This window comes from Triticum urartu, chromosome 3A, assembly GCF_056163025.1.
Source record: "Triticum urartu cultivar PI428250 chromosome 3A, HENAU_Tu73, whole genome shotgun sequence".
Lineage (NCBI taxonomy): Eukaryota > Viridiplantae > Streptophyta > Magnoliopsida > Poales > Poaceae > Triticum > Triticum urartu.
The window spans coordinates 678,592,943-678,664,291 of record NC_141875.1 but is presented as its reverse complement, the minus strand read 5'-3'; the positions used below and the strand labels follow the sequence as shown (position 1 = coordinate 678,664,291).

The window sequence follows — 71,349 nt, the reverse complement described above, 5'->3', positions numbered from 1 at the left end:
TAAAAGAACGACAGCGGCAGGTTGATGAGGGAAAGGAAACCAGATCTTTTTTCTATGGTATGGCCTGTGTGTTTGGTTCTAGCCACATTTAAGGCAAGAATTTTTTTTATGAGAAATGAACCCCACATGTTATAGACACAAAAAATGTGACAAGATTTTTTTAAGCAAGCCAAAGTGTGGCTAACAATTTAAGCAACTCAAGTTAGGCAAGTGTAGCAAAATGTAATGTGGCAACATAAGACAAACATAGTCACAATCCAAACAACCCCTAAACCGCATGCGTTTTGCGGCGGGAGCCTGGACGATGTGCGCTAGGCTGGCCCTAGTAAGCGTTGGGGCGAAGGCGCGCTGTGCTGGAGCTAGGGCGACGTGCGCTGGGCTGGCCCAGTAAGCACTGGCGCGACGCGCGTTTTTTTTTAATTTCAATATTTAGTGCTTCTGTATATTTTGTGTAGTTTTGACGTTTTATAATAAACAAAAAAATTACCGCCATATTTAAAAAACTCGAGGGACCCATGGAGAGCCATTCACTCGGCTAACTCTACGTCCTCGCAGATCCTAGTCGACGGATCCGAAGTTGCTGAATTTGGATCTAATACATAGTATATCAGAGAAGGCCAAAGGTCATCAGAGAGGGATATTTTTGGGGTCAGGGTGAGCCGATCCGATGTGGCGGCCACGTCCGAACTGCCCTATATCCACCCCATGTATAGGTTGAGTTTGGAGGGTGCTAGTCAGCCCCGACATTTAGGTTGAATATAAGAGGGGATGATAAATTTGTGACTGGGCAATGACCGAGCTTTTCACCCAGAAGTTTAGGAAGTGTTCAAGGAGAGAGGACTAACGCTGGGACGAAGAGTAAATGGTGAACATGTGAGAAACCGCGTGCACGGAAATGCACGTACCCTCAAATGACGTGGTCAAGGAAGGAAGCTACCACGAAATTTCGTGATGCTATAGCTAGCAGAGGTACCCAACACCACATGGTGGATGCTCAGCTCAGTTATTACTTGCGTTCCATTTGCATTTCACTCTGCATCTCAAAAAACACCAGGCAGGCAGCGGTACCCCACCACCATCTCATAGTATCAGTTTTACCATCTCGTCACACACAAGCCAGGCGCCCCCTCTCCCAGTCCCATCACCTTTCCCATCTCGTCTCATCTCACACAAGCCAGGCACCCCCTCCCCGGCTCCTGCTCACAGCCATCACCCTCCCCACCCCACACACGAGCTAAGCGCACACAGCAAGCGCCACAGATCCTGCCCGGCGAGCTAGCGAGGACTCCATCGGCCTCTCCGCAGCAAGCAGAGCAGAGCTCAGGCAGGCAGGCAGGGGATGAAGCGCGTAGCGGGGAGCCCGGGGACATGGAGCGGCATGGCGCTGCGGCTGTCGCAGTGCGCCTTCGCCGCCGCGTCCACCTTCACCATGGTCTCCGCCTTCGGCTTCTCCAACTACAGCGCCTACGCGTACTCCCTCCCCTCCCCACCCCACCCCCCCTACTGCTAATTTCATTCCGCCGCAAATGGTACTCTACTTCTTTCTTCCCCGCTACTAATCCTTCCTTGAATGCCGTCCCCCTCTCTGTGTTTTCTTGCAAATCCATGGTCATCCCTCAAGTAGCAAGCTATGTGAGTGTCTCTGTTATGTTTGATCTGGGTTTGGAGGACAAGGCCGCTTTTTTGTTGGAATCGTTGAAATGGCATTCCTCCCCTACGGCTCAATTCAATTGGAGCTCCATAGCTTTCCAGTGTCTTGGGATTGCCGGTCGAGCATTAGCTAAGTTTCAGTTTGTGTCTTAGGCTGGGTGAGTTTTACTCTTTCTTTCAAGAGAAAATTCTGGTTCCAAGAATAAGATAAGAGACACGCAGAGGACTGGTCCATTGCTTACAAGGATTCACATTTTGCACAGGCTTGCAAGCTGAGCTCGCCCCAACAGTTTCTAGGCTTAAAAATTCAATACTCTCATTTCATAAACTTCGAAACATATCTCCATGACTACCTTCAATGCTCTCAAAATTAGTACTTAACTGGTATTTGTCCTGTCACCCAGCCAACTTGTACTAGTAAATATACGGCCTCACCGGAACAGAGGAAATGAAATGAGACTTCATTACGTCACTTCCTTATATTGGAGTTCTAAGATGGTTGTTGCAGTGGGTTTCGTTCCATTACAGAGTTCATGCTTGTTTGCAGGAGGACTACAAACTTGATATCGTACATATTTACAGAGTTCATGCTTGTTTGCAGGAGTTTACTCGAACTTGGGTGTTCTTTTTCATAAGAAAAACTGGAGTGTTCTGTTATCCTCTGTTAATGTTTTCTGTGAACAACACCATATTTGTTCAAAAATGGAACTGGAATATCGGACATGTTTTCTTTGTGTATGTGCTTTTGCGTGGGTATGTGTAACGAAACCATATGATTTTCATTTACCTGCAGTTTTCCTCCAGTGATAATATTTTATTAGAATTGTTAAAAGTTAAGTTTTATGTGTCAACATGTGACATGTCTTGACTGCTGTACCTGTGCTGGTGTGTGGCGACGATTTATATTTTTCACATCAAGTTCATGCCATCGAGACTATGAACTGAATAGGTCCTTATTTCTTGACTACTCTGCAGAATTTCTTGGGCCGGAACTCAATTGTGTTTTGTTGACATCATCTAACGAGTGTATTATGGTCTCACTTTATTTCAGGTACATGGGTTTTGCGTTGGAGCTGCAGGTTGTGTGGAGTTTGTGCCTTGCTTGTAAGGATATCTTTGCTCTCAGGAATAAAAAGGATCTTCACACCCCACATGATCTATTGTTCTTTGTTGTCATTGACTGGGTAAGTCGTTCACTTTGTCTCCCCTATCTTCGATGCAGCTTCCTCTGAATTAACTAAAGGCAAGCACTGGAGCAATTGAACCCAGATTTTTTATCATTAGTTCTTATGATAAAAAATTCAGGATAAATGCAACTCATAATTCTCTATTGGCTAAGTTCTTGTTCTGCCTCCCTCTAAGAGAATAAGGTCGGCTAAATGTTGGCACAGGCGCTCCATCGAACTTAGCCGACTTTGAGCAAGAAATTTTAACAACCAATATGTTTTGCGTGACTTTTTGGTTAACCCACGGTAGAGCTTATCAAAGCTTATTTTTTCTGTTAGAACAGTGCAAATACCCTGTGAAATCATTATTTTTAATCGACCAGTTATTGGCATCTTCAGCTAGCAAAGGCCTATCTGAGTGACCACATCAATTGTGAATGCATTGCAGGCCTTGGCGACTCTCATGTTCTCAGGAGCCTGTGCCTCCGCGAGCCTCACAATTTTCTTCATGTGGGATGTGAACCTCTGCGGGGCATACTCACGTCTGGCCTGCCGGCAGTTCGCGCTTTCGGTCACCCTGGCGTTCATGACGTGGGTGTTGCAAGCTGCATCATCTTTCTCTGGGTTGTGGCTACTGGTTTCATTCTTCTAGTGATCTCACGTGCTCATCATCGGTGTGGCATTATGCTAATTGTCAGTCAGGAGGGTAAATCGGTCGCAATACGATCAGGACACTTGCTAGATTTCAGTTATGGGCGTGCTTCCTTCACCACTTGTTAGATAGATGGATTGTCTGTTTGATAGTAGCTCATCTTTATACTAGGAGTTGGTTATGAAGGCCTTGAGGTGGAGCAGTTACTGTTTAGATTATGTGGGATCATTAATATGAAGAGTTATATATGGAGATAAGTGGCCATCGAAGGTACTTGAAATCTGGTTATTTTATAATGGAATTTTATCTCTTAGTGTGGCTTTGCATCCATAGCTAATTTGCACGCGCTTCGCGCAGTAAACAAGTCATCCTTTTATTGCCTAGCAATGTAGGTATGTTGTCTTTCTCATCATAGTTAGGAAGTTTTCTGAATACTAAGGATATCTTCTGCGTCTTGAGGCATGAAAAATTGGAGCTCTTTTACAGTACCCTGGTACTCCCATGGCATTAACCGGAGTACCAAACAGATCTAGCCGTCCATGATGAAGGGTAAGTTAGACCTTTTACGATAGAGGCCCGATCATTCAGTTTCATAGAAAAAAGTTGTCGATCGATCCTGCATCCCAGCCGTGAGGCTAGTAGGTGCCGCCGCCGCCAGCCAGATTGAAAATTTCTCTTCAGTCCAGCAGAATTGTTGTCGTCGCCCGTGGCAATCGCACCGTCGGCTGCACGCTCGGCTCTTGCCCTCGATGTCTCCGTTGATTCTCCGCTGGTGCATCGTCTGGTGAAAAGCCTGGGACAGTGTATCCATCCGCTGCATTCCTCCAGCTCGAGGATGCACTACTGGGCTTCACAAATCCATCCATTATGTTCAGGGATTAGAACGTGCGAGTTTCCGACCTGATTGTGGAGGACACAAGCACGGCGGCGGTCGCAGGCGAAGCAGATCGCAGTGGCGGCGGCGTTCGTGGACGGAAACGAGTGCAGCGCGGCATTTGTACGAACCAGATGTTACAGGGGGGAATATCAAAATACCCTCAAGATAAATAACCATAAAATGATTTTGATGCGATTACTGCTTTGCCCCTTAGATTAGGGTACTCCGTGACTCATCGACTCAGTACTCCGTGGAACAAAAGATGGAGTACCGGAGCATACTGGCCATTGGATTGCCAGAAATAGACGGCTTATATTAATTCATGGGCACTGTAAAAGAGCTCAAAATTGTTTGACCTTGTCCTCCTTTCAAGTATGGGTGTCATGGTCTATTAAGTAGGCCACCCATCGAATACGAGATTTTGTCGGGGTTTTGTTAATTTTCAGATTTCTACTCGGGGTCCAGTTGTCCCTCCATAAACAAACATTGCGGACAGGCTGTCACAAATACGCCATAAACACCCTTTCTTGAGAAACTCCAAACCATGCATGATGCCGAGATGCATTTCAAATAAATGTTATGCCTAGCAGATCAACCCCAGTGTAATGTTTAGCCTTTTTAACCCTCGCACGTGTTGTGTCTAGCAGATCAACCCCGGTGTAATATGTAGCCTTCATAACCCTCGCATATAGACTGTCGGGGAATGCTATGGGTCGCCAAGCTTGCCTAGCGAGGAGAGCTTGATTAAGCTGGTCTTTGTTGGACCTTTCATGCTATTAGTGTTTGATTCATTGCTACCCTAATCGTTTCTCAAGAAAGGCTGTTTGATTCGTTGGACCTTTCATGCCAACAAAGGTGTTGGCGTGGTTGCCACTGCCCCCTGTGTTCATCGACTAGAATTAAGGCTAATATATAATAGCCTCCTCCTGTGAAACCCTAGATGTTACATCAGATCCAACGAGGAGCAAGCAGGGCATCTCAGATTCCAATGTCATAGGGACTTCCTCACCTCCGATGGTTGCTCCAGCGGTGGCGGGAGGGAGGAGAAACCGAGAAAGCTGTTTCATTGTGAGTTCAGTGGTCTAGGAGGCTTTGTTAGTCCATGGCTTCATCTCGGGTGGTGGTGTTGGTGGGTGGCAAATAAGTTTTCTAACGATCTCTCATCAAAGAAGCGGCTCTCTTGGTTAATGGAGCTTGATTTGGGAGGCAGTGTCTACACCGCCTCGGATCCTACGAATCTAGGTGGTCGTTTCACATGTCTTCATGTTGGTGTCTCGGCAATAGTATTCTTCTTCAGCTACTCTCTCTCGAACAAAATGATAGTCAACTTCTATATGTTTAGTTCTTGCGTGAAACACTGGATTTGCTGACAAATATGTGGCATCAATGTTGTCACACCAAAGACGAGCAACTGGCGAATGAGCAACTCCAAGTTCACGCAGAAGAGTTTGGACCCAAATAATCTCAGCAGTTGCATTGGCTAATGATTTATACTCTGCCTCAGTACTTGACCTTGAAACAGTAGCTTGCTTACGTGCACTCCAAGAAATCAGGTTGGGACCAAAGAACACACAGAAACCTCCTGTTGATCTCCTGTCATCAGGACATCCTGCCCAATCAGCATCTGAGAAGGCACTAACAATGTTGCAAGCTGACTTAGTGAATTTTAGGCATGTACTCATAGTACCTTTGAGATATCTCAAAATCCTTTTAACTGCTGTCATGTGTTGAGAGGTAGGAGAATGCAAATACTGACAAACTTTGTTCACTGGGAAACAAATATCCGGTCTTGTCAATGTCAAATATTGCAAAGCACCTACCATACTTCTATACCTTGTTGATTCTTCGCCCCCAAAGGTTCTCCTTGTTCCTTTGACAGCTTTTCAGAAGTTGAGAGAGGCATGTTTGAAATCTTGCAGTTTGTCAGACATGCATGTTTCAATATATCCATGACATATTTTTCTTGGGTCAGAAGGATGCCATCTTTTACCTTCTTAACTTCAATTCCCAAGAAATAATGTAGATCTCCTAGATCCTTCAAGGCAAAATCTCTTCTCAAATCTGCCAACAAAGCTACAGCTGCATCTTGTGATGAGCTAGCAACAATTATATCATCAACATAGACTAACATAAACATAATAGTCTTTCCTCTTCTAAAAAAGAACAGAGAGGTATCCCCTCTTGATGGTTTAAAACTAAGTGTTTGAAATTTGTCACACAACCTGGAGTACCATGCCCGAGGTGCCTGTTTTAGACCATACAACGCTTTGTCAAGTTTGCAGAGATGATTTTCCTTGCCTCTAATTTCATAGCCAGGTGGTTGTCTCATATAGACTTCTTCCTCTAGAACGCCATGGAGGAACACATTCTGAACATCCAATTTCCTGAGGCTCCAGTTACTGGATACTGCAACAGAAAGAACAAGTCTGACATTAGCTGCTTTAACAATAGGACTAAAGGTATCTTCATAATCTATACCGTATCTCTGTTTGAAACCTTTTGCTACTAGCCTTGCCTTGTATCTGCCAATTTGACCATCTGCCTTTCTTTTAATCATATAGACCCACCTACAATCAATGATATTTTTTTATTGGTGGGACTAAGTGCCAAGTCTTATTTTTAATAAGAGCATCATACTCATCATTCATGGCCCTGTTCCAATTTGTATCATTCAAAGCTTCTTGCAAGTTATGAGGTTCACCAGTAGTCGTCGGACCACCAAAACGAGGTTTGAACTTGTCATACCTAATTGTGCCATCTGTACGAATTTGAGGTTTTAAAATGCCATGTTGTGACCGTGTTCGCCGGGTTGGCACATCAGGAGCTGCAGGTGCATGCGGCACAGAAAATCCGCCGGAGGAGGGAGGATCCGCACGCGATCCCATGTCAGCGCGCGATCCCGTAGCGGATCTGTCGCCAGCAACAAAGGATATCTCATCCTGTCGGGGCAGATCGACGTGGGAGCCTGTGCGCACGTCTCCCTCGCTTGGTTGGCCCACCTGGCGGCCCGCGAGAGGGGAGCCGATTGGCCCACCTGACGACGCGCTGTCGGGAGATTCAGCGGGCGGCCCAGCGCGCGCCACGCGTCGTTCCCGCGGTGGCGTCTGCGCAATCGAGGCAGATTCGCCCCCTGGTCCACCTGTGTCGCCTGCGCCTGCTGACGCTGCAGGCTCGGGATCGCTGCCCGCAGCACCTGAATCCTCCTCGTGTTCTGCAACAGTTTCGTCTTGTTCTGGCTGCATAAAATCATGCACAAAAATTGGATTTTCTCCACTGTTAGCAACAGGATTAGGGCGAAAATTAGCCTGTTGATCAACTACAGGTTCGTCCCCATGATCAAAAGGTGTAGACTCAGGAAGTAAAAGGACTTCTGACAGGAGAGGGGTGCCTGCATTAGGATTTAGATTTGCAAAGGGAAAAACTGTCTCATCGGAAATAACATCACGGGATATGTATACTCGTCGAGCAGCAACATCTAGACATTTAAAACCTTTGTGAAGATTGTTGTAGCCAAGAAACACGCACTGTTTGGAACGAAATTCTAACCTTTTGGAATTATAAGGGCAAAGATTCGGCCAACATGCACATCCAAAGACCTGAAGAGAATGATAATTGGGTTGTTCTTGAAACAAACGTGTCAGAGGAGTTTCAAAATTAATCACTTTGCTAGGGGTGCGATTTATCAGATATGTAGCAGAGAGGAAAGCCTCATCCCAAAACTTCAAGGGCATGGAGGCATGGGCTAAGAGAGAGAGCCCTACATCAACAATATGTCGATGTTTTCTTTCTGCTGATCCGTTTTGCTGATGAGCATGGGGACATGAGACATGGTGAGTGATTCCTAATTGACAAAAAAAGGAATTTAGACGTTCATACTCGCCACCCCAGTCTGTTTGCATAGTGATTATTTTCTTATTGAACAACCTTTCAACAAGGGTTTGAAATTCATGAAAGACTTTAAAAACTTCGGATCGGTGCTTAAGGAGATATATCCACGTGAATTTGTTGTAATCATAGATGAAAGACACATAATAGTTTTTCTTATTGATAGAATCACGGGCAGGCCCCCATACATCGGAGAAAAAATGCTCTAAAGGAGCTTTAGACACACTGTTTGAACTAGGATAAGGAAGTTGGTGACTTTTGCCCATTTGGCATGCATCACACACTCCTTCTTTATTCAACTCGCTACTAGAAAAGGGAATATTATTCTGGCTAAGAACATGACGCACTATGGTAGATGACGGATGCCCTAGCCGACCGTGCCACCTTTCAACATGCAGTTTATTGGCACCAAACGCTTGCTTGCTTGAGCTAAAGGGAGCCGATGATACGGGGTAGAGACCTTGTCTACACCTGCCGCGTAGAAGAGTTTTCCTCGTTCCCTGTTCCTTGACGAGAAAAAAAGTTGGGTGAACTTCAAGGAAAGTATGATTATCAGTGGATAAGCGATGGGCGGAGATAAGGTTTTTGGCGGCATCGGGTACATGCAATATGTTCTTAAGATGAAGATTACGAGTACGGGTACGAACGGTAGTGTGACCAATATGACTAATTTCCATACTATCTCCATTTGCAGTGTGGACTTGATCGTTGTCGTGGTACTTGTTGTGGACGGTCAACTTGTCGAGTTCGCTGGTGATGTGATCGGTGGCGCCAGTGTCCAGATACCAGTTGGTATCTACTCCATAGGACGAGGTTGTGGAAGATCCGGCGCTCTTCTCGTTCTTGGTGTAGGAGATGTCGAAGCGCCGGTAGCATTCGAGGGCGGTGTGCTTCGGTCTCTTGCAGATCTGGCAGACGACCTCAGGAAGATCATCGGCTCCTCCGTTGCTGTTGCCGTTGCCGCGGCCTCCATTGCCACGACCACCACCTCCATTGCCACGGCCTCTGTTGCCGTGGCCACCTCCTCCATTGCCGTGGCCACCGTTACCGCGGCCACCTCCACCGCGGCCACGAGAGATAGTGTTGGTGGAGGACTGGGAGGAGTGGTTTCCACCTTCGAACATAGCAAGACGCTTTTCAAAACCGATCAACTGAGAGTAAAGTCCAGCTACCTTGATTGGTTCAGTCCTTGCGGTGCAGATGGACGAGACAAACGAGATGTAGTCGTAGTCTAGTCCGGCAAGGATGTAGGAGACCATGTCATCATCGTCGAGCGGCTTGCCTGCTGAAGCCATCTCGTCACCCAGCGCTTTCATGCGCCCAATGTAGTCGGCGATGGTCGCGGTGCCCTTTTTGGTGGTGGAGAAGGCGATCCGCATGTTGACGATGTTGGCCTGTGTCTGGGAGAGGAACATCTCCCTGATGGTGGTCCATGCTGCGGCGGCCTTGGTGCAGTGGGCGACTTGGATCATCACAGGTGGCGAGATCGAGTTGAAGATGAAGCTGAGTACCTGTGAGTCTTGCACCATGGTGACAAGATACTCCGGGTTTGGCGCATCTGTCGGCTTGCCGTCTTTATCGGCGAGCTTGGGCTCCGGGAACGGGTGATCAGGGCTGAGGAGATCGACCAGCTGTGCTCCACGGATGGTGGCTAGGGCTTGTGCGCGCCAGACCAGGTAGTTGCCCCGGTGCAGCTTGTCAGCGATGGGAATGAGGGCAAAGGCGGCGGTGGCGGCGGAGCTGGAGCTAGCCATGACTAGGTTTGGATGTTGGAGAGGAAGTTGGCTCTGAATACCATGAAAGATTGGATGAAGCGTATGCCTCTGGCAGGGACGCGTTGCATGTTATATAGGCAAAGAGCTTTACAAGATTTGGTAGTTAGGTTATGTTGGATTGATCCTCAAGAAAGAAACACAAGATGAGGATGAATCCTAACCAACCACAACTACCGGTTACAACACCACGCAACACGCTAGCCTACCGGGCGTACCAGGCGTATATACGGTTTATAGTTATACCATATATACATGTTACAATGTATTCTAACAGTGGGCACCCGATGATGTTGATGACAATCTTTTTGCGGCAGTGACGTGGCCGTGGCCTTCTTTTCTCCCCTTGAGTGTCTCCCTGATGCGACATATCATTCTCTAGCGAGTCATGCTCTCTCTCTCTCTCTCTGTGTGTGTGTCGCATTGATGTTTCCTCCACCGTCATTGTGAAGATGGTAGAAGTTTTTGTTCATGAGATGGTTTGGCTCTCGAATTTTTTATGTACACATGGCTTCTAAGATGGCGAGTTCTTCTCCACGTGTTGGTTTAGCTAGATCCATATGTGGTCGCTGCTCACTCATGCAGGCTTCAGGGAGCTTTTGGTTATTGGGAGAAACCGCTGGGAGACGGTAGCACAGCCTATCTTCAGCCGATTTGGATGACAAGCTAATAATAGGCTAGGTGTGTAGGTATCGTAATCTGTTCTTTATCGTTGGATGTGGCACTTTTCCTCTTTATTTTTTGACTTATGCTCAGATTATGAGCTTCTCTGGACCTTAAGACTTTGTTACGATTTTATTTAATAATATAGCCGCATGCATCGATTGATACAGAGGCAGGGGTTATCCTCCTTTTCCAAAAAAAATTAGGAAAGACTAGCTTGGATTTTTTTGACAATATCCTCCTCCTTTATTAACTCGCTACAATAATAGCATCAGAAACAATCAATGGGATAACAGCCCTAGGGGGTGCACCCAGCCATACATCTGGAGGAGAAAATTTTGCTAGCCTAGCTAATTCATGGGCTACTCTCTCTATAGCAATTAATGTTCACACAAAATATACTTGAAATCTAGGGACATGTAATAACAGTCGCCGAAGATGGCGCTGGCCACCAAGGATGAATAACCATCCTTCAGCATTGAATGACCTCCAAGCTATCCGAGTTCACTTCGATCTTGCTACACCCAGCAATGCGGGCAAGATTCAAGCCAAACCTTACTGCGATAGCTTCCGCGATAAAGGCATCATAGCAGATATCTAGCTTCTCATTTGGAGCAGCTACAAACTTGCCATTGTGGTCTCTGATGACGGATCCGACCGAGCCTTCGAGCGAATCTGGATCATATCCCGCGTCCACATTTAACTTGACATAATCAGCCCTTGGTCTTGTCCAGCCATCGACATGAACCCATGCCTTTTGGTGCACATGTAGATATAAAATTTACCACCATTGCTCGTACTGATAGACTGATCTGAGATGCAGTTTGAGGTACAGCCCCATGTGTGTGTTTCCTTCTTTCTCACCACAAATACCAACAACATGTGGCCAACGTTTCTCTTAGCTTCGGCAGTCCTAGAACATGAACATGATTCTCTGGCAAATTAAGAAGAACCTCCAAGATAACCTTACCAGATTTGTCCATCTCTAATGCTTGTCTGATCACATCAAGCAGTCCAAGAAGTCTCCACACCTCGACCGCCACAGGGCACTCAAGTAGGTGGCGAATAGTTTCTGGCCCTCGGTCGCATACTGGCTGTCGGTGTCAAAAGCGGCGGATCTCGGGTAGGGGGTCCCAAACTGTGCGTCTAAGGCGGATGGTAACAAGAGGCAGGTGACACGATGTTTTACCCAGGTTCGGGCCCTCTTGATGAAGGTAAAACCCTATGTCATGCTTGATTTATTCTTAATGATATGAGTATTACAAGAGTTGATCTACCACGACATCGGAGAGGCTAAACCCTAGAAGCTAGCCTATGGTATGATTGTATGTTGTCCTACAGACTAAAACCCTCCGGTTTATATAGACACCGGAAAGGGTTAGGGTTACACAAGGTCAGTTACAAAGGAGGAGATATACATATCCATACTGCCTAGCTTGCCTTCCAAGCCAAGTAGAGTCCTATCCAGACACGAGACGAAGTTTTCAATCTTGTATCTTCATAGTCCAACAGTCCGGCCAAAGGATATAGTCCGGCTGTCCGGAGACCCCCTAATCCAGGACTCCCTCAGTAGCCCCTGAACCAGACTTCAATGACGATGAGTCCGGCGCGCAGTATTGTCTTCGGCATTGCAAGGCGGGTTCCTCCTCCGAATACACCACGGAAGAATTTAAATACAAGGATAGTGTCCGACCCTTCAAAATAAGTTCCACATACCACCATAGAGAGAATAATATTTCCACAAATCTAATCTACCGACATGTTTTGGCAACATGACATTATGCCATGGCCCGGTGATTATTCAAACCGTTTCCTTTAACTAGCCCCGCACATAACACGAGGCAGTTTTTTGACACGTCTTGTCAAAGCAGAGATCGTGTCCCCCTTATTATGGGATTCTCATCAATACGGGCGTGGGTAACCCAACCGCGCCATTGATTATGATGCTTGGGGGATAAGCGAGTTTTACCAGGCTAGTGGGGGCACATAGTTTCGGCCGCCCTTATAAAGGGACAAGGTTTAACCTTTTTCTACCCGCTCCTTCTTCCTCCTTGCTCATCCACTCTTGCGCACTCGAGCTCCAACGCCCAAGCCCACATCCTTCCCCTCAACCTTCTCCAATCATGTCCGGAGCGGGAGGCAAATGGATGGCTTCCTCCGTCACGGAGGGACACGTCAAGAAGCTGCGCGGAGCCGGATACTTGGCCATGAATATCGCGCATCGACTGCCCGCTGCGGGGCAGATCGTTCCTACCCCTGAAACTCACGAGAGGGTAGTTTTCCTCCACCACTTCCTCCGCGGACTGGGGTTTCCCCTCCATCCATTCGTCCGTGGTCTCATGTTCTACAATGGGCTGGACTTCCATGATCTGGCCCCAAACTTCGTCGTCAACATTTCAGCGTTCATCGTCGTGTGTGAGGCTTTCCTCCACATCCGGCCCCACTTCGGCCTGTGGTTAAAGACCTTCAATATCAAGCCGAAGGTGGTGGGTGGCCAACAAGCAGAATGCGGCGGCGCCATGGTGGGCAAGATGCCCAACGTTATATGGCTTGAAGGCTCCTTCGTGGAGACCATAAAGGGGTGGCAATCGGCGTGGTTCTACATCACCGAGCCGCGCGACACCAAATGGGTGGCTGCCCCCAAGTTTCGATCCGGAATCCCCACGCGGCTCACCTCCTAGAAAGAGAAGGGCCTGTCCTGGGGTTCATCGGTAGAGCTGGACGGACCCCAGAAATGTATCCGGAATATGGCAGGCAAGAAGCTCAAGCTTGTCAACATAGTCCAGGTCATGCTCATCCGCCAGATCCTCCCGTGCCAACAACGGGACTTCAACGTGTGGGAGTTCGACCCGGCCCAGCACCAGACTCTGAGCGAGCTCTTTGACACAACGCACGAGGACGTCTGGAAGGTGTTGTTCAAGGGCGCCGAGGTCCCTCCCTCTCTCACCGAGGACTGTGGGCTAAGCACGAAGCGCCGAGCGCATTCGGTGAGTTCCATACATCTGGTAGGATATTTATTTCCCCTAGCTTAACCACGTGCGGGGTCTGAGCTCCATGCCTTTGACAGGACTGGGTGGAGACGTCGGGGCAGATTAACTGTCCGGCCCCTCTGCCCGAAGACACTGCGGACGCTCTCCTGATGGAGATGCTGACTCCGGCTCCTTACAACGTGCCGGAGAAGACCAAGAAGGCCAAGGGAACCCGGAAGAGTTCCCGACGCCAGGTGTTATCGGACTCATCGTCCGATAACTCCGCGACGCACTCCTCCCCCGAAGACGAGGAGGAGGATGAAGATGCTCCCCCTCCAGTCGGGGGATACAAGAAAAGGAAGGCCGTCCCAACCAGGGGGGACGAAGGGTCCAAGAAGGGAAGGACTCTTGTCGGTGTCAAAACCGGCGGATCTCGGGTAGGGGGTCCCGAACTGTGCGTCTAGGCCGGATGGTAACAGGAGGCAAGGGACACGAAGTTTTACCCAGGTTCGGGCCCTCTCGATGGAGGTAAAACCCTACGTCCTGCTTGATTAATATTGATGATATGGGTAGTACAAGAGTAGATCTACCACGAGATCGAAGAGGCTAAACCCTAGAAGCTAGCCTATGGTATGATTGTTGATGTGTACGTTGTCCTACGGACTAAAACCCTCCGGTTTATATAGACACCGGAGAGGGTTAGGGTTAAACAAAGTCGGTTACAATGGTAGGAGATCTGCATATCCGTATCGCCAAGCTTGCCTTCCACGCCAAGGGAAGTCCCTTCCGGACACGGGACAGAGTCTTCAATCTTGTATCTTCATAATCCAACAGTCCGGGCAAAGGATATAGTCCGGCTGTCCGGACACCCCCTAATCCAGGACTCCCTCAGTAGCCCCCGAACCAGGCTTCAATGACGATGAGTCTGGCGCAGATTGTCTTCGGCATTGCAAGGCGGGTTCTCCTCCAAATTCCGTCTACCTGTTGAATTAAGTCCGGTTTCTTGTAGATGTTTGCGCTCCTTGGCTTCTACACCCAATAATGGCCGCTTCCCACGTGTCAAACGAATATGAAAAGTCTGAGTGTTTTTACATTCACACCTCTAGCCGCGTAAATGAGCTGCCCTATTTAAGGGGACGAGGATTTAGATCCAATCCACACCTTCTCCCCTCTGCGAGTGTTCATCAGAGCGCATCCGACAAAGGTCCATTCCACCATGGCCAGCCGTCGCAACTCCTCCCCTCGCCCTTCCAGCCCTAAGCCTGGATATTGGGAGAGATGTTCCATCCCGCATAGCGAGCTAGTGACGCTCCAGACCAAGGGATTTCTCCCCCCGGCCTATATGGTCCCGGTTCGAGCCGGTCTTGCCGTCTACAATGGTGGAGAGCAAGCAGAGAATGCCCCTAATCCCTCCAAAGGAGAGCGGCTGTGCCTCATCCCTTACCTAATAAGGGGGCTCGGATTTCCAATCCATCCATTTCTCCGGGGGCTGCTGGAGTTCTACGGCCTCCAGCTACATAATCTCACACCTGCCTCAGTATTGCATATCGCGGGCTTTGTAGCCCTCTGCGAGCTGTTCTTGGGTGTTGAAGCTCATTTCGGACTGTGGAAGGAGCTATTTTGCCTCGTGCCCCGTTCTAAGAAGGGGTCAATGTATCAAGTGGGCGGAGCCGAAGTGTGGCGCATCGCCGGGACCGGATATCTGTCCGGAACCCCAAAGAAGGCGTCCGAAGACTGGCCCTCGGAATGGTTTTATATAGAAGACGTCCCGCTGCCGGATCCTGTCTGGATCGGCCTCCCTGAATTCAACAGTGCTCCCTTAAAGAAGCGCCTAAGCTGGCGCCCACGGAGCCCTCAAAGGGGAGGTGACAGGGACATCATTTACCCGATGGGCCGAATAAGATTGTTAGCCCATTCCGGACAAACCATGATCGGGGTTATGGCCGAATGCATTATGCGGGGGGTGCAGCCGCTTCAGTATAGAAGCCACCCCATGTGGGACTTCAACGGGGAGGACGACGCCATCCGCTAAGGCCGTAAGGGGCCGGATTCAGCTGCCGCTCTACTAAAGATCTTGTCCACTTTGTATAAGGGAGAAGAGGAGGAATTTCTCCGCGTCAACCCTCAGGGTGGATTCTCCATGCACAATCCCCCAAGTTGGGTAAGCGGCCGTATTTACTTGTCCATCCGTTTTATATTCCCATTGTTAAATATTCAGTCTGACGACTTCAACGCAGGAACTGCGCCGGGCTGTTAAGGAAATAAGCAGCCCTCCTCCACAACCCGAGGACCCAGGACGGTCCCTCGACCCGGCCTCTCAAGAGGATCCGGACATATCTGTGGAGCTGATTGATGGAGTGTTCCATCAATTGAGCAAGGACAACGCCTTGGTGGCCATTACGGCCGATTACCCAGGGCTAATCCTGACCCCCCAGGTACCTAAGATCGAAGTCCCAATACCCCGAATAGGTGTCCGCCCACTCGTGTTCAGTTTCCTGATTGCAACCGAACTTTACAGGGGAGGTTTTTAAGGCGGAAGGCCGAACCTGTGGCGACAAGCCAACGAGGGGCCGTAGGGCCCCGCGGGCAGAAAAGAAGTGCAGTCCGGACCGAGGCGTCAGCGCAAAGGTATGGCGCGCCCCCTTATCCCAGGTGTTATACCTTGGAGGCATATTGACACTCGCGCTCTTTTCAGGACAAAGAGACCTCGCCGGACTATATCCGGAGAGGCTGCCAATCGGGCCTCCACCAGCCAGGCTCCAAAGCCTGGTCCGGAGGCGGAGGCGAACGCAAGGCGCGCGCCAGACGCTCCTCCGACGGAGGATGTGGACGGGTTGTCTGCCACCAACTCTGAGGTGGAGAGTGCCATGAACCACAGGCGTCGCCGGACAATTCTTCGTGACGCTTGCTTCTCCCAAGGGGCATTAGATTCCTTCAACTCGGGAGATGCGTACCTCCGTGCCGCTCAAAATGGTCTAGCCAGAGCCACGGAGCAGTATGTAAAAGACATACGGGTAAGAAAATTCTGGTAATTATATGTATATACCAGTAGCCCCCGAGACTTGAAACGGTTAGAATAACTGATTTAAGAATTCCCTACTGTCCAAGGAGCTGGAAGAGTGCAAAGCCCAACTTGAGGCCGCACTAGCCGCGGCAGGGGAGCCCAAGGAGACCCCCTCTGGTAATATACACTTCGAAAGATAAGTATTTTGCGAAGCGCGGCATTGGTGCGAATTTGACAAAGGAAATTGCAGATGGCGTCGGATTGAATCCGGAAAGGCAACACCTCCTACGCCAGCTAAAGGCTAGTGAGAAGGTGCTGACAAAGGTGAGGCGGGAGAAGAACGATCTCCAAGATGCCAACACCAAGCTGGGCGTCGAGCTAAAAGATGTTCGTGCCCAGCTGTCAGACTCCGTGAAGGAGAATCAGCGGCTTCGGCGCGGCATATTTAGTAAGTGCTTGAACGAACCTTTGAAAGAAAGTTCGGCGGGGAAGTCAACTAACAGAGCAATGTCTGTAGGTGTGCTAACAGGTCGTCCTGCAGAGGAGATGCCCGGTTCTACGGGTGACCTTCTTCCCGAGCTCTCGCAACTGCTCGATCGAGTTCGGCAGGTGATGCAAGGCGTCACCCAGGCCCTGTGGCCATCCGTCTCCATGCCCGAAGGTCTTGGAGAGCTTGCGGAGAAGCTAAAGGGAGCACGGCGGCGCTTCCGATTGTGGAAGATATCAGCCTGCCGTCAAGGCGCCAGGGAGGCCTGGGCCATGGTGAAGACGCGGTACGCAAAGGCTGACCCCAACCACATGGCTGAGGTCGGTCCTGTAGGGCCCGATGGGAAGGAGATCCCTGTAAGATTAGTATACGGCCAAGTAGAGTTGGCCGCAAAGTATTCCCAGCAGGACTGTAAATTAGACAGACTGTTAGATGGTATTGAAGAGGAATACAATCAGTCAAAATGACTATGTAATTTAATTGACATTTATAATGCCTTCTAGCCGGATTGTAGATCATTTGTCATGGCCGACCTTTTCACTTCAGCCTCGGGACCTGACGGTCCGGAGTGTGTCCGAATTCCCGTGCGGTTATATAGGAACCGGGGAATGCATGGAGACTAGGCGTAGGGGTCATTAGGGCTTGAACAGACAAGTGCCCGACTAGTTATGTTATATTACATGGTTAGTAAGAAACATCTTCCAGGGAGAATAGTTCCGTTAGGGGTTCCTTTCCCTGGGAGGCATGCCCTAAGGTGGATGTCCATGCTACGAAAAGAAACGCAGGAAAAACATCTGGGGGCGTATAGATAAAAATAAAAAAAGATCATCTTTAGTTCACCAACCAAATATTCCCTTAAGAACGCTAGCTTTCGGCTTCACCCAGTCTGAGGTACACGTCCGGCTGACCCGGCAGTAACAATCGCAGAGGTGCTCCCTTTACCACCTAGCCGAACAATCGGGAATGTAGGGGTAAGCACAGGAGCCAGGCAACCCAGCTTGGCCAAAACTTAAGTCATATCGATGCATATAATGGTGAATAAAAGGTACATGCGGAAGTGTGACACATGTGTTGGGCATGAAGCCCGTATGAATAAGCTTCTGTTTAAAGAAGCCCCCAGGTTTAATGTGCGCGGATAGCGCGTCACTTTATGAGCCTTTAGAGGCTATAAGAGAGAGAGAGAGAAGAAGAGAAATGTAAGATAGAAAATATATAAAAAATGGACAGAGGAAGGAGACGAACACAGAGTCCAGCGCTAGGCATAGAATCTTCGGAGACGGGCTGCGTTCCATGGGTTTGGCTCGAGTCGGTTATCCGATGCATCCCGCAGGCGGTACGCTCCACCAGTCAGGACTTGGTCAATTATGAAGGGACCTTCCCACTTGGGCTCGAGTTTGTCCTTTTTCTTGCCCGGTAGTCGTAGAACTAATTCACCAACGTTGTAATTTTTGGCCCGTACTTCTCTGCTTTGGTATCTTCGAGCCTGTTGTTCATAGAATGCGGAACGGGCTTTTGCCACGTCACGCTCCTCCTCCAATGCGTCCAAGCTGTCCTGCCGATCGAGCTCGGCTTCTCTTTCTTCGTACATGCGCACTCGAGGTGAGTCATGAATTATGTCGCAAGGCAAAACTGCCTCTGCGCCGTACACCATAAAGAATGGTGTGTATTCGGTGGTGTGATTCGGTGTGGTCCGCAGCCCCCAGAGTACGGAGTCGAGCTCCTCTACCCAGTGCGTGTTAGATTCCTTGAGGGACCGCACTAATCTGGGTTTGATGCCGCTCATGATAAGACCATTTGCACGTTCGACCTGGCCGTTAGTTTGTGGGTGATAGACGGAAGAATAATCGAGCTTGATGCCCATGTTTTTGCACCAGAGTTTTACCTCGTTGGCCGTGAAGTTCGTGCCGTTATCAGTGATGATGTTGTGGGGGACGCCGTAACGGTGTACAACCTCGGATATAAAGTCTATCACCGGTCCGAATTCGGCCGTCTTAACAGGCTTGGCTTCTATCCATTTGGTGAACTTATCCACCATGACCAGTAAATATTTTTGCTTGTGGGTTCCGCCTTTAAGGGGTCCAACCATGTCAAGCCCCCAGACCGCGAAGGGCCAAGTAATGGGGATAGTTTGGAGGGCGGTGGGTGGCATATGGCTTTGGTTTGCAAAGAGCTGGCAACCGATGCATCGTTGGACTAAGTCCTGAGCGTCTGCCCGGGCCGTCGGCCAATAAAAGCCTGTACGGAAGGCCTTGCTTACAAGGGACCGGGCTGCAGCATGATGACCGCCGAGTCCGGCATGAATTTTAGCCAGGAGGTTCCGTCCCTCCTCTTCGGAGATGAACCTTTGAAGGACTCCGGTAGTGCTTTTCTTATAAAGCTCTCCCTCATGGACTCTGTAGGCTTTGGATCGCCGCACTATGCAGCGTGCCTCATTTTGGTCCTCGGGGAGTTCCTGCCTAGTAAGGTAGGCGAGGAATGGTTCTGTCCACGGGGCGATGACGGCCATTATTACGTGGGCTGAAGGTGTTATTTCATTGGCAGAGCCTCCGATTGTGTCAGAATGTTCGGTGTCGGGCAGTGCGGTTGGGTCCGGGCTGTTATTGTTCGGCTCCCCTTCCCATACTACGGATGGCTTGAACAGCCTTTCCAAGAAGATGTTGGGGGAGACTACATCGCGTTTTTCGCCGATGCATGCCAGGACATCTGCCGCCTGAGTATCTTCCCGGGCTATATGGTGAAATTCAAGCCCCTCGAACCGAGCTGACATTTTTAGGACGGCGTTGCGGTAAGCTGCCATTTTTGGATCCTTGGCATCGAAGTCTCCATTGATTTGGGATATTGCGAGGTTCGAGTCCCCGCGCACCTCTAGGCGTTGGATGCCCATGGATACTGCCATCCGGAGACCATGTAAAAGGGCCTCATATTCGGCTGCATTGTTGGAGTCTGTGTACATAATCTGTAGTACGTATTGAACTGTGTCTCCTGTGGGGGACGTCAAAATGACGCCAGCCCCCAGTCCGGCCAACATCTTGGAGCCGTCGAAATGCATGATCCAATTTGAATATGTGCCGTATTCTTTAGGGAGTTCGGCCTCCGTCCATTCTGCGACAAAGTCGGCCAAGACTTGCGACTTGATGGCTCATCGTGGCTTATAAGTTATGTCGAACAGGAGGAGCTCAATGGCCCATTTTGCAATCCGGCCTGTTGCGTCACGGTTGTTTATAATATCGTTAAGTGGTACTTCCGAGGCTACTGTTATTGAACACTCTTGAAAGTAGTGTCGTAGCTTCCGGGATGCCATGAATACCGCGTACGCAATATTTTGATAATGTGGGTACCGTGATTTGCAGGGAGTGAGGACAATGGACACGTAATAGACCGGCTTTTGAAGGGGGAATTTGTATCCGTCCGCTTCTCGTTCGACAACGAGCACTGCGCTTACAACCTGATGTGTTGCTGCAATGCATAATAGCATTTGTTCGCCAATGTTTGGTGCGGCCAGGACTGGGTTTGTTGCCAGTATGGCTTTTATTTCGTTGAGTCCGGCCGTGGTTGCATCCGTCCATTTGAAGTGTTCGGTGCGTCGAAGGAGGCGGTAAAGGGGTAGGGCCTTTTCTCCCAAGCGGGAGATAAAGTGGCTTAGAGCCGCCACGCATCCGGTTAACTTTTGTATTTGTTTGAGGTCCTTTGGGATATCCAGTTGTGACAGAGCTCGGATCTTGGCCAGATTTGCTTCAATTCCTCTACCGGATACTATGAAGCCCAAGAGCTTTCCGGCTGGAACGCCGAAAACGCATTTTTCCGGGTTGAGCTTGATGTCGTATGTTCGGAGGTTATCAAATGTGAGCCTCAAGTCGTCTACTAGAGAATCAACATGTCTTGTTTTGACGACCACATCATCTACATATGCCTCCACTGTTTTGCCGATCTGGCTTGCCAGACATGTCTGAATCATGCGCTGATATGTTGCGCCGGCGTTTTTGAGCCCGAAGGGCATTGTGTTGAAGCAGAAGGGCCCGTATGGTGTGATAAATGCCGTTGTGGCTTGGTCTGGTTCTGCCATCTTGATTTGATGGTAGCCAGAATATGCGTCGAGGAAACACAACGAATCGTGTCTTGCGGTAGCGTCGATAATTTGATCGATGCGGGGGAGGGGGATGGGATCCTTTGGGCAAGCCTTGTTAAGGACTTTAAAATCAACACACAGGCGCCAAGATTTGTCCTTCTTTGGTACCATCACCAGGTTTGCTAGCCAGTCCGGATGTTTTATATCTTTGATGAATCCGGCCTCCAATAGCTTTGCTAGCTCCTCTCCGATGGCCTATCTCTTAGGTTCAGAAAAACGCCGAAGAGCCTGTTTGACAGGTTTGAATCCTGATTGGATATTTAAGCTGTTCTCGGCCAGCCTGCGTGGGATTCCTGGCATGTCTGAAGGGTGCCAGGCGAAAATGTCCCAGTTCTCTCGTAGGAACTCTCGCAATGCGGCGTCGACATCAGGGTTTAACTGTGCCCCGATGGAAGCTGTTTTATTGGGGTCCATTGGATGGACTTGGAATTTGACTATTTCGTCCGTCGGTTTAAAGGAGGTGGACTTGGATCTTTTGTCGAGTACCACATCGTCCCTATTCACCGTAGAGCGCAGCGCAGTTAGCTCCTCAGCCGCTAGGGCTTCGGATAGTGCCTCGAGGGCCAGTGCGGCTGTCTTGTTTTCGGCGCGGAGTGCTATGTCCGGATCACTAGCGAGAGTGATGATCCCCTTAGGCCCGGGCATCTTGAGCTTCATGTACCCGTAATGGGTATTGCTTGGAAGATTGTAAACGCTTCCTGCCCTAGCAGAGCGTGATAACCGCTGCTGAACGGAGCCACCTAGAATGTGACCTCTTCGAACCTGTAATTATCCGGTGTGCCGAACACCACATCTAGTGTGATTTTTCCTGTACAGGGCGCTTCCCGACTGGGGATTATTCCTCTAAAGGTTGTTCTGCTTCGCTCAATGCGGTTCCAGTCTATTTCCATTTTTTGAAGGGTCTCCTCATAAATGAGGTTCAATCCGCTGCCGCCGTCCATGAGTACCTTGGTAAGACGAAAGCCGTCCACTATTGGACTGAGGACCAATGCGGCTGGTGCTCGGGCTGTTCGGGATTTAGGTTCATCACTGGCGTTAAAGGTAATAGCCATGTCACTCCATGGGTTTATTGTTGCTACTTGGTAGACTTCGGCAAGGCTACGAAGTGTCATTTTTCACATATTATTTGATGCGAAAGTCTCGAAGACTGTTAATACCATATTGGTGTCTCTGGGGTGGCTTTCTGTGGCCTCCGGAATTAGGAGATTTTTGCCAATTTTGGCCACTTGCCGGAGTATCCAACATGCTCTGAGGCTGTGAGTTGGTGTGGCGTCCTCTGTACTATGAATTTTACAGGGTCCATTAAGCCATCCTTCTAGTACGGTTCCATGCCCTGTAGAGGGTTTTTGCTTTTTAATGCTTGACCCGGGTGACTGGTGATGATGCACCCTTTTATTCTGGACTGGGTTTGTATTCAGGGCCGGATTGTCCCAAAATTTTATTTCGGTTTTCCAGGCGCTTTCCATCGCACAGTACTTTCGTACAATGGACGCCAAGTCAGCGAAGCGTGTAATATCGCGGCGACTTATGGTGTTGAGTATTCCCTTATCCGTGCAATTATTGCAGAAGATTGAGATTGTGTCTTCCTCGCGGCGGTCCCTTAGCCTGTTCTTAACCAGGAGGAATCTGGCCCAGTAATGATGTACTGTTTCATCGGGTTCTTGCCTGATTTTGGATAGATCGCTTATGTTGGGGTGGGTGGGTGGAATTAAATCCGAAGCCTCACCCCATCTAAGGCTCAGAGGCCGAGGAATCTCCGAACTCGAAAAATTGGATTCCTAGATGTTGTCCAATGAATCCAGCCCATCGCCTGACTCTAAATTCAGGTCTTGAGTGATATCCTCCCCTCCGCGGGTATCCGGCTTGGAGGGATCGGGAATCCGGATGTAGCGAGTCCTTAAGATAGATGAAGGGTCGCCGCACTGTCCCTCTACCACGGCAACGTGATGGGTGACTTGGGGAGAGTTAATCTCTCTCAGATCGGGTTTAGGCCCAATCTGGTCGTAATCCGTGGCGACTCCCAGGGCGGCGAAGCGATCCAAGAGCTCGTTTATGGAGGAGAGCTCCATTGGATCTAACTGCTCGGCGAGTTCCGAGCTGACATGAAGATTGTTTTCGATGGCTCGAGAGGTCATCGTCGGCGCAGAAGCCAAACAGGAGGTCATAAGAAAACCACCTAGCCGGAGGGTTTGGCCGACAGCCAAAGCTCCCTTAGCAACGGTGCCATCTTTAAAGACGGGGCGAGGCATCCTTCCTGATGGCGACGACACAGAGGAACTCTCAATGAAAGCACCAATGTCGGTGTCAAAACCAGCGGATCTCGGGTAGGGGGTCCCGAACTGTGCGTCTAGGCCGGATGGTAACAGGAGACAAGGGACACGAAGTTTTACCCAGGTTCGGGCCCTCTCGATGGAGGTAAAACCCTACGTCCTGCTTGATTAATATTTATGATATGGGTAGTACAAGAGTAGATCTACCACGAGATCGAAGAGGCTAAACCCTAGAAGCTAGCCTATGGTATGATTGTTGATGTGTACGTTGTCCAACGGACTAAAACCCTCCAGTTTATATAGACACCGGAGAGGGTTAGAGTTACACAAAGTCGGTTACAATGGTAGGAGATCTGCATATCCGTATCGCCAAGCTTGCCTTCCACGCCAAGGGAAGTCCCTTCCGGACACGGGACGGAGTCTTCAATCTTGTATCTTCATAATCCAACAGTCCGGCCAAAGGATATAGTCCGGCTGTCCGGACACCCCCTAATCCAGGACTCCCTCAACTCTCCTTCCAGACTATTCCACCAACGCCGCCGAAGGCGAAGACAAGTGGCTGCTCAGGGCCAAGCCCCTGGCGAAGTCGTAAGTGTTCGGATGCCAGAGTAACTCATAGCATACCTTTGTCGCACTACCTCTCCTAACGCCAAATTATGAATATGCAAACCGCCACGAGCCCGTATCGACGTATCGTCGGACGGCTCCCTGGGCTCGTCGGATATGGATAGCGATCCACTTCTGACCGCCACCCCCTAATCAAGGACTCCCTCAACTCTCCTTCCGTCTCAAGAGGCACCGGGTCGAGGGGAGACAGTCCCGGAGGCGCCTTAAGGCGACCTTCTGGACTCCGGGAGCAAGACTCCCGAGGGCTCCGAGTTCGGCCCTCAACCGAAAACCGCGCCGGAACCCCCAGTGGTTCTGGACTCGGGCAGGCGGCCTCCTTCCAAAAGGGGCAAGACGCCTGTGCCGGTGACCTCTGTCCATCCAGAGGCACCGGACAATCTACTGGGAGCGCTTCGCAGCGCTTCCATCCACGAAGAGCACCGCACTATTATGAGTGCGGTGGTCCAGAAGGTTCAGTCCGCCAAGAGCGGACTGACTGAAGCCTGTGCCGGCCTTCTAACAGGCTTTGAGGTAAGTTTTTGAAATATAGAAAAAATATTACCGCATAGATAGTAGCCCCTGATGCTCTGTTCGGTGTTTGATACGTCTCCAACGTATCTATAATTTTTGATTGCTCCATTCTATATTATCTACTGTTTTGGACTATATTGGGCTTTATTTTCCACTTTTATATTATTTTTGGGACTAACCTATTAACCGGAGGCCCAGCCCAGAATTGTTGTTTTTACCTATTTCAGTGTTTCGAAGAAACGGAATATCAAACGGAGTCCAAACGGAATAAAATCTTTGGGAACGTGATTTTCTCACTGAACATGATCCAGGAGACTTGGAACCTGCTCCAAGGAACAAAAGAGGCGGTCACGAGGGTGGGGGCACGCCCCCTGCCTCATGGGCCCCTCGATGCTCCTTCGGCGTACTTCTTCCTCCTATATATACACACGTACTCCCAAACGATCAGAACAGGAGCCAAAAACCTAATTCCACCGCCGCAAATTTCTGTATCCACGAGATCCCATCTTGGGGCCTGTTCCGGAGCTCCGCCGGAAGAGGGCCGTCATCACGGAGGGCTTCTACATCATCATAGCCTCTCCGATGAAGTGGGAGTAGTTTACCTCAGACCTTCGGGTCCATAGTTAGTAGCTAGATAGCTTCTTCTCTCTCTTTGAATCTCAATACAAAGTTCTCCCCCTCTCTTGTGGAGATCTATTCGATGTAACCTTCTTTTTGCGGTGTGTTTGTTGAGATCGATGAATTGTGGGTTTATGATCAAGTCTATCTATGAATAATATTTGAATCTTCTCTGAATTCTTTTATGTATGATTGGTTATCTTTGCAAGTCTCTTCGAATTATCCGTTTGGTTTGGCCAACTAGATTGGTAGTTCTTGCCATGGGAGAAGTGCTTAGCTTTGGGTTCGATCTTGCGGTGTCCTTACCCAGTGACAGAAGGGGCAGCAAGGCACGTATTGTATCGTTGCCATCGAGGATAACATGATGGGGTTTATTTCATATTGCATGAATTTATCTCTCTACATCATGTCATCTTTCTTAAGGCGTTACTTTGTTTTTAACTTAATACTCTAGATGCATGTTGGATAGCGGTCGATGATTGGAGTAATAGTAATAGATGCAGAATCGTTTCGATCTACTTGTCACGGACGTGATGCCTATATACATGATCATGCCTAGATATTCTCATAACTATGCTCAATTCTGTCAATTGCTCCATAGTAATTTGTTCACCCACTGTAGAATACTTATGCTCTTGAGAGAAGCCACTAGTGAAACCTATGGCCCCCGGGTCTATTTTCATCATATCAATCTCCATCACTTTAATCTTGCCTTGCTTTTTTACTTTGCTTTTACTTTTTACTATGCATATTTATACCAAAAATACCAAAAATATTATATCTATCAGATCTCACTCTCGTAAATGACCGTGAAGGGATTGACAACCCCTAATCGCGTTGGTTGCGAGTAGCTATCGTTTTGTGCAGGTACGAGGGACTTGAGCGTGGCCTCCTACTGGATTGATACATTGGTTCTCAAAAACTGAGGGATTTACACTACTCTGCTGCATCATCCGTTCCTCTTCGGGGAAAACCAACGCAAGCTCAAGACGTAGCAAGAAGGATTTCTGGCGCCGTTGCCGAGGAGTCTACGCAAAAAGTCAACATACCAAGTACCCATCACAATCCCTATCTCTCGCATTACATTATTTGCCATTTGCCTCTCGTTTTCCTCTCCCCCCAATTCACCCTTGCCGTTTTATTCGCCCTCTCTCTCTCTCTATCCTCCCTCTCTATTTGCCTCTTTTGCCCGTTTGCTTTTTGTTTGCTCGTGTGCTAGTTTGCTTGTTTGTCGCGACGGCTCAAGATAATACTAAATTGTGTGACTTCACCAATACCAATAATAATGATTTCCTTAGCAGTCCGATTGCTCCTCTTACCGATGTTGAATCTTGTGAAATTAATGCTGCTTTGTTGAATCTTGTTATGAAATATCAATTCACCGGCCTTCCTAGTGAAGATGCCGCTACTCATCTGAATAGCTTCGTTGATTTATGTGATATGCAAAAGAAAAAGGATGTCAATAATGATGTCATTAAATTGAAGCTATTTCCATTTTCGCTTAGAGATCGTGCTAAAGCTTGGTTTTCGTCTTTGCCTAAAAATAGTATCGATTCATGGAACAAGTGCAATGATGCTTTTATCTCTAAGTATTTTCCTCCCTCTAAGATCATCTCTCTTAGAAACGATATTATGAACTTTAAACAACTTGATCATGAACATGTTGCACAAGCTTGGGAGAGAATGAAATTAATGATACGTAATTGCCCTACTCATGGTTTGAATTTGTGGATGATTATACAAAAAAATTATGCCGGATTGAATTTTGCTTCTAGAAATCTTTTAGATTCGGCCGCGGGAGGCACTTTTATGGAAATCACTTTAGGAGATGCTACTAAACTCCTAGATAATATTATGGTTAATTATTCTCAATGGCATACTGAAAGATCTTCTAATAAAAAACTGCATGCGATAGAAGAAATCAATGTTTTGAGTGGAAAGATGGATGAACTTATGAAATTATTTGCTACTAAGAGTGTTTCTTCTGATCCTAATGATATGCCTTTGTCTACTTTGATTGAGAATAACAATGAATCTATGGATGTGAATTTTGTTGGTAGGAATAATTTTGGTAACAACGCTTATAGAGGGAATTTTAATCCTAGGACATATCCTAGTAATCCTTCTAATAATTATGGGAATTCCTTCAACAACTCTTATGGATATTATAATAAGATGTCCTCTGAATTTGAGAATAGTGTTAAAGAATTTATGAATTCACAAAAGTATTTTAATGCTTTGCTTGAGGAGAAATTGCTTAAAGTTGATGATTTGGCTAGAAACGTTGATAGATTTTCTCTTGAGGTTGATTCTTTAAAGCTTAGATCTATTCCTCCTAAGCATGATATCAATGAGTCTCTCAAAGCCATGAGAATTTCCATTGATGAGTGCAAGGAAAGAACCACTAGGATGCGTGCTTCCAAAGATGACTTTATTAAAGCGTGTTCCTCCAATTCCTATGAAAATCAAGATGAAGATCTAAAAGTTATTGATGTGTCCCCTATTAAATCTTTGTTTTGCAATATGAATCTTGATGAAAATGAATATGATCTCCCTTTACCTAGAAGGCGTTCTAAAAATTTGGAGTATTTAGATCTTAACGATGAAATTGATGAAAGTTGGATTGAAAGAAATAAAAATCTAGATGTTGCTAAACCCACTATATTGGATTTCAAGGAATTTAATTATGAAAGTTGCTCTTTAATTGATTGTATTTCCTTGTTGCAATCTGTCCTAAATTCTCCACATGCTTATAGTCAAAATAAAGCCTTCACCGAACATATTGTTGATGCCTTGATGCAATCTTATCAAGAAAAACTTGAGTTGAAAGTTTCTATCCCTAGAAAACTCTATGATGAGTGGGAACCAACTATTAAAATTAAAATTAAAGATCATGAGTTCTATGCTTTGTGTGATTTGGGTGCTAGTGTCTCTACTATTCCCAAGACTTTGTGGATTTACTAGATTTCCCTAATTTTGATGATTTCTCTCTAAACTTGCATCTTGCGGCTTCCACTATTAAGAAACCTATGGGAAGGATTAATGATGTTCTTATTGTTGCAAATAGGAATTATGTGCCCGTAGATTTCATTGTTCTTGATATAGAATGCAATCCTTCTTGCCCTATTATTCTTGGTAGACCTTTCCTTAGAATGGTTGGTGCGATTATTGATATGAAGGAAGGGAATATTAGATTTCAATTTCCATTAAAAAAGGGCATGGAACACTTTCCAAGAAAGAAAATAAAATTACCATATGAAACTATCATGAGAGCCACTTATGGATTGCCTACCAAAGATGGCAATACCTAGATCTATCCTCGCTTTTATGCCTAGCTAGGGGCGTTAAACGACAGCGCTTGTTGGAAGGCATCCCCTCTTTCGTCCACTTCCATCGGTAATTTACTTGGAGCTATATTTTTATTCACCAACATGATATGTGTTTTGCTTGGAGCGTCTTGTCTTATTTGTGTCTTTGTGTCTTAGTATGCCACAATCATCCTTGCTGTACACACCTTTTGAGAGAGCCATACATGAATTAAAATTTGATAGAATACTCTATGTGCTTCACTTATATCTTTTGAGCGTTATAATTTTGCCCTATGTGCTTCACTTAGATCTTTTAGAGCACGGTGGTGGATTTGTTTTAAAGAAACTATTGATCTCTCATGCTTCACATAAATTATTTTGAGAGTCTCTTAATAGCATGGTAATTTTCCTAATAATAATATGCTTGGTATTCAAGATTTGTGAAACTTTCTTTTGAGTGTGTTGAATACTAAGAAAAGATTGAAGCATGATAATTGTTTTGAAATGTGGAGGTGATAATATTAAAGTCATGCTAGTTGAGTAGTTGTGAATTTAAAGAATACTTGTGTTAAAGTTTGTGATTCCCGTAGCATGCACGTATGGTGAACCGTTATGTGATGAAGTCGGAGCATGATTTATTTATTTATTGTCTTCCTTATGAGTGGCGGTCGGGGACGAGCGATGGTCTTTTCCTACCAATCTACCCTCCTAGGAGCATGCGCGTAACACTTTGCTTTGATAACTTCTAGATTTTTGCAATAAGTATATGAGTTCTTTATGACTAATGTTGAGTCCATGGATTATACACACTCTCACCCTTCCACCTTTGCTAGCCTCTCTAATACCGCGCGCTTTTCGCCGATATCATACACCCACCATATACCTTCCTCAAAACAGACACCATACCTACCTATTATGGCATTTCCATAGCCATTCCGAGATATATTGCCATGCAACTTTCCACCATCTAGTTCATCATGACACACTCCATCATTGTCATATTGCATATCCCGGTACACCGCCGGATGCATTCATATAGAGTCATATTTTGTTCTAAGTATCGAGTTGTAATTGTTGAGTTGTAAGAAAAATAAAAGTGTGATGATCATCATTATTAGAGCATTGTCCCAGTGAGGAAAGGATGATGGAGACTATGATTCCCCCATAAGTCGGGATGAGACTCCAGATGAAAAATAAATAAAAGAGGCCAAAGAAGCCCAAATAAAAAGAGGCCATAAAAAAGAAGAGAAAAGGCCCAAATATATATATATATATATATATAATGAGAGAAAAAGAGAGAAGGGACAATGTTACTATCCTCTTACCACACTTGTGCTTCAAAGTAGCACCATGATCTTCATAGTAGAGAGTCTCTCATGTTATCACTTTCATATACTAGTGGGAATTTTACATTATAGAACTTGGCTTGTATATTCCAATGATGGGCTTCCTCAAATTGCCATAGGTCTTCATGAGCAAGCAAGTTGGATGCACACCCACTTAGTTTCTTTTTGAGCTTTCATATAATTATAGCTCTAGTGCATCCGTTGCATGGCAATCCCTACTCACTCACATTGATATCTATTGATGGGCATCTCCATAGCCCGTTGATACGCCTAGTTGATGTGAGACTATCTTCTCCTTTTTGTCTTCTCCACAACCACCATTCTATTCCACCTATAGTGCTATATCCATGGCTCACGCTCATGTATTGCGTGAAGATTGAAAAAGTTTTGAAAAAGTTAGAGTATGAAACAATTGCTTGGCTTGTCATCGGGGTTGTGCATGATTTAAATACTTTGTGTGGTGAAGATAGAGCATAGCCAGACTATATGGTTTTGTAGGGATAACTTTCTTTGGCCATGTTATTTTGAGAAGACACAATTGCTTTATTAGTATGCTTGAAGTATTATTATTTTTATGTCAATATAAAATTTTGTCTTGAATCTTTCTAATCTGAATATTCATACCACAATTAAGAAGAATTGCATTGAAATTATGCCAAGTAGCACTCCGCATCAAAAATTCTCTTTTTATCATTTACCTACTCGAGGACGAGCAGGAATTAAGCTTGCGGATGCCTGATACGTCTCCAACGTATCTATAATTTTTGATTGCTCCATGCTATATTATCTACTGTTTTGGACTATATTGGGCTTTATTCTCCACTTTTATATTATTTTTGGGACTAACCTATTAACCGGAGGCCCAGCCCAGAATTGTTGTTTTTTTGCCTATTTCAGTGTTTCGAAGAAACGGAATATCAAACGGAGTCCAAACGGAATAAAATCTACGGGAACGTGATTTTCTCACCGAACATGATCCAGGAGACTTGGACCCTACTCCAAGGAACAAAATACGCGGTCACGAGGGTGGGGGCGCCCCCCTAGGGCGCGCCCCCTGCCTCGTGGGCCCCTCGATGCTCCTTCGGCGTACTTCTTCCTCCTATATATACACACGTACCCCCAAACAATCAGAACAGGAGCCAAAACCTAATTCCACCGCCGCAACTTTCTGTATCCATGAGATCCCATCTTGGGGCCTGTTCCGGAGCTCCGCCGGAAGAGGGCCGTCATCACGGAGGGCTTCTACATCATCATAGCCTCTCCGATGAAGTGTGAGTAGTTTACCTCAGACCTTCGGGTCCATAGTTAGTAGCTAGATAGCTTCTTCTCTCTCTCTCTTTGAATCTCAATACAAAGTTCTCCCCCTCTCTTGTGGAGATCTATTCGATGTAACCTTCTTTTTGCGGTGTGTTTGTTGAGACCGATGAATTGTGGGTTTATGATCAAGTCTATCTATGAATAATATTTGAATCTTCTCTGAATTCTTTTATGTATGATTGGTTATCTTTGCAAGTCTCTTCGAATTATCCGTTTGGTTTGGCCAACTAGATTGGTAGTTCTTGCCATGGGAGAAGTGCTTAGCTTTGGGTTCGATCTTGTGGTGTCCTTACCCAGTGATAGAAGGGGCAGCAAGGCACGTATTGTATCGTTGCCATCGAGGATAACAAGATGGGGTTTATTTCATATTGCATGAATTTATCTCTCTACATCATGTCATCTTTCTTAAGGTGTTACTTTGTTTCTAACTTAATACTATAGATGCATGTTGGATAGTGGTCGATGAGTGGAGTAATAATAGTAGATGCAGAATCGTTTCGATCTACTTGTCACGGATGTGATGCCTATATACATGATCATGCCTATATATTCTCATAACTATGCTCAATTCTGTCAATTGCTCAATAGTAATTTGTTCACCCACCGTAGAATACTTATGCTCTTGAGAGAAGCCACTAGTGAAACCTATGGCCCCCAGGTCTATTCTCATCATATCAATCTCCATCACTTTAATCTTGCCTTGCCTTTTACTTTGCTTTTACTTTTTACTTTGCATCTTTATACCAAAAATACCAAAAATAATATATCTATCAGATCTCACTCTCGTAAGTGACCATGAAGGGATTGACAACCCCTAATCGCGTTGGTTGCGAGTAGCTATCATTTTGTGCAGGTACGAGGGACTTGAGCGTGGCCTCCTACTGCATTGATACCTTGGTTCTCAAAAACTGAGGGAAATACTTACGCTACTCTGTTGCATCATCCCTTCATCTTCGGGGAAAACCAACGCAAGCTCAAGACGTAGCAGTGTTCACAAAGAAAAGCTGAACGGAGGATCAAACAATATCGCAGGAGTCTAATATAGGTATGTCAATATGCGTATGCAGGCTTCGCTGCTGGCCTCTGCCGCACTGACTGCGGAGGCCGCCGCACCGAAGCAGGACCTTAAAGGGTCCAAGGACGAGCTCAGCCTTGCCAAGAGGCAGCTCGAGGAGAACAAAGGTAAGTAGTACCTAGTCTATGGATATGTATAAAAAGAATGCGATTGCAAAATGACAGGATCATCGTAAATTTGCCAGGGGCCACGACCGAGGTGGCGACCCTGAAGCAAGCGCTATCCGAGGCCGAAACCAAAGCGGCCAAGGAGCGCACCGAAAGGCATGAGGCACAGGTGGGCGAGGTGCAGCAAGAGCTCCACGCTCTCATGACGAAGCACGAGGCGTTGGAGCTTGACTTGAAGACGCGAGAGTCTGAGCTTGCTGCGGCCCTCGAGAGCGCAAAAAATGCCAAGGCCGAAGCCCAAAAGGCCCTCCAGGAGATTGATGCGATGAAGAAGATAGCGGCGGGTAAGGCATTCTATATGCAAAGTAAGCATGTGAAAGTAAATTACTTGTTACTTACCCGAATCCGGAGCTCTCCAGGAGCATTCGCAGATTGGCCCCGCAGCGTGTCGGATGCCGCACAGTTTTACCAGGCCGAGGAGGGAAGCTCAACAGAGAAGTTGTTCTGGTCTCAATATACTGGGACCGAACACCCGATGCCTCTGAGCGACCAGCTGAAGCAACTAGTCGAGCTGCACAAGGCGGCCGAACAGGCCATGAAGGGCTTTATAGTCCGGATGTGGTCTGGCGACGCCCTTCCCAACAGCTACTTCGGCCTGGTGAGGCGGCTTGTGGATGCCTGCCCATGGCAGGAAGTCATCAAGCGGTCCGTCTGCATCGAAGGTGCACGCCGGGCTTTCGCCCGTGTGAAGGTGCAATGGGCCAAGCTGGACGTCGTGAAGTTGATTAAGGAAGGGCCGCCGGAGGGCAAGGAGCATCGCCACCCCGAGATGTACTATGAGGGTGTCCTGAAGGGTGCTCGTCTCGTAGCGGACGCGTGTACGAAAGATATAATATTCGAGTAAACTTTCTTGTGTAATCCTGTATTTATGAAAACTTGTTCATATGCTCTATGAAACGCTTGTTTGAATTTAAAATATTACCTTCTGTTCGACTGTTTATCAAATCTGAGAGATGGCTAGTCATCGGCTTCCGCCCCCACGCCACGAGTGCTGGGGTGTTCGGGATAAACTGAGCACTCTTGTTCCCATTGTTGGGTCCTTCAAGGGAGGTGATCAGCACAACGAACAAGGCAATCGGACTATAATGTGTTATCACTCTCACTTAGTCATAGAATTCTGTAATTTTAAATTTTAGCGAAGCCCCTAGTATTCGGAAGGCCGAATTCGGGGCGCGATACACGCCTTAAGCCGGACAGGGCCGACTCCTCGCTCTAAGCGGTATAAGCCTTTAGGGACTCGAAACCTCTCGAACAGCGACCAGTCTCTCGCCTTGTCATGACAGTCAGTTTTAGCTTTCTCTACTGAGGTGCTTAGCCCAGCAGAACCGGGGCACAATCGCAGTAGTTCTCCCAGTGCTACCTTAGCCGATATAGTGGAACGTAAGGTACCAAAACATGGGAGCCGGGCAAACCCAACTATTGACCCAAGACATGATTCGGAGCTGATGCATATAATGCTATAAGTTCGGGGTGCCGCACTGTCGAAAGTGTTCGGACTTCTCACGCCGTATTATGGGGTATGCTTAAGCCCCTAGCGTATTGGCCGTACCAGAGTGTACGGGTGCTGGATGTCATAAATGAACATATATATATAAGAAGAATGCAATAATAGCCTTAATGATATGCATTTTTTATTCAAAAAGGTGCGTTAAAGCAGAATGATACAAGTAGTGCGATAAGCAAAAAGTAGGACTGTTTGACATGTCCCTTCCAAGGGAAAGCTGGGGAATAGTATTAAAGCAAATACTTCACTCGTTATCGTAATCCACCTGGGAGTTCCGTGGTGTGACATAGCTTTCTGCCTCCTTGGATGTTGCATCATGCGTTCGGCAATCACGCTGCCGGACAGGGTTTCCAGAGATTGAAGTCCTGAAAGAGAAAAATAACAAAGCGGGAAGCCCCTAGTGTGGTTTAAGCCGCGACTTGGGGCGTGCCGCCGTCGTGCCCCCCTCCCCGCCTGTGCCCATGGTATTTTTAATGCGTAATTATGTACGCGTGGCACGGATTTCGCCGTTTGGCTGGGACCGGGGTGGGGGCCGCATTGCTATGCGAGCTCGAAACGTGCCAGGTGGTCCTGTTGGCGATTACTCCGGGCGCACTTGAAGGTGTCCGGGTCCTTAATCGCTGAACTAGCGGATTGCCTTAAGAGGCTGCTTTGTGCTTCTACTGCGAGGGCCGCAGTGTGCTCCTCCGTGTGGAGAGAGCGCTCTGTGTTTCCATTGACTGGGATGACCCCCCGAGGTTCTGGCATCTTGAGCTTGAGATATGCATAATGCGGTACCGCATTGAATCTTGCGAATGCGGTTCGCTCTAGCAGTGCATGATAGCCACCGCGGAACGGGACTACGTCGAAGATTAACTCTTCGCTTCGGAAGTTATCCGGAGATCCAAAGACCACTTCCAGTGTTACTGAGCCTGTGCAATGGGCCTCTACACCTGGTATGACGCCTTTAAAGGTCGTTTTGGTGGGTTTGATCCTTGAGGAGTCTATACCCATTTTGCGCACTTTGTCCTGATAAAGCAGGTTCAGGCTGATGCCGCCGTCCATTAGCACTCAGGTGAGGTGAAATCCGTCAATGATTGGGTCGAGGACCAATGCGGCGAATCCGCCATGACGGATACTAGTGGGGTGGTCCCTGTGATCGAAGGTGATCGGGCAGGAAGACCATGGGTTGAACTTTGGGGCAACTGGCTCCAACGCATATACGTCCCTGAGCGCACGCTTCCGCTCCCTCTTGGGGATGTGGGTTGCGTATATCATGTTCACCGTCCGCACTTGTGGGGGGAACCTCTTCTGTCCTCCGGTGTTCGGCTGCCGGGGCTCCTCCTCGTCATCGCTATGTGACCCCTTATCTTTGTTTTTGGCATTTAGCTTGCCGGCCTGCTTGAACACCCAACAATTCCTGTTGGTGTGATTGGCTAGCTTGTCCGGGGTGCCGTGTATTTGACACGGGCGATCGAGTATACGGTCCAAACTGGACGGGCCCGGAGTGCTTCTCCTGAATGGCTTTTTCCGCTGACCGGGTTTAGAGTCTTTGAATCCGGCATTGACTGCCGTATCCTCGGTATTGTCGCCGTTAATGCGGCGCTTATGCTTGTTGCGACGTGACCTGCCATTGCCATCCTTGGTATCCGAAGTACCATGGTTCTTTGATATGTTATTTCTGCGAGCCAGCCAGCTATCTTCTCCCGCGCAAAAGCGGGTCATGAGTGTCGTGAGGGTTGCCATAGATTTTGGTTTTTCCTGGCCAAGGTGCCGGGCAAGCCATTCATCACGGATGTTGTGCTTGAAAGCTGCTAGGGCCTCTGCATCCGGACAATCGACGATTTGATTTTTTTTTGTTAGGAACCGTGTCCAGAATTGCCTGCCCGATTCCTCTGGCTACTGAATTATGTGGCTCAAGTCATCGGCATCTGGTGGTCGCACGTAAGTGCCCTGAAAGTTGTCGAGGAATGCGGCTTCGAGATCTTCCCAACAGCCAATGGACTCTGCTGGCAAGCTGTTGAGCCAATGCCGAGCTGGTCCTTTGAGTTTGAGTGGGAGGTATTTGATGGCGTGTAGGTCATCACCGCGGGCCATGTGGATGTGCAGGAGGAAATCCTCGATCCATACCGCAGGATCTGTTGTGCCGTCGTATGATTCTATATTTACGGGTTTGAAACCCTCTGGGATTTGATGATCCATTACTTCGTCTGTGAAGCATAAGGGGTGTGCGGCACCTCTGTACTGGGCTATGTCGTGGCGCAGCTCGAATGAGTGTTGCTTGCTGTGTTCGGCCCGGCCGGACTTACTTTTACTGTATCCGGCGTGACGATTATCGTCTCGCATAGTGGCGCGCCCTTGTGATTCGTAGATCGATCTTGCATATTTTTCTTTGTCCTCCAATACGTCTCGCAGGTCTGGTGTATTTCCCCATGCCTTTTTATTTGAATAACATCGGGGTGCGGGCTGACCTTTTGGCTGGAATGTCTCTCTGTCACGGCCACGAGGTGGCCGATCAGCCGTGTCATACACCGAAGATGTAGGTTTTGGTGCTTCCTCCTCCAGTCAGGGTAGCAACCTTCATTTTGGGTAACTCTTGGAGGGGCGTTCGAGTTTATACTCTTCGGCTGCCAAGACTTCATTCCATCTGTCAGCTAGCAGATCTTGATTAGCTTGAAGCTACTGCTTTTTCTTAAGGCTATTTGCCGTGGCTATAACCCTGCGCTTGAAGCGCTCTTGTTCGACGGGATCCTCTGGCACGGCGAATTCGTCATCGCCGAGGCTTGCCTCGTCTTCGGAGGGGGGCATGTAATTATCATCCTCCGCCTCTCCATCTGCCGCTCTCTCAGGAGGGCTGGCTCCTCCATCCTCCTGCGCTAAATCTTGCTGGAGGGGATTGTTGTTGTCTTCGGCACTGTCCGGAGTGCTATTATCTCCGGTGCCAGTATCACCACTTTTCCCTTGGCGGGACTTAGAGCGGCGCCGCTGACGCCGGCGCTTGGGTTGCTCCTTGGAGGGGTCACCCTCTGTTGTCTCATCGCCATTTCCTTCTTTGGGTGTGTCCACCATGTATATATCGTATGATGAGGTGGTTGTCCAGTGCCCTGTGGGCAGTGATTCCTCTTTGACTCCCGCATCGTCGTCCATATCGTCGATGTCTTCAGAGTCGAAGTCGAGCATGTCGGTTAAGTCATCGACAGTGGCTACTAAGTGGGTGGTGGGTGGGCGGCGAATTTCTTCGTCATCCGCATCCCAATCCTGCCGGACGTAGTTCGGCCAGGATCCCTCTGACAAGGAAAGAGACCTTAATGAGTTCAGTATGTCACCGAAGGGCGAGTGCTGAAAAATATCCGTGGAGGTAAACTCCATGATCGGCGCCCAATCGGATTCGATAGGAACGGGCACACGCGGTTCGGAGTCCGTGGCCGGAGAAGGATCTGGCAGTTTGGCAACACAGCTCTCGTGAAGGGTAAGGTCGATATTCGGCTCGATCGCCGCAGAGGGTACGACCTCCGTGACAGGGTCTATCCACCCGTCCACGGATGGAGAAACTGGCTCCGAATTGAGGGTCGGAGCGGCTGCCTGTGCGATCTCCTGAATACGGTCCGATGGTAGAGATAAATCGTACTCATCGTGGCCGCGTGGCGCACAAGGCAGGGGCTCGAATCCGTCGAAGATCAAGTCTCCGCGGATATCGGCCATGTAGTTTAAGCTTCCAAACCTGACCTCGTGGCCAGGGGCGTAACTTTCGATCTGCTCGACATGGCCAAGCGAGTTGGCCCGTAGTGCGAAGCCGTCGAACACAAAGATCTGGCCGGGGAGAAAAATCTCACCCTGGACTGCATCGCTATCGATGACCGTAGGAGCCATCAAGCCTAACGGCGACGACACAGAGGAACTCTCAATGAAAGCACCAATGTCGGTGTCAAAACCGGCGGATCTCGGGTAGGGGGTCCCGAACTGTGCGTCTAAGGCGGATGGTAACAGGAGGCAGGGGACACGATGTTTTACCTAGGTTCGGACCCTCTTGATGGAGGTAAAACCCTACGTCCTGCTTGATTTATTCTTGATGATATGAGTATTACAAGAGTTGATCTACCACGAGATCGGAGAGGCTAAACCCTAGAAGCTAGCCTATGGTATGATTGTATGTTGTCCTACGGACTAAAACCCTCCGGTTTATATAGACACCGGAAAGGGTTAGGGTTACACAAGGTCTGTTACAAAGGAGGAGATATACATATCCGTACTGCCTAGCTTGCCTTCCACGCCAAGTAGAGTCCTATCCAGACACGAGACGAAGTCTTCAATCTTTTATCTTCATAGTCCAACAGTCCGGCCAAAGGATATAGTCCGGCTATCCGGAGACCCCCTAATCCAGGACTCCCTCACTGGCCATTGGGGTTTAACTTTGATATGCCTGTCAGCTAGGCATGCCCGGCAGGGAATAGAGCTATTGAGGACTCTCCAAATGAAGATCTTAACTTTTCCCGGGCAATTCAAACCCCAAACAGACTCCCACGTGGGTTTTGGTGAAGATGAACTGCACACACCTTGCAAGTTGTGACCAAACTGAGCTTCCTAGACTGCATGGTAGGCGGACCTGACTGTAAAGACGCCCGTTGTAGTGAAGCTCCAAGCCAAAAAATCAGTCATCTCATGAACTGACAGCGGTACAACGAGGATTCTTTGAGCATCAACGCTACAGAATGTTCGGTTCATCGGCAGCGTGTCTCAATATCCCGTCACTGGATCAATAAGCTCTAACACTCGGGAGAGGAGATGACTTCCGCTACTGGAGATAACCTTCCTGGTGGGTGACTATGGAATCCCGCTATCATCCCATGTCTTAATTTTCTGTCCATTGCCCACCCTCCATATATGACCATGTTTGAGAGTCTCCACTCGTGCCATTAGGCTTTGCCAAGTGTAGGATGCCTTCTTTTTTAAACTAACATTCAAAAGATCATCATCAGGGTAATACTTTGCTTTGAGAATCTTTGCACAAAGGAAATCAGGGTTCTCAAAAGCCGCCATGCTTCCTTTGCCAAATGTGCCAAGTTAAAACAATGAGTGTCTCGAAATCCTATTCATCCTTTACTCTTATTACCTCCATCTGGATTTATTGGTCCTCTTCGTATTTTGTGCCAACTTTAACCATAGATTTGGCGAAAAAATTATAAGTTGTTTGTCACAAAACTTATATTGTTAGATTCATATTTGAAAAGAGGTTTCCATTGATACTATTTTTAGGGTATATAACTTATTTTTTGATAGTTAAATCAAAGGTCAAAGTTTAATCCAAACTACAAGAAGGACTAATAAATCAGGACAGAGGTAGTAGGTATGCACATCTTCCATCATGCAAACCAGTGCATTCTCTTGTATGATGCATCATCATCCCACAAAAAACAAGAGATCGCATCCGTAATTCCTTTGCATATTTTCTTAGAAATTTTAAAGATCGACACCGTATACCTTGGTATGGCTTGTGAAACAGACTTAATAAGCACTTCTTTATCTCCAGAAGAGAGGTATTTTTTCAACCATCCTGTTATTCTCAAGATCAACCGGTCAACTAAATATGGAAACAGTTTTGTCCAAACCTAGGGTGGCAGGCAACCCCAAATGCTTGTCATTGATAGCTTCTGCCATAATATTAAGTGTGGAGCAAACCAGAGCGTTGATGCTTACATTAAGAGGGACAGGCCCACCTGTGAAATTCAGAGGCGGCAGGAGGTGATAAAAAGATGGCACGTTCTTCACCCTGTAGAATCCATTAGAAGTCTCCCATATGTTTAGTAATATTGAGCTGGACCTTAGCACGGGCCGCCTACCGCGAGATAAAATGCCAGGCCAGCCGGTGATGAGCGGAGAGGAAAAACAATATTACAGTAATTTGCAAAAAGAGCGTCTTAGAGCAACTCCAACAATTCCCCTCGATGCCTTCCCCTAAAACCACTTTTTTTTTGGCTTCCCGTAACTTTTAGGGACATTTGTCTAGGAGAAACTTTTGTCAGTTCTTGCAAACTTTTTTCTCTAATTTTTTTGATTTATTTTTTATTATGCAAAACTAGCTAAATTTTAATTTGTTCCCCTGGGCCCGCCAGTCAGGGGCGGGCGCGTGCTGGCCACCGGCGAGGGACTGTGCATAGCGGCATGGCCGCGAGCGGCGGTGGTGGCACAACGTCCTCCCGGCGTGGTGGCGGTGGCGCGGTGGTATGTGATGTTCTAGCACGAGGGTGGACACATGGCATGGCGGAGGCTCTCCAGCGAGGTTCCGGTGGGGCGACGTTGTTTCGGTGGGCCGCGCATGGAATTTTCATAGCTGTTATTTTAATTAGAGCATCTCCAACAGGCACCTAAAAAGAGCTCCGCGTATTAAAATTTTGTTTTTTGGGCGCCGCACAGCTCCAGCAGATACTGTAGCGCTAAAAGTTTTTGGATGTGCGCTGAAAAACGCTATCGCAGGCAGCATATTTTGGGCTTCGAATTGCGCGCGCTTCACAATTTACACTGTGTGCTTTTTATGCGCGCGTTTTTGGGCGTCTGCAAAAGCGATGTTGGTCCCGGCGCACTAAAGTGCTAAAGTGGCGCGAACTTTTATTGGGCGCCAAATTTTTATGCGGCCGTTGGAGATGCTCTTAGAGATAGAAAACCTTGAAGTTGCCGTTAAACTTTTGATGTGTGATGTAAAAAGGACATTTTGTGTGGTTTGCCCCTGCTTTCGAAAGTTGCCGGGTGCGGCGAGAGACCATCGCACCCACCCGATACACATGGAGAAGAATTCCTTTTTATTCTGACCGTTATTGCAGCTACAAACCCCCTGTATTTTTCGGTGGGAGTACATACATATAGATGGTACTCGTAACTCAGTACTCTGTCTCAGTATGGCCTATGCTGGTAAGTGCAGTAACAAGTAGCAAGTGACATCACCCATGGCAGTCGTTCATTCGCGCCTATGGATTTCGTTCATCACTCAACTTTTTAGGGTAGTACCATTTACTATGCGCGCCTACGGATTTCGTTCATCGCGTCGAGGTGGCAGGTCGTCGGCAGCAGTCTCCTGCGCGGTGTCTTTGACTCGCAGCACTTGCACGGCGGGCTCAACACCGGCGGCGCGAGCTGGGAGAGTCCACCCACAGCCGCCACCTTACGGGCGACGATGATGGAGTTGATCACCTGGCGGTCGTCGGGGTGGTGCACCGCCAGCACCTGGAACCCGCCCCGGGCGACGTCCGCGGGTTCCAGGACGGCGCACAGGAACCCGCGTGCCCCGTGCGCGCTCCGCGCGACGTGCACCGCGCCATCCGCCATGTGCTCGCCCAGGTGCGCCACAACGCGTGCCTTCTGCCCCGGCGACACGCCGACGGGCGCCGCCAGGAGGACCACGTCGTACGCGGCGAGATCGCGCGTCAGGTCCTCGACGTCGGCCGTGCGGAACGACATGCGTTCGGCCAGGCCGCCACGCTTCTCGTCGTCGTCGGCGCGCGGGCGCAGCAGCAGCCTGCTCGCCCGGTCGTTGGCCGCGGCGCACCGGTCGTAGCAGTCGACGGCCGCGTCCGTCATGTGGCGCGCGGCGACCAGGAGCGGGCTGAGCGGCAGCGACCCGAGGAACGCGACGCGCGCGGGCACGGCGAGGTGGTCCGGCGCGTGCCGGGATAAGAGCGCGTGCTCCAGCTCGCCCAGGCGGGCGTAGCTGTCGTAGAACGGGAAGAGGCGCCCCAGGTGGTCGAGCGGGTCGCCGTCGAGGGCGGCGAGCGCGTCGGCGCATTGTGCCTCGAGGCGCGCCTCGGCGTCCGCGCAGAGTCGGACGAGGTCGTCACGCATCCTCCCGGCCTCGGGGCCCAGCGACGTGACATTGACGGCGGGGCTCGACGTGACGCACGCGGCGACGAGCGTGGTGAACAGCGCGTCGGCGTCGGAAGACGGGCTCAGGGGCGGCAGCTTGGAGAGGGCGGCGTGGATGCTGGCGATCTTTTTCACCAGGGCGGCCGCCTCCTTGCACTGGGCCTCCATCTGGGCGTTGTGCTTACGTGGTAAGGTCGACGCTGATGTGTGAAGCTCGGAGAGACAGCAACTGTGAGAGCTCTGCTGCTCTGGAATTTGATGTGGTGATGGACACGTTATGTTATGTATAAGCTCGCATCGCACCGGAGCTCGATCACGTCGTGTCGTGCAGCCGGCACTTCGTGGCTCGCTTCACGCGTGCATGCACGCACGCATGCCAAAGGCTTGTTTCATGCCTCTGTTCCATTTTGGACGTACCTACGTTACAGGGGAGTAGTTTTAAAAAGCCTGATGCGTTTGACAGTTAAGTTTACGGAAATACTACCAAAAAACTGACGACATTTTTTTGACATGTTAAATCTAACGTTTTTCATGGCAATTGATATTAGTGCGATGATGACAAATTTAGTTTGCAAACATGACAATTTGCTGATAAAAATAAATGAAGACGGATTTATCATGCTCGCCAAGAACTAGACTTACTATCCTCTCCGAACCTAATTTGCCATAAAAAATGTTCGATTTATTTAACTGGTCGCAGATACTGCATGCAACACTTTCGTGAATCCTAACTACAAAAGATCATTCGTTTGAAAATATCTCCAGCTCCTGTGCAACGTTGCAATTAAGAGTGATAATAATTTACGACTAGTTTTTTATTTGAGACATTAGAGTGATAAATTAGTGAAGCACTACCTTATTAAAATTTTAGCACGACACCTGGGAAAAAAAAACTATGCATAGGGCAGGCATGAGTTCTTTTTCTACTATTTAGAAAAGGCAACAGCCCAGAAGTCCGTACAGTAATCCAAAACAACTCAATACCACATCGCACACACCAGAAAAATAAACGACAGGATACAATGGTGCGGAGGAACAGTGACACAAACCAGAAAACGACAAGTCAACATTGATTGGAAAGAACTGCTTGGGATCTTCTAAGTTCTATTCAGCGATCAAGCAACCAGAGGTAAGGCTGGTCACAGTGAGAGTAAGTTAGACTAGTGTCATATGCATGACACTAGTCTAAGTTACTACCTTTATAATGCAAAGTAACATAATAGTAGTATCATAGATTGCTTTATTTATTAGCTCATAGACTCATCTTGTCTTGAAAAGCGTTATGTTACAGTAACATATTATGTTACCATCTCTCATTAATTACTTGTCACATAAACAGAATTTTCTCAAAGTGCGCTATGTTACTAGCTAAGTTATTCCCACTATCACTAGCCTAAGAACCAAGCCAGCATGGGAGGCCATGCCATCGCCAACACCTAAAAGTCAACAAAGACAACACCATCCAGCCCCATTTCCTAGAGAAGCCTCCCACTCCCTCGCAGTCGTCAGGTGATTCTGCACTCACCACCCTAGAGCCTGGATGAAAATTGCCGTCGGAGGACTCTGAGCACCATCTCACAATCGACACTTGTACACCTTGAAAGCACCACCGTTGAGCGAATCAACCTGTGGTTGAGTTGGTTAGATGGACAGTGGTATCCCCAACCCACCAGGGTTCAAATCCTGGTGCTCGCATTACTCCTGGATTTATTTCAGGATTTCCGGCGATGCGCTTTCAGTGAGAGGAGACTTCTCGTCGATGACGACGCGCCTACGGTGACTGCGTAAATCTCAAGATGATATGCTGCAGTTCATCACTACCCGGTCCTAAAACAGACCAACTATTTTCATGTTGAACTCGGAGGAGGAGGAAGCCACCCACAATGAAGCCTCCAAGAGGGGAACGACACTCAAGAGCAAGGGACCGACGGAGAGGTGAAGTGGGCGGGTAGCAATGAGTACAATGCCTAGAACCGAGAGAGGTGAGACCTTGTCAACTTCCAGCCTTGAAGCCTCCCACGCGAGCTTCCCTGTCGCTCGCATGCGAAGAAAAGCACAAGCACCTGCTGCGAAAGCACCGCCAAGCCCTCCACCCGGAGCCACCGTTCTGACATCAAAGAGACCAACCTTGCACGCCTTCCACACACAGAGACGAGTCGCAGATGCGCAGCCAACAAACCTCGCTGTCCGACCAACACTCCTCCCGAGCCTGTAGACCCTCCACCTCATACAACCACCAACACATATAGATGAAATCCATGAAGCTCAGGTCCACACGAACCCCATGGTTCATGTACCAGATCGAGGAGGAGGCGTCCAGTCATGGCGAAGGACCAACTAGGTCAGATTCAGTCGTGCGGTGGCACCGCCCAAAGCTAGTGTGAGGGGCCATCGCACGCAACCGTGGACTGAACCTCCCCCTGGTCAGATTCAATGGTGCCGAGGACCGACCCCCCACCCCATTGATCAGCGATGGTCGACGACTAGCTACATCGCTAGGGACGACGGCCAAAAGCCTGGCCAAACCCCTAATGCTCGGAAAAGAAGCAGCACGAAGCTTGGCCAGATTCGAACTCATGCCAAGGAGGGAGCAGCCAGGGAGAAGAAGGTAGGGCAAGGAATGGGGTGGAGAGGTCTCGCCGTCGCCATGGGCTAGCTGGCGGCGGCCTCTTCGGAGACGCTTGAAGGAGGTGGCAACGGCGAGGGAAAACCTAATCCCCCCCCCCCCCCCCACACACACACACACACACCCTGCGGCCACACACTACTAGGAAAAACATTACCAGTAGCGTTGGTTTTCTGCATACTAGTAGCGTGGGTTCCCGCGCTACTACTAAGGCGCTACAGCTAAATTTTAGCAGTAGCACGTTTTTTACCCCGCGCTACAACTAAAAAAGTTAGTAGTACCGCGGTGCCACCAACACTACCACTATTCCACACCTACGCTACTGCTATCCTGAGCACTAGTAGCGTGCTATTTCCCACCCATGCTATAGCTATCTAATTAGAAATTAAAAAAATAAAAGTCAGATGCAGTAGGAACTTTTTAGCAAATCAAGACATGGCCAGTGCAAAATAAACTATGCTCACAGATCACAGAACCATCTTAGGAATTGCAGCATTCATGGATGAAACATTGAACATCTCAACTCGAAGAGATCATGAGATCCCATTTAACATTAGACACAAACAATCAGACCACTTATCTAGATGTATCTACCAAGACTTGGAGTGCAGATGCTGATAGACTTGAATCCACCCCCCCCCCCCCCCCCCCCCCCCCCCCCCCGTGATGGCATCGAGGTCCTCCACCTCGGCGACCTCCGGCGTCGCGATCATCTGTGCGACGCGGTCGCCGGCTTCCCGGTGAAGTCCACCTCCGAGTGGTTGAAGAGCATGACGCCCACCGGGCTGCGGTACTTCGTGTTGATCACCCCTGCGGCCAAGTCGAGAAAGTAAAAACTTGTTAGTACACGTCAGCGTCCAAATCTGGCTTGCTCAAACAGAGATACAGTGAATAGAGATACTGGGAAGCAGTACACCTACCAGGTTGAAACGAGCTTGCTCAAATGATGATCTGGCACTATGGAGCTAGTTAGTGATCATGACTTCTAAGAAAAGTTCGATAATGTGAAATAAAGAAAGGAACTTACATCCTCAACTGCAGTTGCTTTGTCTGTCATTGTTCGTTTCTTCAAGGATAAATATCTTTCATGAGCCTGGGTGAGAACACAAATCAGTCAGCGATACCCTTTTTAAAAATAAACTCGACTTTTGTCAAAAATGCAATAACAACTACAAATGATAGCATGCTGATAAACAGCAGAAATGGAATAAAGCTATCATATCGGTGCCACGCTGCAGTAAAATGCAGCAAAAGTAGATGCTGCTTTATACTAAATCATTGTTGAGGAAATCGTTAACTGGTAGCAACAAGGAGTTAGTAGACAGAAAAATAACATAGAAATAGCATCTACACATTATGGCAAATAGACTCCTTCTGATTATAGTGAAAGTTGGCTATCATATTGGCAGGTTGACGGGAACAGCATAAACAAACACCAAAACAAAAATAGGAGAATATACAACTCTTATCATTTTGTTCACAATAAGCCAACATATTGAACTTTGTTATTGCTGCCACAAGATTGAACCCATGACACAAGCTTCAGAATCACCTTGAAGACATGTTTAATATTGTAACTCTGAAATGACCTGAGAACAACATTACCTGGTCGTACAGAAGGCTAGCCTTGTGAAAACGCTTTCGGGCATCCTGATCACCACCTACTGTACTCTGCTTGTCCTAATAGCAATTTCCCCTTGACTGGTTCCAACCACTACTACTCATCCCCATATGTATTTGATACCATCAACAGGCATTGTACCTGATCTAACTGGAATTCTACTGAACTAATCTAGTCTGCAAAATAACACAGGAAGCCTTAGTAGTTGACAGAAGATGTGTAATTAATCTTCCTCCCTACTAGTTAGACCTGATCTTTATGTAACCATTATTGTACTTGGGACCATTAATAATAGGTGATGTACTATGTAGTATGAATTCTACTGAACTAATCTAGTCTGCGAAATAACATGCCTGGCCTTAGTTGATTTTTAGTGAGGAAGAAGTACTGCTAGGATAGTCATGAAATCTCAGCACATTTTGTTATTGACGCCTACATCTTCGTTTTACAAAGGAAAACTAATTTTGTAGCTTTGATCCCTCTGAAGAGCAGAGGACATTATAGATTGTGTCATGCTCTCTGCTGTGGTTGCATATTCAACCTGTCCCATTTCTGTTTGATGTGTATAAATTTAGACAAATCTGGCCGATGGTCGTAGGTAGTACTACTGCTACATAACTAGTTGAGGCTCCTAAATTGCTTTGGTTTTCAATTACTTTAGTTTCTTTTGTCACTAACTTTAGTATTTAGACAGAAAATTATTGTGCAGTACTGTAAACCCCCACAGTAATCATCCTCATCTTTTGCTGGTTAATTCCTTCAGTATTGATTTTCTTCTTCTTCAGTTAACGTTTTGTTTTTCTAAGACCCTCAAGATTGTTTTCAGTTATAAATGAATGAATCAGGTACCTTGCACACGGTACTACTATGAAGCACTGCAATGTTATCACATATAAGCACCAATCAAACTGCTTCGACGATTGCTACCTGTGCTTACCCCAAGAGTTCACGAAGCATGGGCTTGTGCTCACTGTTTGGTCAATGCCATGTGTGACAGCAGTACAAGATGATAGTGTCCAACAGTGTTGCCAAGACCATGCATCTGAACATCTAATAAAACACCAATCATACAGAGATCCAAATGTGAGTCCATGTGTATTATCAGGACTGGGAGAGTACCAGCTTTTAGATGCAGCAAAAGGATAAAGTTATGGCCTCCATGAACAAATCAATGGAGCAGCAAGAACAGGATGCAAAAAGGAGGAAGAAAGTGAAACGGCCATGGTGATGGGGATGCTTACCCAAGCTAGGAGCCATGGAGGCGGAGGTCGTTGGCCCAGCACCGCACCGGAGCAGACGACGGCAAGCTCGACCGTGTGCGTGCCGTGGTGGTCGTCCTCGCACATGGAGGAGGGTGGCTGCGGCACCGAATTGAAGAAACTAGTGAGGGGGCGGGGAGAGAGGAGGGCATGAATCAAGGGAAGAGGAGAGCTCACCGCGCCGGAGTTGGAGGCAGCCGAAACCCTAGCCGCGGGGAGGGGTCGCGCGCGAGCGCTTGCGGCCGGGAGGAGAGGATCTGGCCGGAGGGAAGGAAGCGTCGTCGCCAGGAGAACTCGTGAGTGTGCTTTTCTCCGGCGAGGGCCGCGGGAAGTAGCCGGATTCGCCCGTCGTTGTTGGCGGCGGCGAGGGCTCGCGGGAGGAAGAGGAGGAAAATGAGAGAACGATGGAGAGGTTGTTCGCTGGGCTGGGTTGCTTCTCTCGCTGGGCTGGGTTAGTTGTAGCGCATGTGGCGACCCGCGCTACGACTATGTTTCTAGTGCTAGCACGTCCTAGCAAACCCACGCTAGTAGTATGACCTGTCCGCGGGTCAACTGACGGAGGTAGTAGTAGCGTGCCCAAAAAAAACAAGCGCTGCTGCTAATCTATACCAATAGCGTTCTTTGTGCCCAGCGCTACTGATAATTACCGGTAGCATGGGGCACAAACAAACGCTATTGATAAATTTCTATGTATAAGTATTTTCCTAGTAGTGACATGGAAACGACGCGGCGGGCACATGTTTGAATTTCTAGATTGTGTAATAAAAATATGCGGTATATATACAAGAAATATTACATGTTTCGAAACTTTATTTGAAAGAGAATCTTACTAACTCAATATATGTCTTTTTGCAAAAATAAAAGAATCAATATATGTCATATACCAGCAAGCATGCATGGTTGACATCCTATAAACCTGATCAGAGGGAGTAATAATATTAATGGGAGTACCTAGAACTCATCTAAATGAGACGTAATTTGGTCTCATTCACCTAAAAAACAAGAATGGATACAACCCACGTCAGCACACATGCATCTTATAGCATCACATTCAATGGCTATAAAAGATGAATGAGACCAAATTAAATCTCATCTAGATGAGTTCTAGCAAAACTGAATATTAATTAAATGAAACGAAGCAGAAATTTTGGTTGACCTTCAGTTACATTTTTATTTCCATCCTCATTACACCACTAATTTGGTTGATTGTGCGAAGCAGAAATTTGTTGCCATTTTGTGATCAGGGGTGTAGTAGTGCGGTGGAGGTGACTGCAAAGCTCACGTCTGCAACTTATTGCATAGTTCAGTCGGACTTGGTGACCATGGAGATGCCTGTGTTGCGGCCGAACCTGGAGACGGCGCAGTCGGCGGCAAAGATGTCGGACGAGACATAGTTTGGCGCACCACCCATGACAGGCATGTTCGCGCGCACGCTCATCTCGTTCACGTAGTCGGAGCGGTAGGTCTGGCCGAGCACGCCGTGCACGTCGTCGGTGAGGTCATGGAACTTGAACCCGATGTCAAGGTGCGCGAGGCTGTCGCCCGACCCCGCGACGCCGTAGTTGTGGATGCGCGAGTCCTCCTCGGTGATGGGCACCACGTTGGCCATGATGTCGAACACGCCCCTCAGGTGCACCCTCACTCCGTTGGTGGCCGCAGTCCTCGTGACGGTCAGCCCTGGCACGGCGGCCGACTGCCACCGCGCACCGGCCTCGGCCGGGATCTCGATGGCCACGTCGTCGAAGAACATCTCGAGGTGGTCGACGTCGCCGTTCCAGCTGGTGGTCTTGAGGGCTCCCATGAAGAGACGGTGGTGGGCGAAGCGGATGCCGAGGGCCTGGATCCAGGTGAAGTCGCGGCTCATGGAGGGGTTGCGCTTGCCGATGAAGTGGGCGTTGATGTGGAGGTCGGCGTCGGAGACGATGCAGAAGTCCTGGTCCTTCTTGCCGTGGAAGTAGAAGTTGTTGCCGTCGCCGCCGGTGAAGCGCGGGTCGCCGCAGGACACGCCAGCGTAGAAGTCGCACACTGGAACCCACAGACGCGGCAAAACTAAAGTCAATGACACCACATACACACAAAGAGAAAAGATATCATGCATTGCATGGTAAATTAAGTATACTCAAACTTACTGCAGTATGTCTTGCAGCTGGGGCAGAGGACGATGCACTGGTTGGGGCAGCGCTTGTCGCACTTGCCCATGCACCCCGCCTTCCTGCCGTTGGTGTCCTTGCACGACAGCTGCTGGCTCCTCTGCCCGAACTTGCCCGGGCTGATCATGTGGTAGTTGGGCGGCAGCTTCCTCGGCGGCTGGGCCTGGACGCCGGCGGCGGCCGCCAGGGCGCACACCGCCACCAGAGCGGCCACCGCAGCAACCAGTTGCCGCGCCATCGGTCTTCCTCCTCGGTAGATCAAGCACACTGCTCAGATGGGCCGTCCTGTAGTGGTGGTGGTGAGGTGTTTGGCGCATGTGAACGTGGCGTTTTATAGCGGACGTTCTTCCCCCCTGCAGGCCAGCATTCTCCGGAGACGCTTTGCGTTCACCTGCATGTTTCGTACGTGTGGCGGATCGAAATGTCAACTAGCCATGTGATATTTGATCGTCCTCGATCGCATCCTGACTGTCTTCGCCAGCGCACAGAGACCGCACTTGGAGTAGCTGGTTGACTTACTGAGGAGCTACGTGTGTGCCCAAAGTCCCTTTTGACCGTCCTAATCAATTCTTGGCCGGCCGCCATGGACGGTTTTTTTTTTTTGAGAAAATAGCCGCCATGGACGGCTCTGTCTGGAACGTTTGCGGTGGGCTCCAAACCCTGCGCCCCCAGGCTTTGAGCGAGGGGCACAGACGCGAAGCCCATGGAGCTCTCCTTAAGAAATGAAAACAGATTTCACTTCATATTTCCACACTCCTCTGACTTCCTATTTCTCAGTTTACTGAGTTGTTTTTGCTGGAATTCAGTTGACCAGTTACATGTCAAGAAAATACCAGGGTCGAAAATGCTAAACACACGGGACCATTACGCGACTTTCCATACAATTCTCTCCGCCCCCTGATTTTCACCCGGGTGGGGCCCCCTCCCCCCTAATCCAATAGATAACTGCCATGTCAAGATTAGCCCGTAATGGTCCCGTAATACTCCGTTGCTGTAGCATTGCTCATACCAGGGTACACCTGGTTGTAGATGAACCTGATAAAAAAATCCAGAGGAAAATATTAGCAATTCAAGAAAAACCAAAAAATCTTCTAACACTTTTTTCAGAGAAACTTGCCATATTGGCGTAGTTGTATAAAAAATTGACAACAAGAAAAGTCCGGTATTAATCTGAGCAGAAAAACATTTTTTCCATAACAATATAGAGTTAATATAATGCTGATTTTTTTCCAACAATACCACGGAAGTCATTTCATCACCAATTTTTTTACACGAGAGTAACACTTGAGCAAATTTGTTATCAAAATCTTTCATGGTTTTTCTACCATTTTGCAATTACTAATTAAAAAAACAGGTGCATATATATGCCTCCATGTTCAATTCATTCCCCTCCCTATTGTTGAGTCCTACCTACATTTACACCATTTTATTGCGTGGTTCAGTTCTGAAGATATCAAACTGTCCCTAAAGCAGCATTCACATGATTTCTCAAATGTCCCATATTAATACTTCATAAACCATTACATAAACTTCACGTCTAAAATTTTAAATAACAGTCCTGATTAAAAAGGGTGCAATCAAAATACACATTTCAATATTTAATTTGGTAATGTTGCGAGAACCACCTTTACCCAATTCAAAAAGATGTGGCCATTTAAAAAAAACTACGCAATGCACGTAAGGCCATATCATGTATCCTTGTAAAATTCTGGTAAAACCTTGATAGCATGGAGTTTATAAATAAGCCTTTGATCCCGCAGTGGACATATTTGCACAATGTCGCCAATTTACCTTCAATACGTATCAATTTGGTGAACCAACTTGTGGTTGGATGGTTTCAAGGACAGTGGCGCTCGCATTTTTCTGAATTTACTAGCAATGTGCCCGTGCATTGCAACGGATCCAAAGTAGAATAGTACTTGTTTACAAACTTGAAACAAAACACTCTTGTTTTGATATACATATACCACTAAAAATATATTATGTTTCACTCCAAATATATTTCTCAGGTTGTTTTGATGAGGTGAGGGAGGGATGTGGTTGCTTGCAAGATAATAAGGGGTTTTCTGCAAATTGGAGTAGAGAAGTGGGCTATTGTTGCAAAAATGCCACAACTTACCTCAGAGCCGTTAGATGCAGATCTAATGGTCAGAAATGACGGATGGCAGACACACCATCATCACCAACTGAGTCTTTTATAGGAGTAGAGATTTCAGTCCTTCCCGTGATGTGCGTTCAGTGGGAGGAGACGTTTCCGTCGACTACAAAGGTGTCTTTGTTGACTTTGTTAAATCTCAAAATGATGTGCCAGCTCAGCCTTTCGTAGGTGCTCAGAAAAGTAGGTGTGCGTGTATTTATAGGGATGAACGTATGATCGCGTCTGTACCGTGTTAAAAAAATGTATCAATTTGGTATCATTTTTCTTTCTGAACCATGCTAATTAACAATCACAAAAAGGCGCGACCAAACAAAAAAAAACACCATAAAAAACATGTACACGACCTAAGCATCACCAGCCCTCATTGGTGACTGGGGAACTGAAGAAAACCCTAGAAAAACTACAAGTGGAAGGGTTGAACAACAAGAAGGGATCAAAGCATAAGTCATTCATGGCACAACACTTGTTAGGGCATAACACGCCCAAAAGCACAAGCACCACATATGTGGCAACCGCCACCAGCATAAAACTTTATTCTTGTTACTACGAACACAACACTACGACAGTACTTCCCTTAACCAGTCTACATCGAGCACAAATGAACATGGTGGCGGTGGCGCTAGACATGCAAGATCAGTGCATGCATGACACTCTTCTAATAAGAACTCCCCATGGTGAAGTTGAAGTTGCTGCATGTAGTGCGGATTCCGAGGAGCAGCCCACTGAACGCGAACGTCTCCTTCACCAGATCGAACATCAGCAGGTTGTTCTCCATCTGGTGCCCCCCGAGGATAACCGCCGGCGAGTCGATCGCCGCCGGCATGGACGACGAAATCTGGACGAACGCGAAGCACACTGTCTGCTCGTTCACCTGCACGAGCGAGCTGGCACCGGGCAGCGTCCAGTTCCGGTCTCCGTCCAGCATCAGCTCGATGCTGGCCACGGCGTAGCCCACCCGGGTCACCGTGAGCGCGGACGCCTGGTAGCACAAGTCGAACTGCGCCACCTTGTCCGCGCGCGCGATGCCACTCGTGGCCACGTCGAACGCGTTGCGGAGCGGCCAGTAGATGTCCCAGCGGAGCGCCGTGTAGGGCGTGACGGTGCTGAAGACGGCGCCGCCCGTGCCGCTGCCGGCGTCGAGGTCGAAGACGCCGTCTGGCGTCGGCACGCGCTGCTGGTTCACGGCGACGCCGGTGATGCCGAAGTAGAAGCCGCCGTTGTAGGGGTGCTTGAGGAGAGGGAGCGGGTTCTCGCGAAGCCGCTCGGCGAGCTCCACGGGCGGCGCGGCCAGGAGCTGGAACGGGCCGCCACCGAAGACTGCCACGCCGTCGCCGCCGCTGGGCAGGCACAGGGCGAACTCGTTCGCCACCTTGAGCAAGGACGCGAACTGGGTCGGTAGCGATAGCGGCAGCCTGGAGAGCCCCGCAACGCCGGCCGCCCCCGCCGGAAGCGACTCCAGGAGCTCCCCCGGCGCGCAGGACCCGACGGCGCGGAAGATGACGGGGAGGAGCGGGTTCTGGCCGTCCGTGGTGTTGGCGGCGAGCGTGATGGTGGTGGCGTCGTCGGAGCGGCAGCGCCCGTCGACCGGGTTGCGCGGGTAGGCGGGGCAGGCGCACGGCCCGTCTCCGCGAAGGCTGGGCTTCGGGCAGCCAGGCGGGCGGTATGTAGTGGAGACCTCGTCGCAGTCGTGGGAGACGCATGGAATGATGCGGTGCGGGGTGGGGCAGTTGGCGAGCCAGAGCATCGGGCCGCCGAGGTCGAGCAGGAGCGGCACCCCGCCGACCTTGATGGCGATAGTGTAGAGGGGGGTGGGGGTGGAGGTGTCCTTGCTGATGCGCGCCACGATGGGCTGGCCGCCATCGTCCGCCGACGTGCCCAGCAGCACCGCCAGCGCCAGCAGCGCCGCGAGCGCAGCCGCCGAGCTGCGGCGTAGCGACATGGCACGACACACGATTTGCTACAACTTTCTGAGCTAGTACCACTCTACCAGTACCACTATAGCTACTGTTGCAAGGTTTTGATCGCAGTCGGGTGGCCGTGCGTGTTTATATAGTAGCAGAAGGGCCAGTAGGCGTACGTGAGTGATTTGGCTTGGGCCGGGCGTGCGCCATTGGGGTGGTGGAGGGCCAACTTGAGCTCGATGGAGCTTGGGAGTTCGGATATGGCAGGTTCCGACGAATTAATATCGCCATTGTCAAGGCCATCGAGATTCGCGGCGTCAAGTTCCGACGAATCAATCGCCATTGTCAAGGCCATCGAGATTCGCGGGGGGTCAACTTCCGATCACACTATACCTCGTGCGTGTATGTAGCCGAGGTGGGCTTGGAAGCTGCTGTGCAAGCTCCTCCGCAGCCAGTCTCAAATCCCAAGGGATAGAGGAGAGATCCTAGATCGCCTCGTGCTTGAAACTTGTCCGTTCAATTCGCTTCTTCAGCTTAAAAAAAACTGAGCTGTGGAAGAACTGTCTGCACCAAAGAGCATATATAAATCTGAGTGGCCAAGCAATTATGGTGAATAGCATAAAACTACTATAAGTCGGGCTAGGGTTTTAAAAACCTACCGATTTTTTTCCGCTGGTAACTACCAAGTCAGGGGTCGGCTATTTCAAAAAACCCAAATCATCCCGTGCTTTATAATTGATCATGATTATGACAATTGGGGCCCACACGTAAGAAAATTAATTGTTTGCCCGTTTGTTTGACTGTTAACTGACATGTGGGGTCCACATGTCAGCTCTCTTCCACATTCTCTTCACTCCTCCTGTCTCTCTTCTTCCACACGAGGTCGACGAAGCACTGGCCGCCTCTCCTTCCACCTGCGTCGGTCGCTTCTCCTTCCACCTCATCGCCGCCACTACTGCCCCCTCTCCCCGAAACCTCTTCTCCTCACCGTGGCTCTCTTCTTCCCCAACGCGCCGCCAGCCTCGGCCTGCAGCCATGGCAGCCGACGTGCCACCCTCCATGGAGCCATGGCGTCACCGGCCAGAGGCGCTGCCCCGCCGGCCAACCCCCAGCAGCCACCGTCGTGCAGGATCCAGGTGGAGGTGGGTCTCGGCTACGGGTGGCACGACCGGCTAACTCCGGCAGGAGGCGTCCCTGGGTGGGGTTCTCCATGGCGACCTCCAGCAGGGCGACGAAGTCTGCCACCTACACCCCGCGCGATGGAAGGGAGCTCGCGCGGCGGCGCCATGGCTGCTGGCGCATGACCACAGGAGGGGCCCGATTGCTTTTTCAAATTTTTAAAGGACCTGACACTGACATCTGGGATCCACATGTTAGTTAACAGTCAAATTAACGGTCAAATAGACAGATCGTTTAGGTGCGGGCCCGACCTATCATAAACCGGTTTAAATTTTAACAACGAAGATTTTATTTTTTTAACAACCGACCCTTGACTTGATAGTTATCAGCGAAAAATATCGTTAGTTGTTTGAACCCTAGTCCGAATTGTAGTAGTTTTATGCTATTTACTTCAAGCAATACCCTGCTATGGCACATAATACAAGCAGTACACACTGGTACCAGTAACAAGTTATCGGAGTGCTTACTCTCACAACTGCATGTATTGTCAGTTTGTCACAAATGTCCTGCTGCGGATTTGAACAAAATGTGTGACAAACCTTTCTCTTGTGCGCAGTGGTACAAGAAAATTTTGCTTCTGAAACTTAAGATCGAACATTCCATGAAGCACTAGTCCTTGAAATAATGCAACAGAAAACAATGTAATGATGCAAGCACATAAAAAATTCAGAGCTTCTGATCACAACTTCGTATACATCAAAGTAAAAAAGAAGAAGCCAGCCGGCTCATACTTGGTCTGATTCAAAGGTATTCCAGCCTAGAGGATGCGAAAACCACGCAGTTAAGAAGCACCACCTCACACTCAACCACCATCAGATGAAAGGTGAAGTGCTCGCAACAGAGACTTCGAGTGCCGTAAAGAAACTGTGCGGAACAAGAGATTGTTTGAGCCGAAATCCATACCCACAGAGGCTTCCGACACCACGATGAAAACTGTCCACCAATTTTCCATCACTGTCAATGGGAAACACCCATTCGCCCACACTCGCCAGTAAAGACACTCGGCCATGCTCCAAAGCAACATTCACATACCACAATTCATCGCAGCCTTCAAACCGCCCCATTACTTCTGCAACCGGCAGTTTGATTCGGTACTTTAAGACCCAAACCTCGCTTTCATAGTTCTGCAACACCCAATATCAACAATTTCTTTCATGGCAGTATGACGTGTATGGATCCCTAGCGTGCCATCCGCCTCAAAGATATATGACCTGCATGGTTGACTAATGGGAGAAGTTGGAGCACGCATCTGCTGAAAAGTCTCAGTTATGGTGTTAAATACTACTATCAGTTTGCTTTGCCACCTAACATACCAATGCAAGCTATCACACACTCGAGCAGGTACGTTGAAGTACGCCGACCCCATCTCTGGCCAACCGATGTACCTCGGTTGCCGGTCGGAGCCCAACGTGAAAACATAGAAGCCAATCCAACGTGAAAACACAGACGCAGATAGACTAGCTAAAATTTTGAATTCTCTCGAAGGGGGGCGCCATGTTTGGTTTCAACCCCACGATCTTTTTTGTATCCCACTTCATGTGGCTTTTGATCAATAAAATTTAGCTTTTACCCTAGAAAAAACCATAACTTTGATATGGTTCCCCTAAAAAAATTAACTTTCTTTAGGAAAAAAATAACCTTGATAGTAGAATGCCTAAAAAATTATCATATACGAAAACAAGGCTTCAAGAATTTAAAGTTGATAGTACGAAATATTTTCTGTTCTAAATAAATACCTTGGAGATTCTGAAAAAATAAAAATAAAAATCTGGAAAACAAGTACAGTACTACTGCGATTGCTTGGAACTTGGAAGGAGAAAAAAATATATATCATGATCATGCACGCTTAGTTTGGATTCTCGTTACTTTATAACATTGAATCATTCAAAAGTCATCAATCTGGAGGGTTTTTTAACATGCTCTTACCTTCTTACCTCCCATGTGAAAAGAGGGGTAAAAAGGAGCATGCTAAAATTGCTCATCAATCTGATAGTTGAGTTCTCTATAAAAGGAACCTTTTAATAAGATAAAAAAAATGCAAGGATATGCAACCAAATACTCATTTTTCACTGGCAACACAAAATGAACACATACTTCATGTTCAGAAGTTCAGACTATTAGCGTACGCTCTTTTCACCTTCTTGTCAGTGGGAATATAAAGAATTGATAAGCAACATGTACAACAAAATTTTCTTTTGCCACCATCTCAATGTGAACTAATTTACAAGAAGAGATTGGCGTTCTTAGCAAGGTAATCATGCAAAGACGAAAATGATTATGCTCAATTATCATTTTTTAGGACTAAAACACATGTCAATTACACTGTCTGTTCCATGCGTATGAAGCGGTAACTATTCAAGTTTTGTGAATAAAGGACACACTTATTAACATGAGGCATATACATATATAGTAAGGATGTGATTAAGAACATTTGCAGTGAGGAAAACATAGGGAGGCAGAAAGTGGCATTTTGCTCACAATTAACAAACTGTACTAGAGGAGGACGTGTTAAACCTGCACTGTAAGGCATCGGGCTAGATGTGAAACTATATTAGTAATAGTCCACAACACTAAGCTCCCTAATTTTAAAATGCTCACAATCAATTAAGGTCTTTAATTGAAATTGAGGCACCCGATTTTGATCAAATCAACAATTTCTCAATGCTCTCTCATTCAATTATTTTATACTATACAATATGCTTCCTCACTTTTAAGGCATCATAACTAATTGTGGTCTTCAATTTAAAATTGAGTTACCCCAATTTTGACTGGGTTAACAATTTCTCAAGAAGCTCTCCCATTTAATTATTTCAATCCATTATTGTTCCCTAATTTTGAAGCTCTTCAATTCGATTGAGATATTCAATTATGGATCTGGTCTAAGATTTTGATCAAGCCAATCATTTTTCAAATCAATCACCAACAACTGATCCTGTGCATCCTCCTAACACCTAGAAAAAATAAATGCCATCTTGTGACATTGCAGCACCAATATAGTACATACAGCTACCGACACAGAAATTTCCCCACATAAATATGTGTTTCTTAGCGGATAACACAGAATCATATCGAGAAAGGCCCACCAAATCATCGAATTATTAAAAAAAACACTCCATCATCTCCTTGACCCGCCAAACTAAATATTCCATCAATTCCAAAATATGAGGGTATTAGTTTTTTTAGAAAGTCAAATCCCTTTAACTTTGACCAAGCTTAGAGACAAAAATGTCAACATCAACAATATTAAACAAAAAAAAGATGGAAATTCATTTCATGATGAATCTAATTATACTCACCTGAAAGCTTGGTATTATGTATTTTGATGTATTTCTCTACAAATTTGATGGAACTTAAAAATATTTGACTTTTAAAAAATGTAATACACCTGATATTTGAAACAGAGCGAATAATGTTTCTAAGAAACCCAACAACACCAATGGCGCTGCAAAGCGCGCCCAACCCTTCTAGTATGTAGTTAACCCACCTTGACATTTTCTCTTCCCACACACGATCCCCAACTACCGGCCTTGACATAGCAATGGATAAGGAGACTGGATTCTTTAAAGTGCATTAATATTATTGCGACATTGTTTAATTTGCTATAGCTAGGTAATCATTTGGCGAAGGCATGAAGCCACTCAATTACAATATGATCAGCACAAGAAAAGCAAACATGATTATTGATGCGCATTCTACAAGCCCAAACTCATCTAAGCCATGGTCACGTGAATGCCGAAAGCAACTGTAGCAGGCGCAGCGAGACGAGCCATATACCATCTGGTTAGATCTGGTTAGACGGGTGGGGGAGCCAAGTGATCACCAGCGGCAATATGATCCACCTAATTACAATAAGTCAAATGTTAACTAGATACTAGCCACTTATGAATAAATGACGAATGATACTAGGCCATACAAATGCAATAAATAAGTCTGGCTAGACAACCTACTGGTAAATTCGACTGCCTACAACGAGAAAATTGAGTTCAGTACGAGTGATATAAAGGGACAGTACCTAATTAGTCCAGATCGATGCATGCGCTACAGAGTCACGCCGGCGGCCATACCGACTGCTGGTGGTGCCCTTCTCGGACCCGCTCCTCCGCAACATGGTCTCAGCCTCAACGTCTAAACATACGTGCCTCCCGTCGCATGGGATGAGCATGAACTGTGGAAGGACGCGCTTCATGCTCGGCCGTAGATACGCTTGAGGACTCGTGTAGGGAACACCGAGTGTCAGCACCATTAAAATTATCCTCTAAGTAGACTGAACCACCGATATGCTCGACGATTTTGTCTTTGGTTAAAGAGCAATCCGGTAATACCTTCCATGCCCATTCAACCAAGCTTTCTCCTCCTCCAACGCCCTTGGCAACCATGTCGGTTGTCAGCTCTAGCAGAATGACACCAAAACTGTAGATGTCAATCTTCTAGTACGCCCCTCCATTGTACTATTAGTATTATGCAAAATTTGCATCCAGTTAGCATTCAACAGAAATGTTTGAGACGCCTTGCTGGATTTGAGATTGTCATCAGGGGCCATGTACCCGTGTGTCCCAAAAAATGGCTGACCTGTGGTGGGACTGGCGTGGGCTGACAACCATTCGAGCCCATAGTCGGTGATCTTGGCATGGAACTCTGGGTCAAGCAAAATATTGTCTGACTTGATGTCCCGATGGATAATAGCCCGTCTGCACTCTTTGTGGATGTAGTTGAGGCCCCTGGATGCATCGATAACGATGGTCAGCCTTGTCGGCCAGTGCAATGGTGAAGGGGCGCCCGTGCATTCACGATGGTGCATCCAGTTGTTGAGGCTGTCCTTCTCCATGTGTTTGTAAACAAGCAGCTCGACATCTTGGCTGGAGATGCTGCAAAGCAGCTTGATCATGTTCTTGTGATTGATGCTCCCCAATGTCTTCACTTCCGAGTCAGACTGCTTGTGGTCTAGATTTCTCATGTTGCATACCTTCTTAACAGCCACTATTCTGCTGTTGCGATCCTCAATGAGACCATGAAGGCGAGGAAGGTGGACACGGTACACCTTTCCCAGACCCGCGCTGCCGATAATGTTCTCCTCAGATATGTTGTTGAGCACATTAGATTCCGTGAAGTCCAGAGGTGTGGTGTCATTTTCTAATCAGCCACGACTTCTTTCACCACTTGTGTGTTCTTCCGTTGCCGAAAGAGCAGTCGTATGACGATATTCATACAAGGGACGATGATAGTGACACCGAGCACTAATAAGATTATCATATGCTTGTAGAGGTGGGTGCCTCCATGGCATTTTGGGAGATTTATCCTTGATCCCCGCTTGGCACAAAGCCCACGGTTTCGAAGGAAGCCGTGGTTGTACTTTGCACTTTGTAGAGAGAGAGGGACACCTCCCATTGAGTTGGTTATAAATTGCAAATTGAGGGACGCAATTGAATGGTTGCCGAAGCCAGGAGGAATATTGCATGTTAGCTCGTTGTTGGACAAATGAAGGATTACTGGTGATGAAATCATCTCAATGCTCCATGCTGGTATTGCACCTGATATACGATTGTTGCTGAGGTCAAGTGATTTGAGATTCCGCAACAATTCAATTGATGTTGGTACGGATCCAGGTATCTTGTTCCCACTTAGTGACAATTCAGAAAGCATGTGGAGATTGCTTGTGTTGAAAGGTAGCTCTACCGAGAGTTGCTTATTCTTCACCATCAACACCAATAGCCCAGTCTCAATTGTCGGGATCGAGTTGTAGAAGTGGTTGCTGTCCATCTCAATTCAAGGGATATTCGAAGATATCTCTTTCTACATAGTGTCAGTGAAGTTGTTGTCTGATATTAGCAATGTATGCACCAATGGCAACCACCATATATTCACGAGAAACTTCCCAGAGAAGTTGTTGTTGACGAGCATAATGTTATCCAGCGACAGGTAGTTGCCAATGCTCCGGGAGCTCACCAGAGAAGCTGTTGTTAGAAACTACAATGTTGAATAGTTTCTCATGGGCGCATAACTGCCCCGATAGTGAGCCAGACAAGTTGTTGTAGTCCTCAAAATTTCCAAGCGGCGAGTGCTTCCCAAGTTGTTGTGGTACCTTACCTCACTCGAGATCATATTGTCGAACAACTGGATGTATTGGAGTATGAATGAGGCCAATGCTTCTGGGATGGGGCCTATGAACTCGTTGTTGTATAGGATGATAATGGTTAGTTTCTTGAGTGACCCAAAGTCTTCTGGTATGTAGCCAGTGAGTTTGTTTGCTGACAAGTCTATTTTAATCAAATTCATTGCAGTGAAGTTGCACGACAGCTTTCTGTTGAGTCCATTGTCATACAAGTACAAAATCTCGAGGTTTTGGTGCTGCCAGATGCAGACGAGGATCAAACCATTGACTTGTTGCCCTACATGTACAAAATGGTTAGTTCCTTTAGGCTTGAGAATGCCTCTGGAACCTCACCGGTGAAGCCATTCGTGTCAAGAAGTAGGCTCTGAAGTGCCTAATGCTTGGCCATCACCGTCGGCAGAACACCACAAAATTTGTTGCTAGTCAGGTATAGATGCGTCATAGATGGTGATAGCCGGCTGATATCTTGAGTAAGTACTCAATGGGAGCCGTTGTAGTAGATATCAAGGTACTGTAGCCAGGAGTAGGTGTAGAACGTGATGACAGGGAATCTCCCAGTGGGCTTGTCGTATGAAAAGTCAAGATGGATCAGGTACTTGAGGTTGCACACAGATGGAGGGATATTGCCGATAAGATTCTAACACTAGAAGAAAATCCCCGTAACTAGGCCTCCACCCACTGCCACGCAGCTGACACCATCCCAGCTGCAATGACCGGTTGTTTTGCCCCACGCATCATTGCAATTGGGCAAGTGTCAGCTGTGTGGGGAGCAGTGGAGATCTAGTTAGAGGGCTTTCATTCAAGCGTTTGAATCTTACCAGCAGCATCCTTCCGTCTATGTGCAACCTCACGTACCTGATCCACCTTGACTTTTCGTACAACAAGCTCATTGGGAGATTCCCCGGCATCATGCTCTACGCCTACTCCTTGCTTTGGTACCTTGATCTCTCCTACAAAGGCTTCCATTGATTCCTTCCTCAAGACATCAGCCAGTTATCACCATCTATGAAGCATCTCAACCTAACTAACAACAACTTTAGTGTACTTCTGCCGATGCCGATGGTCGAGCTTTCGACACTCCAAAACCTGCTTCTTGACATGAATGGCTTCACCGACGAGATTATAGAGGCATTCTCAAGCGTAAAGGAACTAGCCATGTTCGACCTGTGGGGAAACAAGCTTAGTGGTTCAATCCCTGTCTGGATCTTGCAGCACGGAAAGCTTGAGATCTTGTACTTATATGACAATGGACTCACCGAGGAGCTGTCGTACAACATCACTACGGTGAATTTGATTAAGATATACTTGTCGGCAAACAAACTCACTGGCTGCATACCAGAAGACTTTGGGACACTCAATAAAATAACCATTATCATCCTATACAACAATGAGTCCATAGACCCCATCCCTAAAAGCATTGACCACATTCGCAACCTCCAATACATCCAGTTGTTTGACAATATGCTCTCAGGTGAGGTGCCACAAGAACTTGGGAAGCACTCGCCGCTTGGAAATATTGAGGTCTACAACAAAAGCTTGTCTAGCTCACTACTGGAGGAGATATTCGCTCACGGGAAACTATTCAACATAGTAGTTTCTAAAACAGCTTCTTCGGCAAGCTCGCAGCGACCATTGGCAACTGCCTCTTACTGGATAACATTATGCTCGGTAACAACTTCTCAGGGGAATTTCCGGTGAATATATGGTGGTTGCCGTTGGTGCACATAGTGCTAATATCGAACAACTTCGCTGGCACTATGCCGAAGGAGAGATCTTCGAATATCTCTCGAATTGAGATGCAGAACAACCACTTCTCCAGCTCGATCCTGACGTTTGGAACTAGGCTATTGATGTTGATGGTGCAGAATAACTAACTCTCGGGAGAGCTACCTATCAACATGAGCAATCTCCACATGCTTTCTGAATTGTCACTAAGTGGGAACAAGATACCTGGATCCATACCAACATCAACTAAATTATTGCAAAATCTCAAATCACTTGACCTTAGCAACAATCATATATCAGGTGCAATGCCTCCATGGAACATTGAGAAAATTTCATCACTGTTAGGCCTTGATTTGTCCAACAACGAGCTAACAGGCAAAATTTTGCCCAACTTCGGCAACCATTTAATTGTGTCCCTCAATTTGTCATTTAACCAGCTCAATGGGGAGGTGTCCCTCTCTCTGCAAAGTGCAAAGTACAACCACAGCTTCCTTGGAAGCCATGGGCTCTGTTCCAAGTGGGACTCGAGGATAAATCTCCCAAAATGCCATGGAGGCAGCCACCTCCAGAAGCGTGTGATAATTTTGTTAGTGCTCGATATCAGAGTCATCATCGTTTCCATGAGCATCATCATATGGCTGCTCTTCCGGCGGCGGAAGAACACACAAGTGGTGAAAGAAGTTGTGGCTGATTGGAAAATGACACCATTCACACCTCTGGACATCACAAAATCCGACGTGCTCAACAACATATCTGAGGAGAACATTATTGTCAGCGGCGGGTCTGAAAAGGTGTACCGTGTCCACCTCCTAGCCTTGATGGTGCCACCAAGGATCGCAACAGCAGAATAGTGGCTGTCAAGAAGATATGCAACATGAGAAATCCGGACCACAAACTGTTCAACTCGGAGTTGAAGAGATTCGGGAGCATCAATCACAACATCATCAAGCTGCTCTGCAGCATCTCCAGCTAAGATGCCAAGCTGCTTGTTTACGAGCACTTGGAGAAGGGCAGCCTCGACGACTGGCTGCACCACCGTTACCACGAGGGCGCCCCTGCACCATTGTACTAGCGGAGGAGGCTGACCATCGCTTTGACGCAACGAGGGGCCTCAACCACATCCACCAAGAGTGTGGACAGGATATTATACAAAGGGACATCAAGTCAGACAACATTTTGCTTGAACCAGAGTTCCACGCCAAGATCGCCAACTTTGGGCTTACTCTCGAAAGGGTGTCAACCCAGGCCAGTCCCACCACATGTCAGCCATTTGTGGTACACACGGGTACATGACCCCCTAGTGAGTCTCAAATCCAGCAAGGCATCTCAAACATTTTCAATGAACGCTAACTAAATCCAAATTTTGCAGAATACTTTCAGTACAATGGAAAGGCGAGCGAGAAGACTGACATATATAGTTTTGGTGTCGTTCTGCTAGAGGTGACAACTGGCATGGTTGCCAAGGGCATTGGAGGTGGAGAAAGCTTGGGTGAATGGGCATGGAAGGTATTACAGGATGCTATTTAACCAAAGACAAAATTGACAGGCATATCCGTGACTCGGCTCACTTGAGAATATCTTTGTGGTGCTAAAACTTGGTGTATCCTACAGGAGTCCTCAGGCGCATCTGCGCAGAGCACGAAGCACATCTTTACCCAGCTCATGCTCATCCAGTGTGACTGGAGGCACATACGTACAGAGGCTGGGGCTAAGCCCATGTTGTGGAGTAGCCTTTGTCATCATTATTTACATAGCTCTCTTCACAATACTGTATTAAAAAATATATAGTGTAACTTCTCCGAAGCCAAGAAAAAATTGTAACACTGATGGGCAAGGAAGAAGATAGGCATATGAATGTCATAAAACACAAAGTACAGTGCAGATCATAGGTAGGTAATATTTACCGTGGTTGCCAGGAATCATAAAACATTGTGGCCGGCTATACTGCCTGAGCTCAGAAACTCCAAGAGGAAGTTCAGGGTTTTCCAATGTTATGTGTTCAGGCATATACCAAGCAGGAGGCTGGAGAGCATACTCAAAAGGGCAGAAACAATGCTGCTCATATGTAAATGAGCATGGATTTGGATATCTGCAAAAGAAAGGAACAAATCAACAACTTTTTGAAGAGCTTATTCCAAGATCAACATGAAAAAAAACATATCCAATATAACAAGCTGGCAAAAAAAGAGAAGAAGATGGCATCATATGTCTGGAATGCAACTTGAGATAAACTAGCGAGACTGGTTTTTCTACCACGCACCAGAAATATCATGCATGGCATCAATTCCATTATGACAGCGAACACACCTACTTTATCCTATCCCCTACCTAGATTCTCCTACCTCCTCAAATCACCCATGCATTTTAAGGTTAGTCCCAAATTCAAAACCGTCCTAGCTATTAAACACAAAATTTGCTTTCTGGTATGTTTACATATTTGCCTTCCTAGTGACAAGATCTTTTCAAGAAGACTAACCATGCATATATTTTCTTCATTTTTGAAATATGATTTTGAAACTTGATGAAACTATAAGAACTATGAATGTTAGACTAACCAAATTTGTCTTGTTTCATCGTGTTTTCGAGTCTGGTATACTTAATTATTTTGCACACCATTTAGTAAATGGTTCACTGTGTTTCAAAAACTCAAAATTCAAAATTGCTAAAACATATTAAATATTGCCCTTGTTTCAAAGAAATCATCCACGGATTTATCCTCTACTTATTTTAAAATATATGGTTGTTTGAAGTTTAAGAATGAAAATAAATTACATGTACTAGTGTGCAGGAGAGAGAACTAGTAGTTGGGAGAGAGGAATGGAGTGCATCCACCTAGCATAGTACGCCCTCCGTCCCATAATATAAGAGCGTTGTCAAAAACGCTCTTATATTATGGGACAGAGGGAGTACTTTGCAGTAGCATTTGTTGCCAGATGACTTTAAAAGTTTAAATACTCAAGCCATTGGTGCACGAATCTCTAACAAAGATGGAAGGCTCTCCCATGCATGGTAGAATCACTTTTCTCATAAATTAGCATATGACAAGCAAAACATTTACTAGTCATTAATCAGCAAACATGAACTGAAAACTTCAAATGGTGTAAACGATCAAAGTATGCAGCATACACGAGGTTTCCACCAATAAGTAGTAGTTCTCCACCGGGAAATATAAGCCTGGAATCATCAGATTTTACGACTAAAGAACGTTGAGCAAGTAAGGGTGCTATGGCATATGTAGAGTTGCCACAATCGCCGGCATCTGCCATGATGTCAAACGAAAGTTCGTCTTTTCCATCAAGATGATCGTATAAAAGGTCGCCGCTCTTAGATTCGTCTGGACCTTTGTTCATAGCAGCCTGGTTGGGTTAGAAAAGAAATATCAATGTTTTAACAGAACAATAGGCTCAACCAGTGAAAGCAATTTAGAGCACAAGACCGAAATTCTAGGAAGGAGGGTATTCTGAGACAAGGAAAGACTGCAAGGAAGCAAAAAACTAGACCAAAATGAGGAATCAAGCCTTTAAATCACAGGCATGTACCTGCATCACACGCATGTCAAATAGACCAACAAAAAGTGTGACTGATATCATGAGGTTGAAAACAGTTTTAAGCAAATCTGTTGAGGTCCTGCAGAATATATCGACAAATAGTCAGCCATTTTTACAAGATCAAGTGGATAATAAGAGCTTATGTATGGTAAAGTTTCTCTGTAGCTCAGGCTACATGGAACCTCTTATCTCCATCCCTTCAACATTGCTTTGAGATCCGTACTCTTCAACTAACTTACAGCAAGAAGATTTCTCTTTTTTGTTTCTCTCAAATGAAAAAACATATAGACTTCAAACTTTGCAGATCAAACAAAATTTACAACTTCAATGTGTGAAAAAACTTTCAGATTTTTTGGACCAACATAAATATACAAAATGAGGATTTTTTTGATTAAAAAAAATAAATTTTAGCATTTAAAATGTATGAAAAAATCTGAAAGTTTTTTCCCACATAGTAATTAGAATGTTTGGTTGTCCTGCAAAGTTTGAAGTTTATACGTTGTTTCGTTTGAGAGAAACAAAAATGACAAATATGCCTGCACGGATCATGATGCAAAAATGAATGGCTAAGATAAGGGGTACCACGTAGCTTGAGCTACACAAAACCACACTCGATTTTTTCCATTGAGTCTGGGCTAATGTTTTTTTCCTCCAAAACGTGAAGGATTGATTCCTATCCTACATAGGAATAAGAATCCATTCCTACAAACCAAAGGGCTTGAAGGAATTTTTCCTTTGCAAATCCTATCCTATAGAATTCCTACAAAAATCTTACAAACCAAAGGAGGCCTAAGCATGGCCAAATGATTCAACTTGCTCACAGCATTAGTAGTAATTGTCATTGAATCCGCTAAGACATGGCTGGAGCGCGCTAATCCCAATCGAAGAAGTAATTGGTCTCACTTTATTGCTAGAAGAATTGGTGAGAACTTTGGTGGCACTTCGCTTTGGCATTGTGATGTACACCTGATTACATAAACTCTATGGTCGCGAGTGATTAAGTGCTTTGGACCATGGTTTTCAGGCTTTCAGTTTGTTCGCTATCTGCATTCGAGTCCTGGGTGTAGTTCCTGGTATCCAAGCCTTGTTTGTGTTGTTCATTGCAACTACGTACAGGGTATTCTCTTCTAATAAATTCAGATGCAATTCTTCAAAAAATTCTGATGTAGTAATGTTTTTATTCTGTTTGATTGAGTGGTTGTGAATTGGTTGCAGAAATTTGCCAATTCGTTAAGTCTTGCTATGATCAGGTATAAATTATGTAGATATTCATACAAACCAAAATCCCTTGATATTACAGGCTGAGAAGAATCCAAATCCCATTATATTCCATACCACCAATTCAGTTAAATCTTGCCACGATCCAACTCTTCAACGGACTCAATTGACATGATAGAAGTTACAACCATAATAACTACCAGGTTGTCTTTTAATAATTGACTATAAAACTACCAACTCGGCCATTTTTTTTTAACCGGGCATTACCCCTTTCCATTACTGCAACATAACGGAAATACATCAGTGTCGAGAGAATGAGACGGGAAAGAGGAAAGCGGGTTCAAGCATCGCCGGGAAACCCACTACAAGCACTCGCCATCAGTCTTGAAGCGTTGTTCTTCAGCATGATCCCCCCAGTCCTTAGATCACGCTTGTCATCCCGTAAGCCATACCCTCACCGAGGCTGCTACACATTGCCACCATGTGGGGCCATTAATATAGGGACGACAGTCGGTCTTCCTGGCGAAGCTCAGGCAGGTCAGATATTAGGTAACGATGCCCGCGCAACACTCGATGTACATAGTGTTGGGCAAGAAGGGGATGATCCGGGATGAGCGGAGGAAGTAAAACACACAAAATCTTTCATGTTTTCTTTACCATTTTCACTGCCATGACAATGTCACAATGTATCCCCATTGGAACACAAGGGCAATTTTCCTAGTAAAGTAAAACTTAGAACATCAGCACTAAATTTTTGTACAACAAAAACTGAAATTTGGACAGGACATACTGCTAAACACTGGAATTTGCATAGCAAGAAGAACAAAATTCTGACAGAAAATACAATAAATTATGGACATCAACAAGACTGAATGAGTGGAACTCATATGATATCAACAAGGTTGAATCAGTGTCAAGGATGAGCTCACCGGGACCACGCGATACAAGTAGCCCGCCGTGTTGGTTTTCAGGGCATAAGGTGCGGGGTGTGCCAAGAGTCTGAAAAAGGACGAACCGCACCAGTTCCATGAGAGCATCTACAGTTGGACCCCTCAAAACGTCCGGGCGGACATCCAGGTCACTGTCCAGCAGAAAAAAGAGGAACAAAATCACTCAACCAGTCCCCCTATTTTGACCGGCTTATTCGGTCTGTCCAGAAATCCCCATATATCCAGGCCATATTTGGGGCGGATATGGGAGGCCCAGCCGGGCAAGCCTGCCACATTGGCTGCGGCCTAGCCTAGCCCCCCCCCCCCCGTCTAAAAAAAAGCTTATTCAGATAAAACCATAGCTCAAACCTCACTCCTCTCACCTCTTTGCTCTCCTCCATCCACTCCCCTTCGGATCTAAGCTTCCCCACCATCCCATGACATGGCCGGCTTCGAATCTGGCTCCGACGAGATTGACTGGGTGGGGCTTGCCACCTCTGACCCGTCGAGCTCATCCGATCCGGATGAGGAGGAGCTTGCACTCCGCATAGCACTCCGACGCTGGCAGATGGATGTGGGTGGGAGCTCCTCCTCTGCAAGCTCATTGGTAGGGAGCTCCTCCTCCGCGGTGGCCTGACATCACCCTGTCCGCACTCTACCGTACATGGCGAGGCGGCAGTGCGAGCAGGGGCGCCCGACACCACCAGCACCAGCCCCGGCTGGGAGCCTCTAGGTGATGGTGCCCGCACTGTTCTATGTTACTGGGCAGGTCTGATGAAGCAGGAGGATGCCTCATCAAGGCACCGACCAGGCCTCCGACAGTGCCCAAGGCCTCCTACTCCTCCACACAATGATTAATTTTTCCTAGGGAGCACTCAAACACGCAACAGAGTGAGGCGGGAGTCCCAATTCTTCCTAGGGGACTCGTTTGCACACAACAGTGTGAGACGGGTATCCTTAGCAAGGCCCAACTGCGTGATCTTCTGGTCTAGAGCGTCCTCCCTCTCTGTGTCAGTCAGGACCGGCGGGTCAAGAGAGGTGGGCTTCTGCCTGACGACGCGGTCGTTCTGCAGACATCCTGGTGTGTCGTCCATCCATGAAGATAGAGATATACAGCTAGAGATTGTCTTTATCTCACAATCTGACGGTACGATGCATAACCGACTGGTGTATATATATACGCACCCGCACCCTACATGGACCTAAGTTCTATCCGGATGAGTTCATCATCTACGACTCAACCTAGGACCCAAATCAAGGTGCCCGGCTCCTACGCAATGGGGACTCATGTATGAATTTTCTACCAACTATATGAGAAGATTTTTCTTTCACCACAGACTTTCAGTGCAAATGTCAAAAATTATGTGGAAAACCAGGAGCTCATGAATACATCAAGCACATCTTTATATTTAGGCACCTTATCAAGTATTTGCAATTAAAAATTTCGCATGCAATAAGTCATATTGCATGCTAAACCATGAAGCGCAAGAATATAAAGCAAACATTGCAATCACCATTACAACCATGACAAGCTTCAAATACGTGACAAACTATTCGGGTTAGCCCTCCTATAGCAACCAACCTAAATTAAAGAAATGCTTATAATTTTTTCTCCGTGCTAATTATATTTTCATCTACTTAATGTAAGGAATGTATGGAACGAAGATTAAAAATTTGTTTCCTTAGGAATACATGAACGCACAATAGCCGAGTTGGCTTAGGAGCCCGTCCTTATTCCATGTCATACCAAGTTTGAATCCTGGCGAACATGCATTCTTTTCGCTACTCTGTTGGCATGCTGAGGTCCACCATGGGCCAACACATACTCTATGGGCCGGACGTGCCTGACCGAGCTAGAGTTGGCCCATCGAGCCGACAGAGGTCATTCTCGCATCGGTCCAGCCTAGCCTGGTGTCTCGTGACGGATGCAAATCTGAGGACATGACTGGAAAAAAAATCTGAGACGAACAAAGGCACGCACGAGATTCGGGTCGAGCGTGCTGGTAGAAGGGCTGACGTGCGAAAAATCTGATGGACAAAAAAAATGTTGAAACAATTCTTCCTTTAATATTAGATATGCTGTCCAAATTTCATTGTGCTTGCCCTGCTATTTTAGTGCAATTTATCAAGTGGATTGTTGTCTTTTATCAAGTGTACCAGAGTTGGCTTTAACACTCTATTCTCTTCTGTTTTCCTGGGAGCATACGAGCTTGCCTTGTTGCTTCAAGGATGAATCTACTGATATGATAATCAATGGTAACAATAGAGTATCATTTATTTATTATTTCTACTGAAATACTACTATATATGGTTACAATTTTAAGTCCTTTCTTTGCTTTCCGTTAGATTACTCTGCCCAATTTTTCTTTGTAGCTCGGCCATTGAAAGATAGGCCCCATTTTAGAGTCTGGCACAGGGCCTCGGATTTTGACAGCCCGACCCTGACCAACGACGATGATGCGCACAAGTGGATTTAATTATGAAATGTAACAGTGTGATGCGATTGACAAAGACAGAGAGTGGCCGTGGCCTACAAATGATGATGATAATTCATGGACATAAAAAAAGTTTGGTGCTAGTATCTGATGAAGCCTGAGAAGGCAATCCAAACAGCCCCTAAAACACTATGCTGGGAATGTGACTAAAGGATAACATTAAGATTGCAGGCATGCAAAATATATTGTCTGTCAAAACCCAGCTACTAATTTATCCATGGGTGCTGGTTTCCTACCAAACCAGTGTCCGCAAGGAGATAAACATAACTGTCTAAACCTAACCACTGTACTATGAAGGGGTATGGATTCAGTTACTGCATAATAAATATTTGCATTCCAAAATGCTGGCTCAAATAACGGCAGTCCGTCTGATTCTCCTTTCTGGAAGGGGCTTATGAAGACAAAGGTTGCCTTCTCCAACCGGAGCAAATTCATTGTAGGGAATGGACATGGTACTAGGTTCTGGGAGGACACCTGGTTGGGTGAGTATCCATTGTCCTTGCAGTGTCCTTCCTTATATAACATTGTACAACGGAAATAGGTTTTCGTTGGCACAGTGTTGGAATCCATTCCTCTTAATATTCAGTTCCGATGGTCGTTAGTGGGTG

The 71,349-nt window shown here is 47.2% G+C and overlaps 3 protein-coding genes, 1 long non-coding RNA gene and 4 pseudogenes across 4 annotated transcripts; 2 read left to right on the top strand and 6 right to left on the bottom strand.

Annotated features, from left to right (window-relative positions):
- Positions 1-1,056: 1,056 nt before the first annotated feature.
- Positions 1,057-3,781, top strand: LOC125549184 (CASP-like protein 5B3). The gene is made up of 3 exons (XM_048712654.2): positions 1,057-1,470; positions 2,702-2,834; positions 3,265-3,781. Exons 1-3 carry the CDS (start codon positions 1,340-1,342, stop codon positions 3,466-3,468), a joined length of 468 nt encoding a protein of 155 aa, XP_048568611.1. The 5' UTR covers positions 1,057-1,339; the 3' UTR covers positions 3,469-3,781.
- A 5,584-nt stretch (positions 3,782-9,365) lies between these two features.
- LOC125549684 (small nucleolar RNA Z247) lies at positions 9,366-9,507 on the bottom strand (annotated as a pseudogene).
- Positions 9,508-40,751: 31,244 nt separating this feature from the next.
- On the bottom strand, positions 40,752-42,090 carry LOC125549185 (nicotianamine synthase-like 5 protein pseudogene; annotated as a pseudogene).
- A 3,025-nt stretch (positions 42,091-45,115) lies between these two features.
- Positions 45,116-47,756, bottom strand: LOC147981490 (uncharacterized). Its single transcript, XR_015598935.1, has 5 exons — positions 47,507-47,756; positions 47,312-47,428; positions 45,477-45,542; positions 45,370-45,406; positions 45,116-45,259 (listed from the first exon to the last, which is right to left on the bottom strand). It is a non-coding gene; the product is annotated as an uncharacterized LOC147981490 (long non-coding RNA).
- Positions 47,757-48,431: 675 nt separating this feature from the next.
- Positions 48,432-49,761, bottom strand: LOC125545946 (uncharacterized). The gene is made up of 2 exons (XM_048710003.2): positions 49,459-49,761; positions 48,432-49,354 (listed from the first exon to the last, which is right to left on the bottom strand). The coding sequence occupies exons 1-2, from the start codon at positions 49,715-49,717 to the stop codon at positions 48,633-48,635; spliced, it is 981 nt and encodes a 326-aa protein (XP_048565960.1). The 5' UTR covers positions 49,718-49,761; the 3' UTR covers positions 48,432-48,632.
- Positions 49,762-52,067: 2,306 nt separating this feature from the next.
- On the bottom strand, positions 52,068-53,781 carry LOC125545945 (chitinase CLP). Its single transcript, XM_048710002.2, has one exon. It carries the CDS (start codon positions 53,574-53,576, stop codon positions 52,293-52,295), a length of 1,284 nt encoding a protein of 427 aa, XP_048565959.1. The 5' UTR covers positions 53,577-53,781; the 3' UTR covers positions 52,068-52,292.
- Positions 53,782-58,596: 4,815 nt separating this feature from the next.
- Positions 58,597-61,734, bottom strand: LOC125547186 (uncharacterized; annotated as a pseudogene).
- Positions 61,735-61,885: 151 nt separating this feature from the next.
- LOC125549186 (uncharacterized) lies at positions 61,886-64,078 on the top strand (annotated as a pseudogene).
- The last annotated feature ends 7,271 nt before the right edge of the window (positions 64,079-71,349 follow it).

Coding starts and splice junctions, on each gene's coding strand:
- LOC125545946 (XM_048710003.2), bottom strand. CDS start 49,717: ATGGCGCGGCAACTGGTTGCTGCGGTGGCCGCTCTGGTGGCGGTGTGC. Junction 49,355..49,458: donor CAGCTGCAAGACATACTGCA/GTAAGTTTGAGT, acceptor TGTGGGTTCCAG/TGTGCGACTTCTACGCTGGC.
- LOC125545945 (XM_048710002.2), bottom strand. CDS start 53,576: ATGTCGCTACGCCGCAGCTCGGCGGCTGCGCTCGCGGCGCTGCTGGCG.
- LOC125549184 (XM_048712654.2), top strand. CDS start 1,340: ATGAAGCGCGTAGCGGGGAGCCCGGGGACATGGAGCGGCATGGCGCTG. Junction 1,471..2,701: donor TCCAACTACAGCGCCTACGC/GTACTCCCTCCC, acceptor ACTTTATTTCAG/GTACATGGGTTTTGCGTTGG. Junction 2,835..3,264: donor TCTTTGTTGTCATTGACTGG/GTAAGTCGTTCA, acceptor AATGCATTGCAG/GCCTTGGCGACTCTCATGTT.